We start from the raw sequence: 72089 nt of genomic DNA on the forward strand, positions 1-72089 counted from the left end.
AGGGTCCAGGCTCAGTTTCTGCTCATTGGAGCCCTGGCACACCATTCATCTGCTCTTCCTCTCCCACCGTGGAAGCAGATACTGAACCCACCTCAGAAGCGGCCTTTTCCGAGGGCTGTGCCCAGCCCCAACGGGGGAGGGGTTCTGGGATGGATTCCTCGCTTCCTTCTTGGCTGAATTGTGTCCCCCCCAATCTCCGTTGCAATCCTAACCCTGACACCTCAGAAGTGATCGTATTCAGAGACAGGGTCTTTGCGGAGGTCACCAAGTTCAAATTAGGTCTTCAGAGTGTACTGTAGCCCAACGTGGCCAGGAGCATCCTTAGGAAAAGAGGTCATTGGGCTACAGAGGCAGACACACATGTGTACACATGTGCCAAGGAAGGCCAAAGACTCCCGGGAAGTTCCCAGAAGCTCCGAGATGGGCACACAGCAGGTTTTTCCTTTACAGCTTCAGGGGGAGCCAACCTTGCCAACACCTTGATCTTGGACTTCTGGCCTCCAGAACTGGGACATACACAATTCTGTTGTTTGGGTTTTGTTGTTACAGCGGCCGTGAGAAATTCATACATCCTATTTCAAGGTCACCACTTTCTCATCACCTGTACTGTAGCAGGTATGAGCTTCCCAGTGGAGGCATCTGGGGGGAAAGGGAGAGAGAGCTTCACAGCAGTAGTGGGGCCCACCTGCCCCTCTGATTTTTACCCTAGATGGGCCGAAAAGTCTTGCGGCTGAAGAGAACATGTGGAGAAATGAACATCTCTGGTCAAAGACTTCGGGAATCATATTCTAGTTCTTCCTGTCTTTAAATGAATGAATGAACGCAGTCAGAATAAACTCAAATCTCTAGTGCCCTTGGCCTTCCTCTAAATAGAAACTTCTCTGTTTATGAAATTTTGGTCTACAAATTTTGAGAGGAAGCTGAGAAAAAAATGGATACTAACCCTGGTGGCACCAACAGATGGACAAACGGACAGTGGTCCCTTTAGACAAATGAACAAATTGATTCCAAGACAGTGAGGCCATTCTGGAGTTCCCTCTTCTTCTTCCTGTTTCCTCTCCTTATTGCAAGCCTTTTTAATGTACAACATATAGATCGTACAGGGAGCAAATCAAGAGTGTGCAGCTCAATGCATATTTACAAAGTCAACTCACCTGCTAACCATCACTGGGATCAAGATTTGATCATCAACGATATCCTAGATGATACCTTCACATTTCTCAGTCAATAGGCCACCATTTTTATGATTTTTGTCACCATAGATTACCTGAGTCTGGCTTTGGAATTTGTAAAAGTGAAATGACACAGAATATATTGTTTTGTGTCTGTCTTCTCTCCATTTTGGGAAGGTGAAAGGTGTATGTTATTGTATGAAGTGCTTGTCCTTTTCACTACTATATAATATTCCACAGTATAACTATTCTATGACTTCTTGATTTTATTTTGGATGGACATTGGGGCAGGTAATCTCAAGTTTGGGGTACTGTAAATAGTGCTGTGATAGATGCCATTTTTCAGGTTTTGGGGAGAACATTATGTGCTTATCTGTGGGTATTTACCCATTAGCCAAACTCCTGGGGTTGGTGGCAGAGTAAGCCTCTGTTCAGCTTCAGTGGTTACTGGATACCTTGTCGCATGGCTGTACCAAATCGTACAACCTTCAGCAGCCTATGAAGTTCAAATTGCTCCACATTATGACTGCCATTTAGTCTTATCAGCTTGATTTGCTCTGTTTCATCATATTGGCCATGGTGGGGGATTGAATGCCCGTTTTCTGGGTGACCAGCATTGCTGAGCCCTTTTCCTGTGCTCACTGGCTTCTCCTTGGGTTTGTCACTCCATTCCTTTCTCCCTCACCTCTCTTTCTTAAAAGTCCCTCCTTTTCTTATTTATAAGCCAGAGGCCCAGCACTGGGAAGGGATCTCCTCAGAGCTCAGCAAAGGCAGATGCATCCCCCTTTGGCTGTGTCTGTGCTCTCTTGTAGCCCGATAGTGCCACAAATGTCACTGCCCCAACATAGGTGGGCCCCAGTAGGGCTGCTGTGCATGCACATAAGGAATGAGGTTTCTGTATTCTGGCCTTGCTTGGTTTGCCACCTTGCAGAATTATTTTCCATTACATAAGACTCTGCAAAAGGCCTTGAGTTGCGGAGAGGAAAGGCCCTGCATAAAATGCAAACTAACAGAAGCGCCAATATTGAGGGACGGGGGAATCCATCAAGCCCTCGCCATAGGAAGAGCCTGTTATCTGATGGTTGCCGCAGACCAGGCAGGTAGAAAAGGTGAGATCTGCACTGCAGGCTGTAAGCAGCCTCCTGGCCCTCAGCCTGGCTGCGCTCCGCCCAAAGAGAGGGGCTGTGAGTAGGGGCAGGCTGTGAGTGTCACTGAGTTTGCTCACCAGCCCCCCTCCATTGCCCTCACCCTCGGCTCCCCTGAATGATCCATGCCCAAGGCTTCAGCTTGTCCGTGCACACAATGGGCCTCACTGGCCTGCCGAGTTTCACACTTTGCAGAGATTATAAAGATGGATTTCATAAGAAGCAGGAAGCAATTATCACTGCAGAAAGAAGCGGGGGGGGTGTGTGTGTGTGCAAAAGTGAGCTGCCCAGGTCAGACCCAGCATGAACCTTGGCCTGGCACTTGGGAACCTGTGATTTTGGAGGAGCAGCTGGCCCGGGGAACCTGTGAAGCAGGTCCGATCGATGGCTTCCCTCCAACCTGCTAACGGAACCTGAATCGAATTCAGCTGGCCCTCAGGGACAAGGGGGTGCCACTCCCAGGTCAGAAGCAGATGCTCACCATCCTAATCCAAGTAAAGGTAACCCCAGCCCTGGCAGGAGGAGGGGTAGGGTTAGGGGCCCAGTGTCACCCCAGGAACTCATTGTGTCCAAGGGGGATCCACTGCTCTTTCTGGGAAAGGTGACCCTGGAGGCCCCCATAATATCAGCAGTTGTGTTAGCCAGCTTTCTGTCACTGTGACAAATGCCAGAGAGAAACAGTGTGAAAGGCAGAAAAGGTTTATTTTGGCTCGTGGTTTCAGTCCATGGCTGATTGGCTGTTGTCTTCTGGCCTGTGGTGAGGCAGCACCTTGTGGCAGGGAGCATGTGATAAAGGCGGTTGCTGCCCTCATGGCATCCAGGAAGGAAAAAGAGAGAGAGGAAGGAGCCAGGGTCCCATATCCCCTCCAATGGTCGCCCTCAAAGGTCCGACTTTCTTACACTGGGCCCCACCTTTGAAACATCCCCCCACATATGGGCCGTAGGGGGACATTTAAAACCCACACTACAACAAGTCCCCCACTGACCAACGAGTCCTGTTCTGGAAGAACGTTTGTAAGTCGGACTTGTTGGTAAGTCCAGCAAAGTGCATCTTATACTGTATTTTCACTTTTGTTTTCATGGTTATTGCTTTGTGCTTTCTAGCATTCCCGGCCGCATCACCACTGCTTTTCTTCTTGCTTCCGGAAAGTCTGGACTCCGATTGAGCACTGTACTACTTTACACTATCACACTGTACAGTAAGCACCCAGCAGCACAACTGTGACAGTGTCCGGCAGACACGTGAGCCATTTCTGCCATTTGTTTGCTTCTACCTATGTTCGTAATGTGACGTCAGTGTGTATCTGTGAATGTTTGCAGTTCGAAAGTTTGTAAGTCAGGGACTTACTGTATAACGGCAGCCTGACCCAGGAAAGCTGGAGTCTTTTCTTACTCATCGGCTCCCTGCTGTGCCTGTTGTTGAATGTTATGAACATCATCCATGGCTGAGAGGGCCAGTTCTTTGCTACCAGAGGTTGTATGTCTGCATGTGATTCCTGAAACTGCGGCAGTCTTTTTTGGAACCAGTGGGAAGTTGAAGTGGACTCGCACACCAAGGAGGGCAGAGTCAAGAGGATCATTGGAGAGGAGCCTTAAAGCACCCATCTCAGGGCTCTCCCTGCCTTGGGGTTTCTAGTTTTAGGATAATAAATTCCCTTATTATTTTGATTTGGGGGTTTCTGTTACATGTAGCCAAAAGTATCCTAGGGGGATAGCCTACAGATGATTCTAGAGCAGTTGAAAAGGGCTGCTAAGGGGGAACAGCTTGAGCAGTAAGCCCAGCTGTGTGACAGTGGGGGACATGAACTGGTGCTTGGGGGCCTGGCTATGCCGCTCCTGGCCAGGACATCTCAGGGCATCTGGGTGAGGCTAAGGATCTGAGAAGGGAAAAGTGATCTCAGCATGGGTTTCATAGAGTAAGCAAAGGCACTGGGATGCATCTCAGGAGAGTGTGGCAGGACGAGGGTACATGGAGGTGGGGAGAGCACCTGTGGAAAGAGAACACACTGAGGCCAGCTCTGCTTCCCTCGGAGCGCTCTGCATGGCCATAGCGGCCATTACCATGTAGCAGCTTTTGCCTCTCTGTGCCCACCGCCAGGCATCAGCTGGCCACCTTCTCCTGGAATCACAACTCACAGCCTCCTAGAGTCTTCCAGGCCTGGGCAGTGATCCCTCATTGGGGAACACCCTCCTGGGAGTCAGGGGAGCACCTCTAGGTCATACTGCTGGGGAATGGCAGAGAAAGGGCTTGGAACCAGGGACTGGGCCTTGACACCCAGTGCCCTTTCTGCCACCTGAGTGGCTAAGGAGTTGGGGAGATGGAGACGTCTGCTCAGGGGCTGCCTGGCAAAATGGCACTCACAAAGGGTGAGCAAAGTGGCTGACTGGATCTGGTCTGTGGCCAAGGGACTCCTGAAGACAAAAGGTGGGAGGGGGTCCCCAAGGCTAGTTTTGGGTTTTCTGTCTCTTATTCTCAGACTCTGTGAGCAAAGAGACAGATGGGGGTGGCTGTGTCTGCCACTAGTCCCCACCTGAGCCTTTGTTTTGGCTCAGAGCAGACCTTGGCTTAGGAGTTGGCCTTTGGCATGGGCCCCAGCAAGAATCCGCTTGTTCTCAACCCTTCATGAGCCCCTCAGGTGGTGTTGAGGGATTCCTGGGGAGCTGATGAAGAGGATGCCCTTGGACATCCAGCTTGCTGGTTTCCTGTGGACTCCAGTATGAGGCGCCCCCTGGAGGCATGTGCAAGGCAGAGGCCCCCTGAACATCCCACTGTCAAGGGAATTAAGGTCTCACAGCGGAACTGGGCAGGCATTGGCAGGCTCTTGGCCACATGCCCTGGGGGGCCCTGGAAGCCACTGAAAGACAAGTCCTGGACATAGTGACTATTTCCGTGCATAGCCGGTCACGGGACAGCTCTTGATCACAGATGCATCCATGGCTCAGGTCAGGTCTTCAGTCACCCCAGGGTGTGGGTGTGCTCCATGCAGCCTCCCAGGGGCACCAGCAGGCCTGCACCCCCCAAGTCCAGCCCTTTGGTGCACGCTTTCTCCATTTCTCTCCCTTCCTTGTCCCACTCTCCCAGTCCCTCTCCACCTGGGATTGCCTCCTGAGCAAACTCTCTGCACCCAAGTAAGTCTTCGCTTCAGGGTTTACTTCTGGGGGAACTCAGGCCAAGACAACCTCAAGGTCCTTCCCTTCCCTGACGCCGCCAACAGCGCTTTCCCCTCTGCCTCCCTCACCTGGCCTGGTCCAGGCCTCTGCGCTCTGGTCTCTTCCCTCCCAGACCACACCCCAACCATCAGTTCCACTCTTTTTTCTTCTTTTGTTCACCTTTTTAAATTGGTAATGGGTTATATGAATGAATGGTTTTCATTTTGGCAGATTCGGACATGCACATAACATATTTTGATCACGTCACCCCCCCCCCATCACTCTACTTACCCCGCCCTACCTGCAGCATCATATTTTGGAGCAGTTTCAATGCATATATTTTGCTCATATCCATGCCCCTACCACCTACCTTTACACCCCCCATTTCCTTCCCCTTGTCTAATAATGTCTAATTATGCCTGAAGTGAGATGGAATCTCAATATAGGTTTTTTGTTTTTTTTTTGGTACTGGGGCTCGAACTCAGCTCCTTGTGCTTGCGAGGCAGGTGGTGGAACCACTGAGCTAAATCCCTGGTCCTAAATATAGTTTTTCTTTTTATTTCATTAAGGGCCAAAGATCCAACATTACCTCCTAAGAGGAACTCTTCCCTGCCCTATTTCTATGTCCCCACCCCTGCTAGCTCACCCCATTAGAATATCAAGCAAAGTTTACCTTATAACTTAAAGAAACAGGGAGTCACCCACAGATATGGGCGAGACCCAGCAGAAATCAAAATCAAAGGAATGATAGTGCTCGTGTTATTGTATCTGTAATTCAATGACATCTCTCAAAGTCCCCAGCAGATGGGAGATGTGACAGATTAAACACTGCCACCAACGCTTACACCTTCCTGGAGGTCTAGTCCTTGCCCTCCAATCTGGGACATCTTTGACCAATAGCATAAGGCAGAAGCCACAGTGGGGCAGTGTCTGCTTCTGGTCTCTAGGGACTCTCATCATGAGTGATGCCTGGGTAGGAAGAGGACTCGCCCCCTAGAGGGAGCGCTGGAGAGTCCCTGAGGTGGCCTGAAGCAGGACCCAGCAGAGCAGCCAGGCTGCTAGCTACTGATGTGGAATGTCTCCAACAGGTGCTGCGTGAGGAATGAGAGACTCCCAGCTGAGCCCTGCCTGAATTTTGACTCCACAAGTTGTGGGATACACAGGTTGAATTCCCTAAACGAAAATCCAAAAACCAAAAGGCTCCAGAATCTGAAACTTTTTTTTGTTTTGCTGTACTGGGGATGAACCCAGGGTTCTCTACCACCGAGCTATAAACCCCCTCCATTTTAAAATTTTTTCTTTTGAGACAGGGTCTCATTAAATCACTAAGTTGCCCGGGCTAGCCTTGAACTTTCGATCTTCCTACCTCAACCTCCTGAGTACCTGAAATTACAGGTGTGTACCATTGCGCCTGGTCAAAATTGGAAACATTTTGAGCATCAACGTGACACAGTCTGATGGGACAATGTATACAAACTTTATTTCATGCACAAAATTACTTAAATACCGTATAAAACTACCTTCAGTCTGAGTAGAAAGTGTACAAGAAACACACCAATTCCCAGTTTAGACTTGATTCTTATCTCCGAGACAGCTTATTATGTACATGCAGACATTCCCAAATCTGAAAACATGTACAACCCTGAATACTTCCAGTCCCAAGCGTCTTGGTGAGGGAGACTCTACCTGTAACCCGGTGGTTTTCCTTGGAAGCCAGTAGAATTGGGGTCCTTTATTATGCATAGTAGAAAACTGGAAGGGGAGACCCTGAAGATTGAGTGTGCGAGCAAAGGAGGGCAGGAGAAGAGAGGAAGAGGGTGGAGGGGGCAGCAGCTCTCAGGAGGCTACAAGGGGCTGAGTAGACAGCAGGCACTTGCAATGCTCAACCCCACTTTGAGGAGAGTGGGTCCCATCCCCATAAGTTGTCATAAGTGTCATTTAACTCTTTTTATTTGTTTTGGTAGTGGTGGTGGTGGTGGAGGTACTGGAGAATGAATCCAGGGCCTTCACTCTGAGCTACATCCCCAGCCCTTTTTTCTTTTGAGCCAGGGTCCAGCTAAGTCACTAAGTCGCCCAGGGTGGGCTTGAAACTTTGATCCTCCTGCCTCAGCCTCCCCAAGTGCTGGGATCACATGTGTGGGCCATCATGCCCTGCTCCCCTATTACCTTTGATTGGATCAGGAATCTGGACTCTGGGCAAGAAAGACACGCTGTGTCCTGGCTTGGAATTCTGCCTTGCCCCAGCAAAGCTGGTCGATGCACATGAGTGGCGAGGAGCCTGCCTGGACCCCTGGAGAGGAGTGGAGAAGCCAAGAGGTTGGGTCTTGGGAATGGAGTTGGTTCTGGAGTTTGGGATGGCCAAGAATGAGAGCAGATGGGACTCTGGCAGAGGCTGCTTCCATTGGTTCGCAGAGAGGCAGAGCCTCGCTCACCGCAGCCCTGGGGGCTCCCATAAGCCCCAGCCCGGCCTAACTTCATTGTGTCTCTGAGCCTCAGAACTTCCAGGGCCAGAGGGGATGAAGGCGAGGTGCGGTGCCTCTGCTTCTGGAGCGCATCTGCGTGTGTCTGTGGGTTGTCTGCGTGCGCGCCTGAGAAGCAGTTTGCTCTGATCTCTGGGCTTAACCTAGAAAGAAAACACTACTATTCTCTCACTCTCTCTTTCCTCTTAGAAAAGCCATTTCCTTCACCATTTCCACATGGTGAAGCAAAGAGCTGGCCATCGTTGTTAATTGAAGGGTTAAGTAGTCAGGCAGCAGGTTTTAAAATATTTTTAAGCCTCATTGCCTTTGCCATCAAATAGAATGATAGTGAGAAGCCAATAAGGTGAATCATAAAGCCACCCCCACACAAGCATGGTAGTGCACACCTATAAGCCCTGTACCCTGGGAGGCTGAGGCAGGAGGATTGCAAGTTCCAGCCCAGCTTGGGTAATTTAGTGACTTAGCGAGATGCTGTCTCAAAATAAAAAGGGCTGGGAATGTAGCTCCAGTGTGAAGGCCCTGGGTTCAATCCCTAATAACACACACACACACACACACACACACAGAGACACACACAGAGAGACACACACACACACAGCCATGCAGCTCTGACTTGGGAGGGGGACAGAATTCTGGCAGTGTCATCTCCTGCTAGCCCTGAGAAGTCCCCAGGGATTCCCTAGGACTCTATAGAATTAGAGGCAAAGGAGAGCACCCTGGATGAAATTGGAACCTCTCTGCCATTAATTCTCTGACCCAACCTCTTTAAGCCTGACTTTTCTCAACTACTAAATTCCGATTATACCTATTAGGATGTTCTCAGCAGGTTACTCAGTAACAGTTTAAACAGTGAGGTTATATTAGGATTTTATATAACAAGAAGTTCAGAGGCAAATGGCCTTAGGTTGAGTGGTTAAAGAGGTCACTAAAGACTCAGGCTCTTTCTACCTTTCTGCTCTGTCATTTCCTCATAGCCAAAACATGGCTGCTGCTGCTCCAACATCTCATATCCTTACAGAGCATTTAAAGGCAGGAAGAAGGTGGATGGATGGCGTCAGTTCTCTCCTTAAGCATTTCTCTTTTTGCAGGGAGGAAAATATTTCTAATACATTTTCCACCAGGATCCCTGTTAGGTTTTATTGGCTAGGACAAGGACATCCCTAAGCAAATCATCAGAGTGGTGTCTGTGTAATTAGGGACCCAGGGTAGTTGAGTTATCTCCTTGGGTTGAACCCACTTTCCATGAATGATTGCCACCCAATTGCAAAACAAAACCGGGCCTCTGGCAGCAAGCAGCAAGGTAGGTGGCTATTGGTAAGCCTAAGATATCAAGTGGTTCTAACGGTCCAATCAGATAGTGGGAGTGAAAGTTCTTTGTCAACTAAATGAGTCTCTGGACATTTGGAACAAATGTTGGCTAAGGTCTTGAGCTCTGGGTTTACCTTGTGCAACAGAGCCCATGAAAGCTGCCTGACAACCAACCATTACGTCAGTGACTTTGACTCTGCCCTTCAGGGCCAGGCTGGAGGGAGAGATTTAACCCAAGCTGAGAATATAACTTCTAGACCTGGTTCTCTTCTTTGGTAGCCAACTAGCTTTCCAAGCCACCAGATACATGTTATCTATCTAAGCTCACCTCCTTTTCCAAGTGTTTGGTGTGGATGATGTGATTGCGTGCAGGATCTGTGTGGCTGGCAAGGGCTCCTAAGCTACTTACGCCATGATGTCACCCAGGCTGAACTGTAAACACGGAGAAACGAGGGACCTCGTCAGTGCAGTGTACTCAGTATCATGTCTGTCCCAGTCCCCATACGAACCAGCCCTTAATAAATGCTTCCCCACTGTGACATTGACAAGTACAGGAAAAGCTGCAGACCTGTCTGGCTGCTGATTTTCTTATCTCCCACCTCTCCCTGGGCCATCAGGCTCTGGTTTGTGAACCCAGCCTGTTTCGGAAGGGTTTAAGAAAATAAAAGACAGATAATAGGAAACTGGGAAATAGATCTTTTGCAGATAGGAAAGGGAGCTCAAGAGGTGGAGGGAGGGGAAGGGAAGGAGGAAAAGGGAATGAAAAAGGAATTGAGATGTGTTCTGTGCAGCAGGTACCAACTCCCCACAATGAATGTATTCATTATGTACTGCAAGCATGTACTAATAAAAGAAGAAGAAGAAGAAAATAGCTTTTGCAACTTCTTGTGACAAAAGACCAAGTATTAGGGCCCCACTGTCCCCACGAGAAAACATGGGGCCAGGCGTGGGGATGGCATGGAGATGCAGGGACACACGTGGTTTAGGTTTTATAGAGGGTCTGGGTGGGGTTTTAGTTTGTTGCAAATTGACATAAGTCAATTTGGTTCTGCAAAGCTATTAGGTTCTTTTTGGTAAATCTCTGTAGCCTCTGGTAATTAGGGTGTTTGCAAGCAGAAGCCCTCTCTGCAGCCTGGGCCACCAGGGCTCTGTGACAGGAAGTGTTCAGGCCAAGCTCTGAGTAAGCTGCGGAGAGCAGTCTTAGGACTTGTTCTATCAATTCGGTGATGCTCAGCTCCCTGTCCCTTCAAGAGCTCCAGCAGCGCCTTCTGGCAGGGAAGTTTGCCCGAGGCAGACGTGGAGGGTTCCCGCGGCTGTTCTGTTCCATGCCAAATCTGCAGCAGTGTGTGCGGACCCACTCAGGCATCACGCAGGCACAAACCACTGGGCGCACTGCACTGGCTTGCACTGACTGGCCACTCCCAAATCCCTGTCCCCAAATAGGGCCCTACCTTCTACCAGCCTAGCAGAAATCTACCTGCTACACACCCCAAGTGACAGAACACAAAACACCTGTACATTTCCTGCTACCCCTTGAGACAAATAAACTAGAACAGGCTAGGCAAGGTGACACCACCTCGGGGAGTCCGGAGCCACCAATGGAGGTGTTATGGCTCAGCCAGCTCTTACAGGAGCCAAAATGGCTCAGAGGAGACCAAGAGGCCAGAGGAGGGGGTCCCTGCCGGAACTTGATACCCCCACTCCACCGGATGGAGGCCAGAACTTGGAAACCACTGTGACAGGCCCGGTGGGAAGGAGGGGCAGGAAGAGGTGTCCAGGAAAGGAGGCCAGGCTGGCCTCTGGGGAAGAGGATCAGCCCCAGGGTGACTAGGGAAGCCTGGGTTCATGGGTGCATCTGCCCCAGGAAGCAGATGTGGGCCTGTTCTGGGTGCTCCCCCTTCTTCAGCGAGCCCTCCCAAGGGCGAAGAAGCAGCCAGCCAGGGCCACAAAGCCCCCCCCCCGACTCCCACCTGGCTCAGCCCAGCTCGGAGCCCTGGGGGCCAGCGGAGCTCGATTGTCCTACAGCTCTGCAGTCCAGCCCCTTATTCCGACCCTCCATCCCTTTCCCCGGGGCTAGTCCTAAAGCGCCCCTGAAACACTTGCTTTCCTGGACACCAGCCTGCCTGACACTGTGTGCTCTGGAGCCCTGGATCCAGCCTGCCAGAGGACAGGCAGCGGGCCTTGCCCGACCATTCTGCAGCCTTGCTGGGACCCCAGCTCAGGCTGTGCCCCCTCCTGCCCCAAAGGTCTCCTCAGAGCACTCATTAGCCCTGACTTTCCGGTCATCCTCTCCCTCTCCTCACAGCCTCCCCTGTCCCCTGGGTGCTCCTGCTTACGGGAGCAGGAGAACAGGGACAGAAGGGGAGGGGAGGACAGGGAAGGAAGGTCCCTCCCTGCCTCTGAGACTTGAAGACTTGCCTGCTTGCTTGGGCAGAAACAACATGACAAATGACCCCGCCACAGCCCCCTCCTTCCTGGAAAGTATTAATCCCTTCTCCAGGGTGGGGGGGGGGGAGTGGCATCCCCACAGGCCATCTCCCTGGGCCCACCTGGCTGGGGATCAGGCCCATCGTTAATAAGTAATGACAGCCCAGCTCCCCCATGAATTCCCCTGGGGTTCTGTGTCAGAACCCTCTTCCCTGGCTGCTGCTCGAGCTGACAGGCTCCGGCTCCAGAAGGCAGCAGAAAACTCGGCTGGCCCCTCTGCCAGGATGCCCCGCATCACCACTGGCTGGAGCCTAGGGCAGCAGAGAGGGGCAGTCACCCCCGACTCACTCCTTCTCAGGTGACTGTGACATCAACTGTCTGTAGGGACCACAAGATGGGACCGAGACAAGAGCCAGAGAAAGCCTCTGGGCCTCCTTCAGCAAGGGGTGGGGTGGTGCCCTGGGGGTGGCGGACTCCTCAAGCCTTAAGCCACTGGCACACTGGCCACCTGGCCTCCATCCCTGTCTGCTCCCTGAAGGATCAGCTCACAGGGCTGTGGGTGCTGCTGACCACACTGTTGTCAAGATGCCCCAGAAGCAGGGTCATTCGTGTGGCTTTGCTTATTAGCAGGGAGTTCTTTGTTAGGTCTGACCTAAGTAACACCACATTTAGCACTTGACATTTGTCCAGAAAGGCTTCACAAACCAAAACATTCTAGAACCTTCGGGAGAAAAAGAAAATGTTTGTCCACCTTGCCAGTGCTGGGGCCTGTTTTAAAATAAAGCTTTATTATTATTCAAGGGCAACTGTCACTGAAAATATATTTCATACACTCACAGATCCCAAGGGGGAAGGGTGTGTCATGCCAAAAGCAGGGGCTTCATGGGGAAGCTGTAGGTCTGGTTGGGGGTAGAGGGAAAGGGGGACATGGTGACCCAGAGCCTTTACTTTGGTTTCCACTGGAAGTAGGGGCCTGGGCAGCAAGAGCAGGTTTGGAACTGACTGGTCTGAACCTTTTCAGTGGCCTCTGGGGCATGAGGGTGGTGTCCACGTATCTGGTACCTGGTCCTAGGTGGTCAGGGCAGGGAAGTGGTGGTCAGGAGTCTGACATCCCCCCTCCCCATAAAGAGGTAACTTGAGTTATGGCCAGCTCTGGATTGGTTCCTTTACATTTGAAAGGAGCGGTGTGGGCCTCTGTTTGGTAGCTCTAGGACTTGGCTAATCTTGAGAGGCTCCAGCCCCACCAGTCAGCAAGAGCCTGGATTTTACAGCATCAGAACACAGAAAATAAGGCACAGTTGACACTGGTCCTCCTTTAGCCTTCATTGTGTGTGGTTTATATTGACTGGAATAATATTCTATTTATTTATTTGAAATCTACCTCTAGCACATTCTTAGCAGCATTATTAATCATAGGAATCAGAAACAACCCAAATGTGCAGCAGTATAACAACAGTTTAATACACAATGGGCTAGCCATGTTGTGGCTTATTATATAGCAAAGAAAAAGACATACCTATGTGCACTGATATCTAATGTTCACAAAGATGTGCTAACATGTTAAAAGTTGCCGAACCACTCACCCAGTACAATCTTGTTTCTGTGAAAACACAAGGAGTAATCACACATCTTTTGATGGTATACATGCATACATGCACACAAATGCATAGGGGAAAAAATGCCTACAGGAATATATACCCAAGAATTAGCTGAGGTTTTTTGTTTTGTTTTTGTTTTTGTTTTTTGCTGTACTGAAGACTGGGGATGGGTGGACTTGGCCATTGGCCAGCAGTCACCAGGAAGGAAGACTCAAGTGATCCTAGTCGGAGTAGCTGGGCAGGATCCTTTCCTGAAGGGGGCTCAGCTCAGCTCAACCCCACATCTGTCACAGAGGGTGTGGGTGCAGTGAGGAGGTGACAGGGAAACTGTGCCTTCCTGGTGTTTGACTTTGGGCATGGAGACTGTACCCATAGAAGTAAGTTGTAAACAGGACAGACAAATATCTTAACAGGCTTGTATCTGTGACAACTCCCCTTCTTATCTCATGTCGTCCCTTGCTCCCAGCAGCTGCAAGGGCCCGGCATCCACCCAGCTGCAGCTGTTACCCAGATCCTTATGGTCTGGCTTGAGCTGAGAAAACCTGGGGCTCATGCATCATCGCCTTTCCTGTCTGCATCCGGTTAGAGCTGCAGTTCCTTTCTAGCCACTGGGTCAGGGGCACTTTGCAGAGCCAGTGTGCCAGGTGTGACACCAGTACCAGCGACAGAAGCAAGAGCTTAGGTCCTGGTAGAGGAGATTGAGGGTCACATTGTCAGCTGCATGCCTGGCAGGGCTGCATGCCTGGCAGGACTGCATGCTTTATGCTGAAGGAGAAGTTCAAGTAAGGGGTGTTAGCAGCCAGAAGAGGGGAGTGTGGTTCAGATCAAGGTGAGTTCTCAGATGGGTGACACTTGGCCTTGGCCCTGAAGGATGGGGAAAGAATGAAAGAACATTCCAGTAAAAGGGAACAGTATGTACAAAGGCAGCGTGGTGGGGACATGAAGTATATTTGTAGGCACCAACCTAAGTTGAAAGTCCAGCGGTCAGACTACCTCAGAGGTCCCATCCAGTGTCTCCAATATTGTCTCCCAGAGTTGGGTTTCTCTTTGTCTTGCTGTAGGGTCTCCCATGTTGATGGATTCAACCCCAAATAAACACCTGGCTCCCCTGCAGCTCTGGGCTACTTACGAAATGGCTGCCATGGCTCCAGACCTCACATCTGCATAGCACACCAGTCAGGAGAAAAGAGCACCCTTGACAGCTACCAAAGTGGACACGGTTGACATCATTTCCCATAAAGCTCCATCAAATGTCTTTTGACAGCTCATTGGCTCCAGTTGGGTTATGTGCCTAGCTCTCGACCAGTCACTGAGGCTGATTGGATCTCAAGGTCCTGGAAGGGAGATACTGGTTGGACATAATGCCAATTCCTGTGGGCCAAACAAGCTTCAGAACTTACCAGTTACTCCTAAATCCAGAACAGCAGTTGAGATACCAACATAGCAAAAGCCTTCCAAAGCATCGCTAGAGGAAAAGACAGGACAATGTAGCGATCCATAATTTTTCTTCCTGCTACACTTTAATTGCCCTTCTCTGGCATGCACTGCATAAATTAAGAGCTAGTTAATGCTGTAATGCGTAAAACAATTTCATGCATCTTAAATATTGCACTTGTACTTTAATTCCACATTAAGTGGTCCCCTGAAATTTTTAAATTTACAAAGTCACTGCTGTGCTACATGAAAAAGGTGCTAATTAAGTGATAATCAGTAGCCAGATAACCTTCCCTGAACCCTGCCCAAGGTCTCCGAAATGACCTATTGCCAGAGAGCTCGATGTGCTGGCCACGAAATAGAGCTCGGGGAGCAGCCTCAAAATGGTTTCACAGCCACCTCCCAGACAATTAAGCCAGATTTGCCTATTATGCAGTTCTAATTAAATGACATCCACTATAGTGGACATGAGGCTAATAACAATAATAATAATAATAATAATAGTATTTAATACCAGCGGAGTCTTCCATATTCAAAACACAGGGAAGACACTAGCTGGCTAACAAGTGGGCATCCCTTTCTGGGTGAGGAGAGAGCTGCCCTTGGGTGGACTTGCTAGGAATCTAGAGTCATGCCCAGGGGCAGATGGAAGAAAAAGATAGGTTTCCTTCCTTTAAGGGTATCACCACCCTATCGAGCAGTGCTACTCAGAGTATGCACTATGGACCACTGCTGGTCCACAATGAGATAAGTGCAGAGCCGGACAGTCACTATTGAGAAATCTCTTTTTTTGGTATTAAATTCTTTTATTGGTACATTGTAGGTATACGACACAATTACATTTCTCACTGGGAATTGTACCTTTACATGATGCATCTTGGTTCTCATTTTTTCCCCATTCCTAGCCCTCCCTTCACGCCCTCCACCCTTCCCTATTTACAAAGACTTTATTTCCATTTTTTCCATTTCTCAGCATTTTTTCCTTTCCCTTCTTTCCTTTCCCCTGCCCCTCCCACTACCCCTACCCCTTTGGACCTTTTCTTCCTATTTTGCATTATCGATTATTCATTCAAATCATTGGTACATTTTAGGTATACAATATAATGACATTCATCATTGGAAATTTGCACCTTTACATAGTCTCTCTTGGTTCTTATTTTTCACCCTGGCCCAGCCCTCCCTTCAACCCCTCCAGTCCTCCCTATTTACAAAGATTTTGTTCCTATTTTTCCATTTTCTACTATTGAGAAATCTTGAAAGCAACATGACCTTGCCGTGACATCCAAGCATGTGACTCTTGCTGAGCAGGAAACAGATCAAGGTTGGATTCTACAGTACGTCACATGTAGCATGAGCTTCATGACAGTGGCACATACACAGTAGGGTCATGTATCAGTCTATTTTGGACTGGAAATTGAAAAACACTTGTCTACCCACCATCTACAGAGAATCCGGGCCATCACTACAGGCAGTTTGAGAAGCTCGAGGGTAGACCTATCAGTGAGCAATAAGGGAATCTGGCTTGAGTGACATCCTCAGGAATAAAGGAAAGGACTTGGAGAGGAGGCTTGGCAGCAAGTGGTTTCACGCCTCTAGATTTTTCCTCCTGCTAACTCTCTACTTGGAATGCTCTGTCTCCCCAGCAACCCCACCCAACATGAAGTCATTGCAGTTCCAGAAACGGAAATACTACTTCCTTCTCTTCCCTCTCCACTGCCTCAGCACGCATGTGCTCTGAGTTTGCTCCACTTTTCATCAGTGCTGCCTACATATATTTGGCTTTGCTGGACGAGACTGAGCCATCTTTATGGCTTTGGATGCTTAGTGTAGAGTAGATGCTCATTAAATGCTTACTGAATTCAATTGTTTAAAAATATTCTGCCAACTGTACATAAAATGTGCCACTTTAATAATTTCTAAATGTACAATCTGTGGTATCAAGTACTCCTGAACTTTTGTCAACTTGCAAAACTAATACTCTGCCCCTATTAAACAATAACTCGCCTTTGACCTCCTTCAATCCCCCTAGCCCCTGGCAACCACCATTGTACATTCTGTCCCTAGGAACTTGCTTATTCTAAGGACTTCATATGAGTAGAATTATATACAGCATTTGTCCCTTTGTGACTGGTTAATTTCATTTAGCTTAATGTTTTCAATTACATGTTATCCCATGTGTCAGAATTTCCTTCCCTTTGAAGTGAATTCAGTTCAAAAACACACAAGATTATTGTATAGGTGTGCAAGGAGTCGGGAGGTCACCCCACCCCTCACCCCGTTATGCCTGTATTTGAAGCAGAGAACACAGAGAGGAAAAGGGTGTTGATGGCCCAGGAGATGGCAGCAGAAAACAAAGGGGCACTGTGCTCTCCACAGGGTCCCCTCCTCTTCCAGCCCCTGTTGGCTCTGGGTCCTGCTCAGCTGTTCAGCTACTTAGAAGTAGGAGCTCTGGAATGTGGACTGCCTGCCCAGCAAGGGACACTCCTGACAATCCCATGTGAGAGCAGGAGCGTACGAGTGACAGTAGAAATGGACTCGGAGTCCCAGCTGTGGTCCCACCAGCACTCACTGGGTGACCTTGGGAGACCCAACCTCTCAGAGCCTGGCTAACTAAGCGCTTTAAGCCTGGACTAGACAGTTGCGATGAACTAGGGGCAGTGGCTCACACTCTAATTGTCTAGGCCTACTCCGGAGGCTGAGGCAAGAGGGTTGCTTGAGCCCAGCAGTTCAAGGCCAGCTTGGGCAACACAGCAAGACCCTGTGTCACACACACATGCACACACACACACAAAATCAGATGATCATATAGTATACCTTACAGGGCTGTTGAGGGGATCCGATGAGATAAAGCCTATAAACCAGTTGGTAAACATTAAAGCACTGCATATTTCAGTTGTCGTTTTTATTACCAATGTGAAGGCCATTCTAAAGAAGAAAGTACAGTCCATTACTCACACTTCCTGATGAGAAAGGAAAATGTAGCCACGGCATCATTCAACCTTCAACTTTGGGACATTTCCAATTCTCTTCTCTCTTGTCTCCTACTCCTGCTAAACCTTTGCCTTAGGGAGATTTCCAGCTCCCTTCAGCCCAATGCCATGACCTGCCCACATAAGGGGCACCCAGGGAGTCAGCAAACACAGGTGGGGAGTGTGAGCTGTGCTCTAGGCTGGGTGCCAGGTGCAAAAGGACAAGGGGCAGAGCGGTTTGTTCTGGGGAGCCCACACTGTATAGCGCCACCCATACACAAGAAGATATTAGCAACATCTTCCATCTGGCCCTTCCCAGTTCCTCCCACCTGTCTCCTCCCTGCCCTGAGCACTGGGAAGCCCTGAGCACTCATCTCAAAGGGATCCCCACCCCCAGCTCCCATTGGCCAGTTCCAGCCAATGCGGAAGCCCCATGGACAGATAACCAGGAGGAGGAGAGTGAGGCCGGGATTTCTACCCCAACCTCCTCTCTGTATTTGGACCTACTGACCGATCCTTCCACTGAAGGCCCCTGCTCCCTTTAAGGTACCCTTCTCCACTGAACTCTGTCCCCTTCTAGGTATGGGTAGCCATGAGCTCTCTTGTTCCTTTGGGCCAGCAACTCTTCCCACTGACAGCTCTTGCTCCTTGTATTACCATAACAGCCCCCCTACCTTCCACTTCTTTGTTGATGGCCCCTGTACAAATAAATACTTCTGAAGCCATCCTAACTGCTTCCTCTTGGGCCTGCTATGGTCTGAATGTGTTCCTCCCAAATTCGTGTGTTGGAAACTTAGTCCCCAAAGTCATAGGTCGATACTATTGGGAAGTGGGGTCTTTGGAAGGTAATCAGGAGTAGATGATGTCATGAGGGTGGGCCCCATGAGGGCGTTAGTGGCCCTAAAGAAGAGGAAGAGAGACCTGAGCTAGCACACTTGCTCTGTCTCCCAAGGTGATGCATCCACCATATTTTGATGCAGCAAGAGGGCCTTCCTCAGATGCACAGCAGATCCTGGCCCCATGCTCCTAGACTTCCCAGCATCCAGAACTTCTAAACTTTTATGCTTTCTAAATTACTTGGTCACAGGTATTTTACCATGGCAACAAAATGGACTAAGACTGGGAGCCTACCTAATAGAAGTACCATGTGGTATGGAAGGACCATTCCAGGGCAGGTGTTGTTCCTTCTCCCCCACATCCCCTTCAGACCCAGCCTTTCTTGTCCTCCCCCTTGTTTGAGGCTTCCATTGAAGGAAACAAAGGAGTCAGGCCATATCCAAGAAGATGAAGTCTGGGCATCTGAGAGGCCCTGACACTCTCTTTGGGGTACAGGGGGAGGTTTCAGGAGTGGGGTGGAGGGAGAGAGGCACCCCATGCATTCATTTTCAGGAATGCTGCTTGTCTGTGAGTGCATGTACCTTACTTGTGGATTCCATGGGAGTTTGTTGACTGCCATTAGAGTAAAACTTAGCCTCATTTACTTCTTTTTGTTCTGGGCAGAGCCAGGGACCTTTGACTTTGTGGAACATCACAGTATGACAGCCACCCCCAAGCTCCCTTCTTCAGAAATCTTCTTGGGTCACTTTCCCAAAATGCTGTTCCTCAGATCCCCATCCTACCCCCATGGAGACAGGAGGATGTGAGATCCCTTCGTGGTCACGGCCGACTGGACAAGAGATGGGCACCTGGCTCAAGTCTAGGAGCATGGTGCCAGGATCTGATTGGTCCAATCAGATGCTCTCCTAGGGAGGTGGGCTAAGGATACCTTTTCACTCCTAGGCAGTGTTTTCTGGCTACTTGAACCAAGAGAATGTTTTGTGCCAGGCACAGTTCTGGGCACAGGGGAGATGGAAGTGAACTAAATGGGGAGGGACATCAAGGCAGCCTTTTGCACCGTTTGCACAGAACAGCAGAAAAGGCCGAGAGAGAGGAAGGAGGTGCACTTGGAGGAAAGTGGGGGGCACCAGCGAGAGGAGTGAAGGAGCATACAGAGCTGCCAAGTTTCCTGCTGGCTCCCCAGTTGCAGCTTCCAGTTCCCAAGGGCAGCTGCACTTCCTGCCCTTGAATCTCTGAGATTGCCTCACGTTCTTCCCATAAATTCTCCCTTTTTACTTAAGCTTGTGGAAGTGGGCTTCTGTTTGGTGCCTGAGGCACAATCACATGATACAATTAGCTCACAGTCCCCGAGGGGCAATTTATCCTTTTTGCAGACTCTCAGCCATAAATTTTGAATCTCCACCTGGCTTCCCCTTGCCAACCAGTGAGCGTCCTTCTGGGTTAACTTTTGTTCTAGCCGGCTGCCAATGAGCTTGTGTCACCAGATTTGCCAGCCGTTCTGGGCCCCTTACCCTGCTTGTCCTCTCACTGCCCCATGTGGCTTAGCACCCCTTACACCCTCACGCTCTCCCTTCCTGTGGCTCCTTGAGCACCATCTCTCCTCCTTCCCTTCCTTCCTCTCCTCCAGCTCTTCATTTGCCTCCTTGTCTGGCTCTCCTGGTGACACAAGCACTCCATTTGTTTGCTCCCTAATCCTCTCTCAGCATCCTTCCCCTCCCACACCCTGGTTGCACCCTGGTTTCCATCATTAGTCTCCAGACACAACTTTGCACCTAGGTTTGAACCTTCCAGGCTCCCATTCTCATCCAGCTGCTAAAGCATCTATGTGGGCACCCCTGTGACTCCTCTAACTTCGAGTGCCCTAAGGTGACCTCAGTATTTCCCCTCCTGAGTCTGACCCCTCTCTGTGTAGCCTAGTTTGGTTAATGAGGTGGAAAGTTTCTGTGCCCTTCATCAGCGACTCTCAGAGCCAGGAATTTTGGCAGGGAATTTTGGCTGTGCTTCCCATTGCTTTGCCAGGAAATACCCACCTTGGGCCTCACTCAAATCATGATTCCAATTTCCTTGACTTTCTCCTTGCTGCTCACATTAGAATGGATCACTCAAGCTCTCTGGTGCTAAGGTGCTCCCCTGCCCCTCGGGGGGCCCACAGGTGCAGGCCGTGGACCGTGAAGGAAGCCCAGGAGGCCTGCGGCTCCTCCTGGAAGTTGCTCTGTGGTCTTTGCTCCCCTAGAAGGATTCTATTCCCTCGTGGGCACCAACTGGAAAACTTCTATTCAGCAATCAGAGAGAGCCAAGGGGGTGTGAGTGAGTCTGTCCGGATGCTGTGATGGGGAGGGCAGCTATGAAGGAGCAGGACCCAGCTCAGTCACTTAGGAACTCAGCACAGGGAGCATCACTGCCTTCATCTGGGGGAGGGCATGTTTGGAGATCTTTTGACAGCAACAATGAGACCACACGCCCAGTCTACACTGTCAGAGTGACCTCAGTCCTCGCCTTCCACAGCACAAGGCCCATTCTAGAGGATGTGTATTCCCTGGGGGTGGAGTAGTCAGGGAAACACTGGCTAATGTAACAAATAAACTTCCAAGGCCCAGGGGCTTAGGCCATAGATTTTTTTTTTTTTTTGGTAACAGGGATCGAACTCTGAACCTTGCATTTTCGAGGCAGGCGCTGGAACCACTAAGCTAAATCCCCGGCCCCACAGATTATTTATTACTGACATAAAGTCCAAAATGGGTGTTCCCAAAGAACTAGAGGCCCTACTCTCTAGGGCTTCAGGGACCCAGGCTCTTTCCACCTTGGACCTCTGATGGACTCATCCATATCAGGGAGGTTCCTATGAGCCAGACATCCCTCTTTTCTACTCATGCCATTGGCCAAAACAAGGTCATGTGGCTGCACCTATTTGCAAGGGGATCTGGGAAGTGTAGTCCACACAATGGCTTTGGGCAGCAGCTAGATGCTTTCTTGCTCCGGGGCTAACACATTAAGCATAGTGACCCACTGGTCTCAAAACTCATCATCTGCTGTGGCACAGAGAAATTCTGAGGGAATAGGGCATGGAACAAGACCATCTTGATGGCCTTATTTGGTTTACAGAACAGCTAGGAGCCTCTGGGGGAAGAGGGTAGAGAGTAGAGTTTAGGGGCCCTGGGCCTCCAGGAAGCAACATGACAGGACCTCCAAGGAGTCACCTAAAGTCAGAGATGTGGCTCTAAATTTGGGGTTACAATGTTCTCCTGTTTCAGCTTCATCACCTGATTTGCCCTAAACCGCTGCTATACACCAAGCCTTTGAATGCAGGGCCTCAGAGTCTGCCTGGGCCTACTATCCAAAGGTGGCAATTTCACAGCTCTCAATAGGGACCTGTCACCCCAGTCCCTGTGCTGCTGTGTCCTACAGCTGGGTGGTGACTTGAGGATAAGAGCAGCTGAGCTAGAAAAAGATGATCTAAGGTGATGAAAAGACTATGTTGTCAACTGAACATGGTGGCTGCAACCCTATAATCCTAGCACTCTGGGAAGCTGAGGCAGGAGGATCAAAAGTCCAAGCCCAACCTGGATGACTTAGCAACTTAGCAAGATTCTGTCTCAAAATAAAAAAATAAATGGCTGGGGATATAGCTCAGTGCAAAAGTCCTGGCTTCAGTACCCAGTACTACCCCCCCCATATATATAATTACACTGTCCAACTCAGTAGCCCTCAGCTACATGTGGTTATTTAAATAAAATAAAAATATTATTTCCTCAGTCACACTGTCCCCATTTCAAGTACTGAATAACAATGTGTAGCTGGTGGGCACTGAGTTGGTTGGCCCAGATGTAGGACATTTCCATCACCACAGAAAGTTCTACGGACAGTGCAAACCTAAAAGGTGACTTATAGCATGGAAAAGACAGTGTTCAGTAAAAATGCAATGTCTGCATAGCCTGAGCACTGGAGAGGGAGGGAGAGAAAGAAAAAGGTGAGAAATAGAAACAGAGACATACAGAGGAAGCATCTAGAAAGGAACGAAGACACATACAGAGGAGCAAGGAGAAATGTCTTCCTAGATGCAAGGACTCAGGGCACTGTGGGAGAGGGAGTTTGCTTACAAGATCCAAGGAAGCTCAGGCAGGCTCAGGGGGCCGGGGTTAACTTGTGAGGCAGCCTGAGGCCTGGAAGTGGACAGCTGGCAGTGGACACTGAGGGCTCCCTAGGCCTCCCTTGGCCTCTCTGGAGACTAAGAGATGGTTTGGCCTCCCTCTGTTCTCCTTTACCAGTGGTTTCCTGGTTCTCACAACTTACCCAGCCATGGACAGACTGACACTATGTGCCGGCCATGGCTGCCTGGCTCACGTCCCCTGCAGCTCTGAGAAGCATTGCCCAGTGTGGAGGACATGGCTAGCCTAGTCCAAGAGGCCAGGGGTCCTGGAGGAGGCCCTGATTCGCTGCTGCCAGGGAAAGGGGCCCCCTTTAATCCAATCAGAGGCAACCAGCAGGTGAGAGGGACACCACGGAAAAGAATATGGCTGCCCAGAGGGCAGAGCTGAAGGGTAGACCAGCTTCCTAAGTGGACTGCAGGCAGAATGAGGCACAGCTAGCCCAGGATAGGGGAAACCATTAGACCTACCCACCATCAAAGATGTGTAGACAAGGAGCCCTCCCACCCCTAGCCCTCTCTGTACCTCTGATATCTAGATATTGTGCCTTTGTGGGTGTGATTCCATACTTCACAGGTAGGGAAGGCCAACAGGAACCAGAAATAGGAGAAATACTATTGCCTCTCCAATCTGGGCTCTTGCAGTTAGCTGTGGGACCTTGGACAAATTGCTTAACTTCTCTGTGCCTCAGTTCTCCTATCCAAAAAAGTGGCCAATAGTAGTGCCTCCTTTGTGGGTACTTAGCCACTTAGAACAGCGGTGGGCACAGAGTAAGCATTATGTAAATATTGGCTATGGTTATGATCAGCCTGCAGGGGTTTATGGTCCTGAGAAGACCACAGATGAGTAATCAAACCATAATGACATGTGATGAGTGTGCTAATTGGACTTGGTGAGAAATGTCCTTTTTTTTTTTTTTTTTTTTTACAGTACTGGAGATTGATTTCAGGTCCTTCTCACTGAGCTACACCCCTAGCCCTTTTTCTTTATTTTGAAACTAAATCTTGCTAAATTGCCTAGGCTGGGCTTGAACTTGCAATCCTCTTGCCTAAGAGAGGTACAGTATACACATTTGAAATGGGCAAGCAGTGCCCTCTTGGTTATAAGGGAAAAAGAATAGCCTTATTGGCTCTACCCTAGAGGAAACCACTTTTGACTTTTTGATCTGTTTCTTCTCATATTTGCCTCCATCTATTTCAATAACCTGCCAATGAAGTTATTTCTGTATTTATTACTCTTATGCATTATTCATCTGTTATGAATTCAATTGTGTCCCCCTAAAAGATACTAAAGTCACAATCCCCAGTATTTGTGAATGGGACCGAATTTGGAACGAGGGTTACTGTAGATGTTATTAAGATGAGGACATACTGTAGGGTGGACCCAACTGGACCACTGTCCTTTTGAAAAAGAGTGGATGCCATGCCCAGATTAGTGTTACTGCCACAAGCCAAGGACCTACCAGGAGCCAGGAGGGGGAGCTGGGACACATCTTTCCTAGGGCCTTCCGAGGGAGCCTGGCCTGCTGACACCTCAGTCGTGGACTCTAGTCTCTGCAACTTCAAGAGAATACATTTTTGTCATTTAAGCCACCCAGGAGCTCTTTGGTATGAAAATTCTAGAAAACAAATTTTTTTTGCTCAAAAATCAAATTGAGCAGGCCCCACCAGAACATACCTACACCATCTCTTGCCCCCATAATCCTAGTAAAATTATATCACAATTGTTTGGTAAATTAGTATTCAGTGTTTATAGTATGTTCATTTATTCATGTCATATGCTTTAAATACATGTGCTTTGCTGTGCAAATTTTTATTTTCCTTAGAGTTAATATTTATCTCTTGCCCTCTTTTTGTTTGTTTAGCTTTCTGTGTACCTTTTTTTTGAAACAGGGTCTTGCTATGTAGTTCAGGCTGGTCTTGAACTCACTATATAGTTTAGGTTGGCCTCGAACTCATGGTGATCCTCCTGCCTCAGCCTGCTGAGCGCTGGGATTCTAGGCTTGTGCCACCACACCCAGTTTTGTGTGCCTATTCTGAATTTACTACCAAAGAAATGTGCATCTCTTCTGGACACATTCAAACAAACCCTTCAGCTTCATGAACTTTCTTTTGGAAACACTCATTCCAGAGTCCTGCAGGTTTCTGCTCCTGTGGCCACCACCTGGGTTCCAGTCTGAGCTGCTGCCCACCCTGGCATCTCCCTGGCATCAAAGTGACAGTGCTGCTCACCTCTCTCCAATGTGTGGGATCTCCAGTTTTCTGAATACCACGTGCTTGAGTCTGAATCTTGAATGTCCCCCAAAAGCCCATGTGTTAAAGCCTTGGTCACCAGCTTGTGGAGCTATTGGCAGATGGTCAAATCCTAAGAGGTGGGGCTTAGTGGGAAGTCTTTAGGTCAGTGGGGTGCTTGCTTTCAAAGGGATTGGGAGGCCCCAGCCTCCTCCTCCATCTGCTTTGCTTCCTGACAACTAGCCGAGCAGTTTTGCTTCATATGTGCCAACTCCGTGACATATTGCCTCATTACAAGCCCAAAATAATGGGGAGAACTGATGGTGGACCAGAACCTCCCAAACTGTGAGCCAGAATAAACCTGTTCTCTTTTCAAGTTGATTATCTCAGGTGTTTTGTTGAGCACAATCTCCTGGGTATGGAGTCCTTCACGTTCAGTGTCTCTAGGAAGCGAATGGTAGGTTCAGCTGGGCTGAGAGAGGCAGAGTCTCTGCTCCTTCAACAGGTGTGCAGACAGTCTGTCTTCAGCCCATCTGTACTTCTGCGGTGCAGGGCCTGTGATTCCTCAGCCTTTCTGGGCTTCTGCTACCTGAATCAGCTTGCTTGTTGAAGTTTCTATCCCCACAGTCACTTAGCTTCTAGCAGTTGCCAGTCTGTCCAGTCAGTGAACTTTTCTACATTTGCTTTCTGCCTTCCAAAGTGTTAATGACATCTTTCAACAGCTGCATTTTCTCTCTCCCTTTTGTTACCCCAAATGTGTGTATGTATATGTGTATATGTAAATATTTTTTTCTCATTACTGTCATTTTAGTGGCCACCATGGGGAAGACAATGGAGGCACATAAGTATGTTCAATATCCTATAGCTAACTGGAAGCCATCTGTCCATTTTGGGGGTTCAATAAATACTGAGGCACTCTGGGAGCAGAAACTATGCCCCGTGTTTCTTCCCTATCTCACCACAACCAATGCTTACCAATTGGCCCCAAGTCCAACACTGGCAGGACCAGAGTGCTAAGGTGTCTACAGGACAGTCATTTTGGAGGGGACATTTGAGGAGGCCTGCCCATCTCCACCGTCCTTCTCCAAAATGCTTAAGTACTGGTAGCTGTTGCCCTCGAAAATGTTACTCTGGCTCAGAGAAAGGTCCGTGCTTCCTAGTTTTGCTTTAGCGTGCAGGGCCAGCATGAGGGGCACTTGCTAAGTGACTCATTCACCCATGCTTTCTTTCATTTTTAGTTTATCACGTCCTGTTGGCTTCAAGATTCAAACTCCAGGATCTCCCCAATCTGCCCCTTAACTATCCCGCTTGGAGTCCCTTCTAGGTGTGTGTGTGTGTGTATGTGTGTGTGTGTGTGCACTTGCATGTGTGTCCCTTTGTGGATGTGTGTAATGTGTGGATTGTATGTGGGGAGGTCATTCAAGTGGAGAAGCAAGAAGCAGGGAGACAGATGGACAGGCCAGAGAAAGTTGAGACATTCAATCAGAATAGCAAATGTATTCAGGACCCCAAATGAGCAAAGTGGAGGAGCTCCAGGGGGAAGGCTGTGGTCACAGAGTCATAGCCAGCTTCATGCTTCAAAGAGGAAGTGGTGGGCAAAGCTCCAGCAAAGGCAGTTTCAAAGAGCATGAAGAGACCAAAGGCCTGTGCCTCCTTCCCCGCCATGAGAGTTCAGGAGCCTGGAAAATGGTGAGCACAATGCAAGGATGTTTGTGTTTCCCCAGAATTCACTCACTGAAATCCTAATGCTCCACACAATGATGTTAGGAGATGAGGCCTTGGGAGGTCATGAGGTCACGCACTGGGGAACTCCTGAGTGGGTTTCATGCCTTTACAAATGAGACCACAGAGAGCTCCCGCCCTCCTTCTGTCATGTGAAGGCACTAGAAGTCAGCTGTCTGCAACCCAACAGTGAGCCTGTTACAGTGTCCTGGGGTTCTGGAGTCTCCTTGTAGAGATTCTTTCTAGGTTCTTCTTGTCCTAAACAAAAAACTGGACAAAATAAGTGCCAAAGGTAGTGAGGTTTTACATTTATTAAAGATAGGAAAAGAAACGTGCTCTGCAGAGCAAGTGTGGGCGAATTGAAAGCAGGAAAAAAAGTGCACTCTGCTGTAAAAGAGAGAGCACAGTGGCCATGAGCTCAATGGCCACCATTTTTGTATCACTCACTCCTCAGGCTGACTTCAGGTCTAGGCCATCCTATCTTGATTTCTTGCCAGAAGAACTGAAGATAGCATTCTCTGATTGGCCTGAGGTGCAGGGCTTCTGTGCATGTCCTGGATCTCGTAATCAATGGGTCCCACCCACTTGCCCAGCCAGTTTGCCACACCCTAGTCTCCTGCCTCAACCCCTTCCCAGAATCCAACCCTATGACCACCCTGATCTCCAACTCAGGTCTAGAACCATGAGAAGCACACTTCTGTGGTTTATAAGCCGCTCAGTCCATGGTTCGTTGTTGTAGCAGAGTGAGACAGTGACTGGTCTATGGGCTACCTGGCTTCTGTGCTCAAGAAGAGAACTGAGATGTGGGACAGGTGCAGCTTGAACCCCTCAGCCACTACAGGTGGAACCTGACTTCTTTAACTGGCTCTACATTCCTCGGCTAATTAACTCCTAGTGCTTCCCTCTGACTTGTGCTACTATGGGTTGAGTGAGTGTGTGCAGGCATGCACGTGTGTGTGTGTGTGTGTGTGTATAGGGGATGTAAGCAGAGTTTTCCCCAGGCAGCTTATTTTTTCTTTTCATCTTTTTGAAGCCCAAGATGCACATGGTAGAGTGTAAATGTACAGCTAGATGAGTTTGTATTTATGTAGACATGGATCCCTAGAACAGTTCCAGCACCTGCCCTAGAAGGTTCCCTCATTCCTATCCTAGTCTGTGCCCCCATAAACAACCACAATTGGAGTGTGACTGGTTGGTGTCACTTGCTCTTGAACTTCATAAAAATGGAATCCAACAGCAAGGTCATTCCCTCGAAACCCTGCCAGATTTGCCTTGCCCAAGACAGTGGGGATCTAAAATACAGACTTTTAAGCTCCATGGAGCCCAATATGCAGGAGTCAGCAAGGCCAGTCTATATCCAGAGCCTTCAGATTCATCCGGGATGCCTGCCCTACTTACCCCACCTCCCCCACCCCTCCACCCTTGCCCTGAGGTTCACCAGTCCATTGTCACCTTGGCCAAACCGGGCCTTGCCATCCCCCACCAGAGATTCTTCTGCCATTCACTGGAAAAAAGGCCCCAATCCAATATCAGGCCCATGACCGGCCACAACAAAAGCAGGAAAAGCCCAGGGATGAGATTCTGGGCAGCTGACGCTGGAGCTGTAACCTCTTCACCCTGCTATTGTGAGGACAACCCCACCGCCCTGTCCTTAGCCCCTGCCTGCAGCCCAGGCCCTTTATGGGATCTGCCCGGAGCAAGTGTCCAGACAAAGGCCACAGTTCTGCTGAGTTTACTGAAAGCAGAAAGAGCCATTGACATGCAGGGGAGCTGCCCATTCTCCTTCCCTATCCCTTCCCAGGAGTGGGGCTGCTCCATTTAGGGCAGGGATTGGCCAAACTGGACCAGCTCTGAGGCAGCTGTGCCAATGCCTCCCAAGACCCACTTGCCTGGAGTGCTGGCCTTGACCTGTGCCCCATCCCCCAACTCTCCTACAGGTTGGCTGGGAGGGAATGAAGACAAATGTCCTAGATCTCTACTATTAGCAGAAGTCTCCTATCCCTGTTGCGGGCACCGGGGCGGCCCCTTGGAGCCCTCTGCCATCTCCAGCTGCTACTGTTCAAGTGTGCCCTTGGCTAGAGCCTTGAACTTACTGCCCTTTTGCCTGGAGATCCCTTTCCTCTGTTCTGAACTCCTCAGCCTCTTCCCATCATTCACATTGTAAATGGTGGCCTCTGAGAGGCCTTCTTTGGCCACCTGGGGCCCATGCAGTACTCTGGGATAGATGTCCCTGTCTGACTTTCTCAATAGCACTGATAAGATTATTTAGTTTTTTTGTTTCTGTGATTATGAACTGTCTCCCCCATTTGGAATGTATGCTTGCCATGGACTGAAGGTTTGTGTTCCTCCAAATTCCTATGTTGGAACCCTAATCCCCAATATGATGGCTTTAGGAGGTGGGGCCAATGCGAGGGGATTAGGTTATGGCAGGGAAACCCTCATGATGGGAGGGTGGGATTTGTGCCTTTATAAGGATAGGATCTCTCTCTCTCTCTCTCTCTCTCTCTCTCTCTCTCTCTCTCTGGGACACAGCAAGGAGATAGCCATTCGCAAGCCAGCAAGAGAGTCTTCACTGTGAACTGAATTTGTGAGTGTCTTGATCTTGGGCCCCCAGCCGCCTGAACTGTGAGAAACACTTTTCTGTTGGTGAAGCAGCCCAGGCTGTGGTATTCTGTTCTGACCCCAGCTGACCAATGCAAACACAGTTAGACCACATCTATCTTGATCACCAGTGCATCCCTTGGGCCTCCTGCATGACACACAGCCCAGCATTCTCTTGTCAATCACCCCGAAGCTTAGTGACTTCAAGTAGTCACTGGCTCTCAGTTTCAATGTGCTATGGGTTTGGGCAAGGCTTGGCAGGGGCAGATTGCTTTCCCTCTAGAGTCCCCTGACCTCTGTTTGGAGGACTCCAAAGCTGCAGCTGGAATTATCTGAAGGCTGTGCACTTGCCTACTGGGGGCTTCATGCTAGCTGTCAGCTGAGACACCCATGGTAGCCTCTTTAGGTACCCTCTCCACATGGTTGCGACAAGAGATGAGGGCATGGCCAGCCAGCTGGGTAAGTGGGTGTTACCTGTCAATCACAGAGATCCAGGAGACCTGTTCTCAAGCCCTGCACCTGTAACCAATCAGAGAGTGCTATCTTCAGTTCTTCTCAGGAGAACTCAAGCAGGTTTTTCAGAAGCTGACTTTATTTGTTGTTGTTGTTGTTGTTTTGGCACCAGGGATCGAACTCGGGACCTTGCGCTTGCGAGGCAGGCGCCAGAACTACTGAGCTAAATCCCCGGCCCTTCAAGCAGGTTTTTGATAGGACGGTTTAGACTTGACATCAGCCTGAGGAGTGGGAGATACAAAAGATGGCTGCCATTAAACTCTTAGCCACTGTGCTCTCTCTTGCACAGTGGTTGGCTCTCACCCTGCAGAGTGCACTTCTTTTCCTACTTTTAACTGGCCCACACTTACCTGCAGAGCATGTTTTTTTTCCTACTTTTAATGAATGTGAAATCTCACTACTTTTTGCATTTGTTTTGTCCAATTCTTTGTTCAGGACAAGAAGCACCTAGAAAGAATTGCTAGGAGTCCCTAGAACCCCAGAACCTGGTAACATATTCTGGCAAAGCCAGACAGGAGAAGATAAGGCCCTTTGGGTATGGTTTTGTTTCTCTCTCTGAAGTCTATAGACTCAGCTAAGAAGGACTGGTTTAGTTTTTTCTTTCCCTCTCTCTCCCTTAGGAAACCTGCAGTCCTCTTCTTGTCCCCTCTCTCCTGGGACAGGGTTTTTGGTTGTTGAGAGAAGCAGGGAGCTAGAAGATGGTAAAAATTAATGGAAGCTGTGGAACTCAGGAAGTTTTCTCACGTACAGTTTCCTAGTGTAACTCACCATATGGGACAGGGTAGAGGAAGCACATGGCCTCTGTATTTTTCCCAGCTAGTAAAAGAGGCCAACAGTTTTGCTTCCCTTTTCTTTCTTCTTCTTCTCTTTCCCATTTTCAGTCACTCATTGCAGGTATGAGTCAGTTATGAGCTTCCAAAGAGCCTATTATTAACCCAGTCACAGAATAGATCATTCAGGCTCCATGTATATGACCTACAGTTTAGTATGCCTCTTTGCCCTCATATTTCTGTTCTCTGTGACACTTCACTCAGCTTTCTCACTCTTTTGAGAACATGATGTTGCTCAAAGTCTCATCTGTGTGTTTTCCCTAGATGACCTTTTATCTTAGTGAGTTGCTTTCTCAGGGCCTTATTTCATCCCAATCCACCTTTCTGCCATGTTTGGCCCCCATTTTGGTTTACGTGGTTCTGCCATGTTTGCTGGCCATTTTGGTTGGTTGTGTGGGTTGGTCACATGGTTTCACTATGTTTTTTTGCTGTTTTCTTTTTTTTTTCAACTGACCTCATGGACACCAGGAAATCTCACTCTTATAGATAAGAGCTAAACCTAAACATATGGACCTCATCCTCACTTCTCTTCTGAGTTGGGTTAGATTCCCTCTTTGTTTCCTCTAACAAAAATTCAGGTAATTTAGAAACATGTATCTGATGGCCTGAGTGGAACAACAGAACAGCCAGTAAAGATTAATTCAACTGACTGTGAGTCTGAAAAAGAGCTTTCTATCTCTATCTACTCCCTTAAACAAAGTAATGACTGAAGTTTTTATTATTGGAATAAATGCAAGGGACATTGGTTTCTCAGGTGGCTAAGGGAGCCCCAGGGGGCACCACTCTGATCCCTTGGGACTTAAAGCAAGTATGTGTGGGGTGGTCCATTCTTCTCTCTGAAGAGTCAGTGGACCACAGGGTATAATGAGTTCTAAGGAAAAAAATAAAGAAGAAGGCATTGGTGCCACTTTGGCTGGAGATATCTGGCTAATACAAATAGTCCTTCAGTCTCACAATGGACACCTTGAGGACTCAATGGGTTGGGATCCTTCTTCAAGGAATTGCTCTCTGAAGGAACCCAGACCTAGTCTCCTCTCCCCATATATCCCACAACATGCCATGGGAATCACCTTGCAGATTCCAGCCACCTTGCTAGTAGGCTATATCCTTAAAAATTGGGAACAACTTGATCCTGAAAGTAGCTAGTTGGAGCCCCATGGGCTCCATTCTAGTCTTTAACAACTTATCTACTATTGCAATACTGTTTGGGTCCAGTAAAAATTAGAAAATGGCAAGAGATGGGGACAGAATGGCAGTCTAAATTCTCTAAAAGGCAAGGAAGGTAGTGTGAAATCCCATATGTTCAGGCTTTTACAGCTCCTTATCTCTGTAAAAGGCCAAGAGTCATGGTATTTAGGCCTCCAAAGAAAAAAAAATGATACTGATGATCCTTCCTCAAATGCTTACCCTTCTCTTAGGGTGATATGGGTCTCTCCCACTTGTTTCCATCAGAGGCTAGTGCCTTAGAGAGACCTGGTATTTTCAAAGGATCCTGGTAGGTTTGCAGTTGGGTCCTATGACCCAATTACTGGACACAGCCTCTTCTGTGTTTAATAATCAGGATCTAGATGAGGATAAAATGAGAAGGGTTGAAAAAAAAGACAGACCAAAATTATGGCTGTTGCAATTGGCAGTGCTTTAAGCACATCCAATTTGCCCAAGTGAAAACCCAGGGTCAATCAAGGCCTGCAAGAAAACTGGACACTGGGCATGCGACTGTACCAAGCCACTGCCCAGGCCTTACTCTTTGTGTCAGGTGACCAATGTGCCTGACTCATGGCATTGGAGGATTGATTGTCCCTGCTCCTAGAGAATGGCTAGGCCAGCCAAAATCCTCATCTTCTGCTCTGATGACAATGACTAAAGGGGCCTGGGATAACTTGCAATGCCCCTGTCAACAGACATCTCTGTTTCCTGCCAGAAACCCTAGATGATCCTGGATGCCATGGATAAAGTGATTTCAATTTCTTTGGCTTCTGTTTTAACTTCATTCTCTGAAAAACCCTCCTCTAGATCTATAACCATAATTGGGGTCCTGGAGATTCCTAGCAGAGCTTCTTCACTCCTGTTTTGATGTCACTTTGAGGGTCAAATGTTCAACCATAAGTTTTTAATTGTCCCACAGAGTCTTACTCCCTAACTAGGAAGAGATTTACTAGTAAAATTGGGGGAAATTTTTCAATTCTGGCAAAGCTCAAAGTAGATTTTACACATTGGGACTAAGTCAGGCCATTCTTCTAGAAAACCTGAGATTATCATAAAGAAGTACACTACTCTTAATCCTGTCTCACTGATGCCTACAGGCTCAGAGGCTGGCCACTCTTGTATACAGGTGATTTCCCAGACCTATGCAAGCAGGTAGGACATCAGAGACCTGCCCCTCCAAGACCCTGAATAAATGTGTTCATTGATAGAAATAGTTTTGTTCAAGAAGGACATCAAAAGGTCAGTTATGCAGTTGTCAATTAAAAGGCAAAAAGCCAAATATATACACAGACTCCAAATATGCCTTCCTGGTGCTATATGCTCATGAAACAATCTAGAAAGAAAGGGGCTTGATAACTAATAAGCGGTCATCTATAAAGCACAAGCCAAAAATGTTCTATAACTCCTAGAGGTAATCTATCTTCCCAGGCAACTCGCTATCATTCATTGCAAAGGACACCAAAGAGACATGTCTAAAGTCTCTTGGGAAATCAAAAGACTGATAGACAGGCAAGAAGGGCAGCTTTACAACCCCTTAAGACCCTAGACTCATTCCTCCTTTCTGAGGAACATTCAAACTGGTCCTTCCTCAAGGGATGCAATCAAAAGCTATAAAAATCCTACATGGGAAATGGTCATTCAGTTTTTCACAGGACTAGAAAAAAAAGCTACTCCTGTGAGCCTCTGGAACACCTGAGGCTCCTCTTCAAAAATCAAGACCCAAGTCCTGCCCTGGTCCAGATCAGTAGAGTCAGCTTACATGGGAACTTTATTGAGAATCTTGTTTTTAATTAGATCCATAATGTGAATCTTGCTAGGACTATGGTTCTCAGGCTCTTGATAGCCTACCTAATATCCCTCTTTGTCATACTTTCTCCTACATAGGGAGTGTGGAAATCTGACCTGTCCCTTCTCATAGTTGGGTACTACGTCCCCAACCTAATAGTGAAGTTACTCTCCTGAAAAATTCACCAAGCCTCCTCCCATTGAACAGGCAGCTCAACAATTCTTCACAGATAGACATTAACTCCTTTCATATTATCTTCTGACAGGTTTTTTTTTTCAACCCAGCCAGTGAGGCACAACATCCCAAATTAGTTGAAGAGCACATAATCCCCAGTAGGTAGAAAGTAGCTATATGAAGACAGAGGCCTCCATACTCTCAGCATCCCATAAAGAATTATGGGGATTTATGTCTCTCAGGGAGAAATGAGGCAGAAGATGAGGGCATGGCCAACCATCTGGACAAGGGGGTGTGACCTGTCAATCATGAAGATCCATGGAGACATGTGCCCAAGCCCTACACCTGGAACAAATCAAAAAGTGCTATCTTGAATTCTCATGAGAACCCAAGCAAGTTTTTAATAGGAAGGCCTAGACCTGATGTCAGCCTGAGGAGTGAGGGATACAAAAGATGGCAGCCATTGAGTTCACGGCCACTGTACTTGCTCTTTCACAGCGATGGGCTCTCATCCTGCAGAATGCACTTCTTTTCTTATTTTTAATTGGCCCACACTTGCTCTGTAGAGCACTTTTGTTTTCCTACATTTAATAAATGTATAACCTCACTACTTTTGTGCTTGTTTTGTCCAATTCTTTGTTCAGGACAAGAAGAACCTAGAAAGAATCTATAGAAGGAGTCTCCAGAACCTGGTAACATGGCTAGTTTGGGCTGTTCACAGTATAGCTGCTAAGCTCCAAGGGAAAAACTCAAGACAGACAGGCAGGGTGGAGTCACTTTTTTTCAATGCTGAGGATGGAACTCAGAACCTTGTATGCACTAATCACATGCTTATTACTGAGCCACATCCCCCGCCCCTATGTTACCTTTTAAGAACTTGGCTTAAAAAAAAAAAAGAACTTGGTTTAGAAATCAAATAATGTCACTTCTGTTGTCACACACCTACCCACATTCAAGAGGGGGGAACACAGACCCCACCTTTTGATGGTCAAGGCCTCAATATCACATTATAAGAAGAGCGTGTGAACTGGGCATGATGGTGCATGCCTATAATCCCAGAACTCTGGGAGGCTGGAGCAGGAGGATCACAAGTTTGAGCCTATCCTGGGCAACTTAGCAAGACCCTGTCTCAAAATAAAAAGGTCTGGGGATATAGCTCTCCCTGAAGGCCCTGGGCTTAATGTCCAGTACCAGAAAAAAAGATGAAGGGTATATAGGTTGGGATGTGTTGGGGTCTGTGGTAGCCATCTTTGGAAAGCACAAACTGCCATGCTACTCAGTGCACATGTGAATGATTCCTCACAACTTCTTTCCCCAGCTCCCTGCTCTCCCACTCATGTGACTTGGGATAACTCACTAAGTTAGTCAGGACTCTCCAGAGACACAGAACCAGTGCTGTGTGTGTGTGTGTGTGTGTGTGTGTGTGTGTGTGTGTGTGTGTGTGTGTGGTACGCCCTATAGATTAGACTGACAAGAGACACCTTAATGAGAGAAAAAGTGGACACATACGTTTCACATGATACAGAAATGAAGACCCAAAGAAAATGTTAAACCTGAGTGTTGTTGTACTAGGTTTGCTGAAGGGTGGAAAGTGCTAGAAAATGTGACAGGACAAAAGGATAGGAGCTAAGGGCAGTGAACTGGGGGAACATAGCAAGCCCTGTTCCTTCGGAGTCATCTCTGCATCCTGCCAGTCGGGAGATAAGGATGCAGTTGGCCTGTGGGTTTGGTGAGGGCACCTCTTGGGTGAGGATTTTTTATGATCTCCTGCAGGGGGTAAGGGGACATCAGAGTCTTTGCTATAACTGCCATTTATCAATTTAAAATCTTCAAAATGCCACTGCACCATATGTTGGGGTAGTGTGCCCTGAATCCCTTCAGTGTATAGGTGTGTGTGTGTGGGTGTGTGTGTGTGTGTGTGTTTTAGGAACTAGTGTATGTGATTGTGGGGACTGACAGGCCTGAAATTGGTAAGGCAAGGCATAGGCCAAACTCAGGCAAGAGTTGATGCTTCAGTCTTAGGTCTGAAGCTCACAGGGCAAGATGGCAGGGTGGAGACTCAGACAGGGGTTGATGTTGTAATCTGGACTCTGAAATATGTAGGACAGCCTGACAGGCTGGAAACTCAGTCAGGGTTTCTATGTCGTAGTCTTGAGGCAGAATTCTTTCTTCTCTGGGAAACCTGTTTTGTTCTTAAAGACTTCAACTGATTAGATGAGGCCCACCCACAGTATGGAAGGTAGTATCTTTGACAATATCAACTGACTGTGTGTAAATTACATACACAAAATACCTTCACAACAACATCTAGAGTGCTGTATGACCAAACAACTGTCCTCCACAGCCTTGCCATGTTGACACATAAAATGTAATCATCATAATCATCCTTTTTGAATCAGCTTTCCCCCCTTTGAAATAAAAATAAGAGTCCCTTCGAGGCTGTTGAGAGAATAAAATGAGAACCCAGATACAACAGGCAGCCTCCACAGTGGCTCCCATGATCCCCACCTCCTGGCAGCCATTCCCTGTCATCCCCTCCTTGTGAGGGTGGGCTGGACATCTTGACTCATTTTTAAGGACTAGCAATAGAATGCAGCATAAGTGATGGGGTGGCACTTCTGGTCTTGGTTTTCATCTTGCCCACTATCTTGCTTTCTTGCTCAGTCACTCCGAAGGACAGGCCACATGGCAAGGAACTGATGTTTCCAGCCAACAGGGGCTTCCCAGGTCCTGCAGTCCCTCCCACAGCAGCCGGTGGAGCTGGCTAAGCAACTCCCAATTCCTGACCTGTGGAAACTGGGAGATAATGAGCTTGGTGTTCTAAGCCTGTCTGTGTGGAGATAATTTTTATAGTGCAATAGGAAACTAACGTGCCTTACTATTAGTATCTTAGTTACTTTTCTCATCACTGAGACAAAATACCCAATACCCAAAGTTAAAGGAGGAAATATTTATTTCTGCTCAGTTTGTAGAGGTTTCAGTCCATAGTTGGCTGACTCCAAGGCAGGGTGGCATGGCAGAGGGGCATCACAGAGGAGAAACAGTCTATGGCAAGCAGAAGGCAGAAAAGCAGCTAAGCAGGTTCTTTCTGTCCCTTATATTCCATCTAGGCTACCTGCCCTTTGCGTGAGCAGCACTCATACCCAGGGTAGGGTACCATTAATCCTAGCATCAAACACCCTAGACCCAGCCACCTCTGAAAAGCCCCACCTATGACCACATGAGGCTTTGAGGTGGCATCTAGATACAAGCCACACATTCTGTTCCTGGCCCCCAAAAGACTCATGCTCATTCATTTCTGCAAAAGGCATTTAGTGCATCTCTAAGAGTTGCCAAAGTCCTAGCAGTTTCAGCATTGCTGAAAAGTGCAAGTCCAAAGTCTCCTCTGAGATTTAAGGCAAATTCTTAGCTGCAAGTCCCTGTGTAAATGAAAAGAAAGTTAAACACTTCCAACATACAATGGCACAGGATAAACATTCCCATTCCAAAAGGTACAAATAGGGGGAGAGAAAGGAATGGGAACAAAGCAAGACCAAAATCCAGTAGCGCAAATATTAAATTCCCTAGTTCCATGTCCAGCATCCCCAGCAATCTGTGGCAAGATGTGAACCCTAAAGGACTTGGGTGACTCCACCCCTATGGCACTGCCAATAATTTTAGATCCCATGGCTTCTCTCTTGGACCAGCTCTACTTCCTCCTTGCAATCTTCCTCACACGATCCACGCTCCTGGCTTCTCTAAACTTATAGGATCTCCGCTGTTCCTTCGGCTTCACACTCCCAGCTTCACACACTGCCCTCAGGGCCACACTGCCTGGCCTCCCAGGCCTTCTTCTGAAATCTGGGTGGAAGCTTTCCTAGCCCTTGCATTTTCTTTTCTTTGCATTCTGCATGCACCTAAAACCAGCACCGTGTGGATGATGCCAAGGTCTGCTGCCAGCTGGAGCAGTAACCAAGCTTCCTTCTCTCTTGGCTATAGGGGTCGAGTGCCTGGTTTGCTGAGCACTATGAACCTCATCCTGAGGAACAAATCCCCTAGACTGCCGCCATTGTGGAACATGGTGTTCTGGGGCTATTTCCTCAAAGCAAAGTCTTTCACCTTTGCAACTCTGAGGCTGCAAAGGCTGGATTCCTGCTGGTTCTTGTGATGTTTTCAGGCCATCTTTTCTACTGTTTTGTTCCTTTTCTGCAACCAAGTTCTCTTCTGCTGTATCTTTGTAGGCCATAACTTTACTGGAGCTTCCTTTCTGGCCAAGCTCAAAATATTTTAAATCATTCTGCTGGGCTCTTTGCTCTTGATTCTCAACATAGATCTGGCTAAAAGCCCCCAACAGTAGCCATGCCACCGCCTCAACATTGGACTGCCTGAAACTTCTTCTGCAAGATTAATTAGTCTGCCACCCTTAATCTCAGGCTCAGGCAGTCTCCGGACATGAGCAAAATGTGGACAAACTTTCTGCCAAGCCACAACACACACCATCTGGAGTCCAACAGCCAGTGCAGTCCTTCCCAGTAGAAACCTCCTACCTCGTCTTTACTGGCAGAATTCCTATCAACATTCTTGTCATCTGAGCTCGAACCAGAATCACCCATCAAGTACAGCTTAAAGCATTCCAGGGATGTTTCTTTAGCCAGCATCTCAAAACCTTTCCAAACTTTTCCCACATGACAGTTCCAAAGGCTCCTGAACCACATGGTCAGGTACAGTCACACCAACGACCCCACTTCTCTGGCACCGAAATCTGTCTTAGTTACTTTTCTCATTGATGAGACAAAATACCCAACATCCAAAGTTAAGGGAGGAAAGGTTTATTTCAGCTTACACTTTGTAAAGGTTTCAGTCTAGAGTCAACTGGCTCCAAGGGAGGGTGACATGGCAGAGGGCTGTTGCAGAGGAGAAACTGTTCATGGCAGTCAGAAGGCAGCAAAGCACTGAAGCGGCTTCTTTCTGGCTCTTATATTCTATCCAGACCACCTGCCCTTTGGGCAGGTAGCATTCACACCTGGGTGGGGGGGCACCCTTAATCCCAGCATCATAGCCTTAGTCCCAGAATCACACACCCTAGATCCAGCCACCCCTAAAAAGCACCACCTATGACCACATGAGGCTTTGAGGGGACATCTAGACACAGTCATAACAAGTAGTAAGTGCCTAGCACAGTCCCTGGAACACTAGGTGCTCAGTAAATGTGACTGAAATCTGATTCTTACTGGGCTGTGGCTTTATGTGCAAGTCTTTCCAGAGAGGTCTGTATTTTCACAGAAGACTCTATCTCAAAGACGTGGTTTTGTCATGGTGGAATTTTCCAACAGAATAAGGGGGGGAAGGGGACTTCTGAGGCCACTTGAGGTCACATTACACAAGTGATCATCAGTTTTGGTTCCAGATAAGGGGAGACTTAGAGAGAGAGAGAGAGAGAGAGAGAGAGAGAGAGAGAGAGAGAGAGACTAGCTGAGGATGTGCCTGATATAGGCAACTTCTCCAAGGAAAGAATCTACATCGGCAACAACAAACACTTAGGGTGAGTTAAGGTGAGGGCAGGGAGGTATGGTGGAGAGCAAAGGCCCTGATCTCAGAGCATCTGCAGGTCACCAAAGAGGTTGGTAAGTATTTACACCAATGCAAATAGAATTACAAGTGGACACCAGTGTTCTGCAGGGAAAGAATTTGCATACTAGGAAACTGACTGTGACTAGAGGGATCAGGAAGGTAGAGGAAGGGACATAGAAGCTGAGCTATGAGGATGGATGGGCATTGGCCAGGCAAGGAAGGAAGGGAAAAGCATTGCAGACAGAGGGAACAGCGTATGCAAATATCCTCTGGTGGGAGGGAACATGACATATTTAAGAACTGATAGATCTGTGGATGGCCAGATGACAGCGAGGGGGACATGGTGAGAGAGGTTGAGGTGGCCAGCAGAGGCCAGGTTATGCTGTCCTGGCAAAAAGTCATAGGTCATAGTGAGGGTTTGGGTCTTTATTTAGGGAGTAAGGGACAACCATTGGAGCACTGGTCTATTTATTTTATTTATTTCAGTGCTGGGAATGGAACCCAGGGCCTCGTGTATGCTAGGCAAGCGCTGTACCACCGAGCCCCACCCCAACCCCCCTGGAGGTTTAAGTGTTGGTGTGATGTAGTCAGATCTGTGTGGTTCATAGTCTCCCTGGAAACCACACATAGGCTGGATCCGTGGGAAGAGGAGGCAGAGCTGGGTCCTGCAGGAGTCCAGGTGAATGGCACTGGCCATCTTGGACCAGAGACCAGAGTGTAGGCTGTGAAGTGAAAAGCTGGGAGGTATCGAACTGATGAAGAGTCACTCACCTCCTAGCAGAGACCACAACCCCAAAACGCGATATAATGGAGAAAACATAAAGCAGATCTGAGTTCAAATTCTGAAAGTTCTTCTTAGCAGCTGTGTGAACTCCGGCAAATTTCTAAACCTCTTCATGGCTCAATGTCCCCATGTGTAAAGTAAGGATAACAAGGCCTACTTTGCTGGGCTGTTGTGCAGATTAGGTGAGATACCTCTGGGGTAGCTGGCACCCAGCAGGGCAGGGTGCTGAGGGGCCCTGTGTTCTGTGAACACAAGTAGATGTATGATGAATCCTGGCCAACTACAGTTGGTTTTGTTTTTGTTCTAAGTGATGTGCATTTGCTGTACTGTTTCAGAATGCTCAATTCTGCTGCAGAAGGCATGAAGACAAGAGGAATGGATGGCTGCTATTCGTGGTGGTGTACACCTGTGAACCCAGCACTCAGGAGGCTGAGGCAGGAGGATCACGGTGACTGCGAGGCCTCAACCTGGGCTGCATAGTGAGTTCAAGGCCAGCTTGAACTACCTAGTGAGACCTTGTCTCAAAAAACAAAAACAAACAAACAAACAAAGAGAAGCCATTTAGTGACTTGGGAGAAATGTACCACAGATAAGGAAGAACCTATGTATGAACACCGAAAGAAAGGGAAGGAGCAGGAGCGTCCTGATATTCATGAGGCACTAACTACACAAGAGACATGAGCTATTCATAAAGCTCTAAATACATAATACGTAATCAACTAGCTACATGAGGCAGATGAGGCACTCAGTATTCAGCCACCCATTGGTGACACTCATTCTAGCCCCACGGGTCCTCTCCCCAAGAAATGTGGATAACCTCCATGGCTGCTCCTCGGGCTGACTGGAGAAGCGCAGCGGTGGCCTCCTTGTCTCCTCATCTCCCAGAAAGATGGAAAGCTCGAGTGGTCATCATCAGCCCTAGGCACCTGCTAGATGTCTGTGGACTTCAAACAACGGCGCCGATGTCATAAGCACACTATTAGCAGGGAAAGCAGATGAGTACAGCAGAGAGTGACAGGAGTGTGCCCTATGGATTCAGGCACGGTAGCTCCTCCCAAGACTGTCCCCTGGCCTATGTTTGGGAACCTCTCCAGCTCTTCTTTGGCCCCCTCTCTCTCTGACTCTCTCTCTCTCTGCAGTACTGAGGATTGAACCCAGGACCTTTGCACTGAGCTACATCTCAAGCCCTGTCTTTTGAAACAGGATCTCACTAAATTGCTGAATTGTTCAGGCTAGGCTTAAACCTTCAGTCTCAGTCCTCCTGCCTCAGCTTCCTAGAGTGCTGGGATTACAGGAATGCACTCCTACACCTGGCTCACTATGTTTTCAATCAATTTCATACACTGTGTGGTTGAAACTTTGCATCCTGGTGTGCAAGCCTTTCCTTCCTGGGACTGCTCTCAGAGGCTGCTGCTTCTTGGAGGTGAGTTCTCACGTGACAACTGAGAAACCATCGAGAATGAAACTGTGCTGACGCCGTGTCAGAGTCAGCATTGTTCCGAGCAAGTCAGGCGTTGAGGTAGAAGAATGAGGAGAGGTGTGGCTCCCAGCGCGGCCAGCACAGCAGCGTGGAGGAAGTCACAATTCTCTGGAATGCACAGCTTCCTCTGCCATACGGATGTTGGAAAGGAAGTCACGGCGGACAAGTGGTCAGAGGGCAGAGGGTTGAAGAGTGACAGCTTCGGATGACTGTAAAAACACCCAAAAACTACTGTAGCGAATGACTTGAGCCTACTGTCCACTTTTTTAGTATGTAGACAGGAATCCCCAAATTGGAAAATTGCTCCAAACTCCAAGAGGTTTAGAACCCTGTGGCAAGTGGGAGGCTATGCCACAGTAAGAATGGTCCCTTAAATTCTCAGTGACTTAACTCAACAAAGATTTATTTCCTCACACACACAATCCACCTGTTTGGGGTTGGCTGGGGGTTTGCCATAGCTGGTGCTCGGGGCAGGACACAGGGTGATGGGCCACTGTTGAGAGGATTGCCATCCATGGTGGCAGGGGGAACACAAGTTTAGGAGGACTTCACCCTAGCAATGGAATGTGCTGGCCTAGAATCCACACACATCACTTCCTCCCTGTGTCTCATTGGTCATGATAGGTCACGTGGCCAGGAAGGCTGAGAGCCAGAAACAAGTAGGGCGAGTGTCTCTGTTTGACTTCCACAGTGCCTTCACTGGTGGATGTGAAGATGCCAGCCATAGGAGGGTGTCCAGACTGGGTGACAAGATCCGGAGCCCTGAGACCTCCTTCACAAAACCTTCTGAGGTTTCTGACACCACAGACATCCCTGGTTGACTGTTCTGCAGAGGCCAGCTTTCTCCAAGTCTCTGCTCACTATAACCTCCTCTGCCCCCACTGGAGCATTATTTATTGCAGGATAGGGGAGAAAGTGACTGGTGCCTTGGGCAGCAGACACATCAGAGTGACATGTGCAGTGGCCAGAGGGGAAGGAAGGGTCTGGAAAGAAAAGCAATGAATAGGAGACAGCAGGGTGGCTGTGTGACCTTGGCGTGACCTCTTCAACTTAACTGGGGAATAGATAAGTACTTCTGGCTTCTTTAACACTTTAAGTAGCCCTGTTAATTAGTATTAATCAGCAGCTAGTAGTTTCTGTTGGCTCCTAATTGGCAGTTTGCAAGTCATGAAATTTGGGGGGAGAGTGGGCTTAGGCAAGAGGGCTCTGGATTCCTAGAATAGCAATTAGCAATCATTCACTGGAAGGCAGGGGGCACTTCCAGGTTGACACGTTTTCCCTGAGAGGGCACCTCTTGTCAGCCCTTGTGGACTGCACTCCCTGCTACACCGGACACACTGGACACCAGCCACACCCAGCTTTCTTCATGGGTGGCTGCTGTGCCTTCAGGCCAGTAGCATTTCATCTGCAGCCCTTTTGAGCCCTGGACCAGGAATCCAGCACAAACCCCTTTCAGGGATGTTGCCTTCTTGCCGGCGCCTGTCCCAGCATGTTCTCTTTCCTCTTCCTCTGCAGCCTTGCTGAACAAACTTGCCACGACAGAAGTTGCCAGATCTTTGACAGTGTCCCAGGTATCTGCTCCCTGAGGGAGAAGATGTGTCAGCTTGGAGACAGCGCTGATTTCTAGAAGGTCGTGGAGATGTTCGCCCCTGGGATTTGGAGTCATTGGAACTTGGGTGATAGTCCCAGCACCTCCACTTGCTTGCTATGTGACCATGTGACCATGGGCTCATCCCCCAGAACCCCTCTGAGCCTGTTTTCCTACTGTGAGAGTTTGCCTACCTTATAAGCATCTGTTATTATAAACAAATATTGGAGTAATTACACAAAAGTGTAGAACTGATGAGCTCTTCGGCACAAACCTAAGTCTGAAGTGAGACTCTCAGCACTTGCCACCAGGAGACCTCAGTCTGCCTGGGGCACTTGGGACCCAGCTGCCTTTGATAGACAATATCTAGCTCCCCATGGGAGCGTGGAACTGGCAGGCAGTGTATCGCCAATGTCTTCCACAGCTCTGTGGCCTGTGGAAGGAGCTCAGAAACAGCTAGCGGGCTTCTCCTGGTGCCTAGACCTGGGAGGGATTTCCAGTCTTAGATTGCTCTATGCCTTGGCCTGGAGGGACCCTGGCAGTCCTGCATCAGCCCTCAGCTTTGGACTCCACATAAACAGAGGACTTTCTCTCATGGAGCCTGCTGTTTGTACCAGTTAAGGTGAAGTTCAACTGCAAGTAAGAGGAGGTCACAGTGGCAAACAAAAGAAAAGAAAACAAACAGCAGTTTATTTTTGTTATACACAGAAGCTAGGACAAACGAAGGCAAGCGCTAGTATGGTAATTGTATTAGTCAGCTTTTTGTCACTGTGACCCAACACTCGACACCTACCACTTAAAGGAGGAGATACTTATTTCAGCTCATGGTTGTAGAGGTTTAACTCCAAATTTGGTTGGCTTAAAGGCAGAAATATCATGGCAGAATGGTGTGGTGGGGGATAAATGCTCACCTCAGGGCAGCCAGGAAGCAGAGTGACCAAGAAAGAACATGAGAGGAAGGGGTCAGGGACAAAATATAGTCCCCAAGGTGATGCCCTCATGACCCACTTCCTCCAGCTAGGCCTCACCTCCTCACCTCTTTTTTTTTTTTTTTGGTACTGGGGAACCAACTCGGGACCTTGCGCTTTCGAGGCAGGTGGCAGAACCACTGAGCTAAACTAAACCCCCAGCCCTAGGCCTCACCTCTTAATAGCCCATTCAGTCACAGTGATTCTGTTCCAGTAGATTTTCAGAGATCCAGGTATCTTTCTCTGACAAGATCCTGCTATCTTGTCACTCAACTGAACATGAGCTCCAGTCCTAATGTCACCCTTGATCGAATGCCCAATCTTGGATTTCCAGCCTCTGGGACCAAGAACTAAATACCCTTACCTTTAGAAAGCATTCAGTCTCAGGAATTCTTTTATATCAACAAAAGATGTACAAAAACAAGGGGCCACGCAGAGAGAGGGAGGAGGTAACATGGATGTCTGTGCCCATTCAGAGAGTCTCGTTTTGGGCTTAAGTGAACTAGAATCTGTGACTTTCAGCCACAAAAACAGCTAAGACAATCAAAGCTTCTTCAGCCCTAATCATCAATGTTGCCCATTTTGTTATGCCTCGGAATCATGTGGAAATGTTTGTTTAAAACATTGATTTTTCGGATACCATCCCCCCCAGAAATTCTGACTCCCTGTGTCTGGAGTGCATTTTCAACCTCTTCCCCCATTCTGCTGTAAGTTGTCCAAAGACCAAAGTTTGAGAAATGTAGCTTTATAGCTAGTTTAGTGGTGTGTTGGTTACTGCTGCTGTGTAACAAATAGCTTCAAATTTATGAGTTCAAAATGACCACCATTTTATTTTGCTCATAGATTCTGTGTGTCAGGAATTTGGAAAGGGTATAACAGGGATAGCTTGGCTCTGCTCCCTAATGTCTGGGCCATCGATTGGGAAGACTTGAAGGCTGGGGATCTCTCAAAGGCTGGGGGCTGGAATCCTCTGGAAACTCCTTTAGTCACATAGCCAGTAGTTGATGCTGGCTATTGGTGGGGACTTCAGCTAGGGCTATTGGTATGTACATGTGGGCCTTTCCATGTCTCTTGGGCTTCCTCACAGCATGCTCAGCAGGTTCTTGGTGGTAAAAACCTTAAAAGAGAACAGGGAGAAAACTTGGTGGGCTTTAATGGCCTAGCCTCAGAGGTTAGGTGGTGCCACTTCTGCCAGAACCACAGGCCATCAGATTCAAGAGGGAGAGCACACAGATCCCTCTTGACACGACACTGTACCAAGAATACGTGGGATGATGGCTGCAGCCATCCTTGGAGAACACCATCTTCCACATGGATGAAATCTAGATGTCTGCAGGGGACCCTGGGATGTGCCAGGTGGACTGCCTCTGGTCCCTACCCGGATGGAACTAAATCACCATCCCCCGTTTTATGTGTTGTTCCCTGCTGTGGTGCTGGGGATGGAACCCAGGGCCTTGCACATGCTAGGTAAGTGCTCTACCACTGAGCTCCACCCCCAGCCCTATACATTGCCTTTTTCATCAGCCAAGATCTTACTTTCTCCCCCGGTCTTTTACATTTAAAATTGTTTTTAAATTAGTCAATTGTCCATACTAATGGGGTTCAGTGTGACACAGCTACACATGTATACAGCATGCATTGATCATATCCATCCAGCCTTCTTCCCCCTCCTTCCCCAAGGGAATGGGGCAGCCTTTCTGCTAGTGCCCGGGTACCTGAACAAGATGCCAGTGTCTAGTGCTGGTTCTACCTGGGAGTGAGCTGACCTAGCGTGGAGGAAACCGCAGGCCAGTACTCCACGTGGGGGTGCACCCAGGACCTGCACCCCGGGTTTTAAAGGCCATCTGTCATTTTCTGCCTGTTCAGAATAATTACCACATCTTTTTCATCCCAGATCGCACTGTAGGTGCAGAAGAATTCTGGTTGTTAGTTGGTTTCTTTTTAATATCAATAGCAGTGCTCAGGGATGTGACTTTTCACAAAGGAAACACTCCTGGGACTGAAACCATGGTGCTGGATCGTTGGTGACACTGTCACCTGGCTGAGAAGGGGACCTCAGCCATGCTGCTGTTGGAGGGCACAGACCCAGCTTCTGCCCCTGTGCTGGGGGCTTAGCCAGACCTTGCCCAGCTGGACGCCTTTCCTTTGGTACAGCACTACTGAGTGTTGGTACCAGGACTAGCCTTGGGCTTGCAGCTCACCCTCCCACCTTCCAGAGGAGAGAGGAGAGGCCAGAAAGCCCAAGGACCCTGCTGAAGCTGTGTGGCTGGCCAGGCTTGAAAATCTGAGCAATCTCTGTCCCCTCCTAGGGCTGTGTCATTAGGGGCTCCAGGAAAGGGACAAGTACTTCTATCTTGCTAATTAGCAAAATGCCTTTCTTACCTACCCACCTCCTTCTTTGTGGAACTGGGGATTAAATCCAGGGTCTTTGCACCGAGCTACATCCCCAGCCCTTTTTGTACTTTTAAATTTTGAGACAGGGTCATTAAATGGCCCAGGGTGGGCATCCATAGTGTTTGTACGAGTAAGTTTGGTAGTTAGTGTGAGAGAAATAAGATATGAAACTAGAGAGCTAATTAAAAATACAATTATTAACGTATAGTCATGAAAATGTAAGAGTTCTTCCTCTTGCCTCAGTCTCCCAGAGTGCCGGGTGTGCACCATCATATCTGGCTCCTCCCCTTTTTCTAAACACTCTTCCCTTCCTTATCCCCAGAACCCTGTGAATTTGCTGTTCCCATCAACACCTGGGACAGACATGGAATTGAGCTGATGCCAGTCAAGCTCCCTGTGGAAAGACCTGGAAGCTTGTGGCTTTCCCACTTTGAGTTGTTCTTCAAATATTGTAGGAGTCTTAGGTTGGCGCTTTTCCCATAGTAAACATTTCAATGGCACCGCTGGGGATTCTGTGGGTTTCTTGTTTAAATGTAGACATGACAAAAGCCTCCAATGCATTATGGGGGGGTGGGGGTGGACTAGTTGAGACATTGTCCCAAGCAGTTTTAAACAAGTCTAGAAATTCTTTGACAGTCCTTCCACTGCAAGGTGGCATGAATCTCCTCTGCCCTGGAATCTGAGCTGTCCTAGGGACCCAACAGAACACAGTGTAAGTGACATTGACTGACCCACCCCCATCCCATCTCCTTTGGGGTTCAGCTCCCTTTCTGCCTGTCATAGATTCCACCTAATGCCTGCTTTCCCTTTATCAACTTTGCTTTTCTCTTGCAGGAGTGATGCTAGAGTCCTTTCTGGAATCTTGCCCAGGGACCCCAGGTGTAAGACCAGCGCAGCTGGATATGCACTCCAGGCCCCAGTAGCCTCTCACGCACTGTCCTGGTCTCCGGAGCAGGGAGGGTAGAGGGAGATGGGCAGGGTCACAGGAGGCCGCGAGGGGCCTGATCTGCCTAGAAAGGATGTCGCTGGCCTTTCCCACACGGAGCCTTGTCACAGAAATTGCTGCCGACAGGGGTCAGGTGGCCTAACACTGAATTTGGGGGGCGGGGATCAGCGTGAATGGCGCCTTGCATTGGGAAGGGGCCCAGAAGACTCGCGGGGCTAATGAAGGCGGCCAGGCATTGTGAGAAGCCCCAGGACACTCCAGGGACATGGCGGGGTGGCTGGGAGCGGGTCGCAGCCCCAGCGGAAGAATGCCAGTGTCAGGGGAGGCAGGCATTAACTCCCGAAGGCCGAGGGGCCCCCGCGTTAAGTCCTCAAAGGCCGCGGGCGGACCCTGTGATTGACAGGCAGACTCTGTCAATCAGGAGAGGATGGCAGAGAAAGAATGGGCCACCAGATACAAAAGGACAGGGGTCTGATGTGCTCCGAGGGCTGGGCTGGAACTGCGGGGAGGCTGAACCTGACTGAGTCACAGGAAGGCTCCACCAAGACAGACCAGGGTTTAAATTGGGATCTTTTAGGGCCATGCTTGGGTTTATGATAGAGCATCTAGTTCAGTAAAATTGCCAAACGGAAGCTGATTTTATCAATGTCTGTGCCCGACCCTTGAGCTTGCCCAAGGGATGCAGATGCAGAGCAGTCACAGATACAGCACACGCGTGTGCCGGGGGTGCGGGAGGCTGCAGAAGTTCCTGCGTGGGGGGAGTTGGCAGTGATGGTTTTATTATTACGCAAAGGATTTTGAGGACATGATAGGTGCTGAATAAACATGGGACTGTTCATGCATACGGCTCTGGTACTCCAAATTGTATTTTAAAAGTAAAGCTCCAACGTTCTATTTTATATGTTTAAAGATTAATTTAAATTACATTTACGGGGTCATTCTAGAAAATATTTGGGACTGTAGATTAGAGTTGAGAATGGTGGGGGTCGTCTCCTCCTCCCACTGTAAGGCAGGCACCCGCAGCATCTCAATGTATTTATCGCCCGTCTTTTTGACTATACATCTTTTAAAATATAATTGTGATCAACTATACATGCAGTTTGGTAATTTGCTCTTTTCTTGCTCAATGTGGTGATACAAGCATTTTTCATGCTATTGCAAATTCCTGGTAAACATCATTTTTAATGGCTACGTAATATGGATTGTATTCTCAATTTTCATTAAATTTCTGTTTTATCTTCAGCCTGATTGCTTTGAGGGACCTAATTTCTGCCAGCCTTAATCTGCTTATCTGTTTATCAGGAGTTGCATTTCCACGTGACTATCCCTTTTTCTGAGGGAGAAGGAAGAGAGGGTTCCAACTGGGACAGGGCAGCTACATGGAGTCCCTGCCATCAGTCTCAGGCACGCTTGTTCTTACTGAGATGACACAGCCCACTTAGGATCCCCAAACATGGTCCCTGTAGTTGTGGGCACATTGTAATAGAGGAAAAAGGTTCAGGTTAGGTAAAGTGGCAAAAAAGGGATTGTGGCATCCAGATGGGAATTGGTAGGGATGTTCTTTGCAAAATACTTAACCTCTCACTTTTCCAGGTGACATACATGTCTATTTAAAACCTGTATCAAATCTTCCTTCTTCAAGGAAGAATGAAATAATGACACTTCCCAACAGACAAATGGCCTCAGATGTTCAATTCATTAAGGGACAGCCCTCACCTGTGTGTGCACGTGCACATGATCGTGTATGTATGTGTGTGTGTGTGTGCAGGCATGCTTGTCCAATTATCATTGGTATAGATTCTTGCAACCACAATCAGGATGCAGGACACTTTCATCACCCCCCCCAAACCCCTTTGTAGTCGAGCCCTCCCCCACCCTAATGTCTGGCCACTCCTGTGCTGCCCTCCGTCATCTAGAGTCCCCTCTTCCAGAATGTCACACAACTGGAATCGTGCAGTGAGTGAGCTGTTGAGTACTGGCCTCTCTCTCAACTTAATGCCTTTGAGATTCATCCAAGTTGTGTGGATCAGTAGTTTGTTTCTTTTCATGGCTCAGTTGTTTTCTGCTCTATGGCTGAATCACCATCCATTTAGCTATTCACCCACTGAAGGGTATTTGGGTTGTTTCCAGGTTGGGGCAATTACAGAGAGAGCTGCCGGGCATGTTTGTGGACAGATTTTGGTGTGAACGTACATTCTTATTTCCCTTGGGTAAATAACTAGGATGGCTGGGTCACATGGACATGGTGTGTTTGAGTTTCTAAGGGACTGCCAAGCTGTTGGTCACAGTGCTGTCCCATTTTCCATCCCCACCTACAATGTATGAGCATTTCACTTGCTCTATATCCTCATCAGCATTTAATATAGTCGGAGATTTTTCTTTTAGCCATTCTGACAGATGTGTGGTGTGGTGTGTGCCTCCCCATTGTTTTAATTTGCATGTCTCTAATAGCTTGTGATACTGAACTTCTTTTTCTGGCTATTTGCATAAATAGGGCTGTTAGTTTTCTTATTGTTGCATGGGGGGGGTGAGACAGGGTCTTGCTATATAGCTCAGACTGGCCTTGGACTCACAGCAATCCTCCTGCCTCAGCCTCCCTGGTGCTGGGATTACAGGAGTGCAACACCAAGTCCAGCCTTATTGTTGAATTTTGAGCGTTCATTATAAATACAAAAAGAATACAGGTCTTTTGCTGAATGTATGATTCACAAATACTTTCTCCAGTCTGTAAGTTGCTTTTTAATTCTCTTAATGATGTCTTTTACAGAGCAATTGTTTTTTATTTTGATGGAATCTAATTTATTAATTTTTCTTTTTATGGATCATGTTTTTGGTCTCATGTCTAAGAACTCTTTGCCTAGCTCTAGATAATGGAGATTTTTCTCCTGTTTTTCTCTTACCTTCTAAAAGTTTTACATTTTTCACTTTACATTTGAATGTCTGATTTACTTTCTTTTATTTCTTTTATTTTTTTTTGGTACCGGGGATCGAACTCGGGTCTTTGCGCTTGCGCAGCAGGCGGTGAAACCACTGGGCTAAATCCCCAGCCCTGATTTACTTTCAATTAATTTTTATATTAGGTAGGAGGTTTAGGTTGAAGTTTTGTTTTTTTTACCTGGATATCCAATTGTCTCAACACCAGTCATTGAAAAAAATATCCTCTCTTCCATCCTATTGGTACACCTTCATCAAAAATCAGTTGGCAGGGGGTGGGGATTTAGCTCAGTGGTTCTGCCACCTGCCTCGCAAGCACAAGGTCCTGAGTTTGATCCCTGGTACCAAAAAAAAATTGTTTTGACTATTCTAGTTTCTTTGCCTTTCTATATACATGTTAGAATCAGCTTGTCTATACTTTTAAGAAATCCTGCTGGGATTTGATTGGGAGTTGTGTTAAGTATATACATTTGGAAGAGAATTGGAGTCCTTGCTGTGTTAAGCCTTCCAATCCATGAACTTTGTTTTGTTTGTTTTATTTTTTTTAAATGTTCCTCCTCTAGGAGGCGGCACATCTCAAGATGGCTAGCTTCAAAATGAGGAGTGCCCGATTTGGAATGGAGGCGTTCCTTTTACACAGCTGCATCTTATTTCCTTCCAGCCCATGAGAGATGATTTGCTTTTCACTGGCAACTTTACATTTTAGAGGTAGAGGGAAGGGAGGATTTTTGTTGTTGTTTTTAAATTTTTTTAAACTTTTTTGAGACAGGATCTCCCTATGTAGTTCAGGCTGGTCTGGAGCTCACCGAGACCCTCCTGCCTCAGGCTCCCGAGTGCTGGGATTACAGGCCTATGTCACCATGCCCGGTCAGGAAGAGGGTTTTATCAGACTCATTTGTGCATGTGCCAGAGAATCATGCTTTGGTATGAGTGCATGCATGGCAGTCAGCTTGGACACACATGCATACATGTGAGTATCCATGTGTTTACACAAACATGGGTCTCCTCTTGCACATAGTGCACACACATGCATGTGGGGTCCTGCTCACAGGCACACGTGGATGTCCACATGTACATGCACATGTGGCCCCACGAGGCAGTCTTTGTCCTCCTCCCTGCTTTAGGCAGCCTTGTGATGCCCGGCTGAGGGTTCACATGCAGAAAGCTGGTGAACCCTTAGGCAATCAGCACAAATGCACACACAGAGGGCTTCTCAGCAACTATTGGTTGAATACAAGAAAGGAACCAGGGAAAGGAGCGAAGAAACAAGGGAGAGAGGAGAAGACCGAGAGAGAACACAAGCCTGAGCCTTGTGAGAGTAGCTGGGCCCCATAGTGTCCTGAAGCTTTCTCGGGCTCAAGGAAAAAAAAGGGGAAAGAAGCCAGAAGCACTTTTCCTCCTGCAGCTGGGGAGATGAGCCTTGTGGCCACGGCCTGAGGTAGGAGAGGAAGTAAAAACCTCAGGCTGTGGCCACCTATATTAGCACAGTACAGGCTTTACCTTCCAGCACCTTGGAAGTCCCAGGAGTTGATGTCATCATCCTTTTGTGCAGAAACAGGCTAGCACAATGGTGGCAAACCTTTTAGAGCTTTCAATGATAACCAATAGCCCACACACGTGCCATGGGTTCACCACCACTGGGCCAGTAGGACTTGAGGAACTTGGCCAGAGTCTCACAGTCAAGGGAAGAGCCTGCATTAGCCCTCGAACTGTCACCCTCCCAGTTTCTTCCTCAGCAGCCAGGCACATTTCCCATGAGCACTCCACAGTGGCAGACCTGGTTACTCGGGGCTGCTTGGTGCCCACTCTGAGACACCACAGCCTTCGGAATCAAGGACTTAGGAGCAACGCAAATACTGGAGCCTTCACCTTTCCTTTCTTAGCCGACAAAACTGAGGTGCAGAGACAGCCAGGTAGAAATACAAACTGGTTCTTCCACCTTCTGCTTCCCCTCCATCACCTGTCTTCTTAGTGACAGTGAGGAGGTTTCTAACCCAGCATGCAGCAAGTGAATTCTCTGGAAGTCTCTCTACTCCTCCCACCATATTGCCTAGGTAGTTTGGATGGGCCCAGGCTTCTCAGCTCCTTCTCCCATGCTGAATTTTCTGAGGAATTATTTGAATATGTGGTCCCACTGCCGGGTGCCAAATCCTAACTTTCTCAGGAAAACCCCATGCCTCAGTTTCCCTGCCTGTTAAATGGGAATGTGTAGTGGTCAAGGTTCTCTAGAGAAATAAGCAATAGGATAGTATCAAATTTTAGCAGTGTACCCAGGTTCTTTCTCAAAGGACACGGCTGCCATTCATTCAAGGGATCCTTGGACAATAAACTGGCTCAAGTGTGGAAACTGAGGGGCTCTCACTCTGTTTTTATGATTCACAAGAAGGTAGGCTTCCCATCTCTTTGCTTCTAGGAAGACCACGATCATCTAGCCAACACTGTGGGTCTGTATAACTATTCTGATTGCTGAGGTAACTCTGTAGCCCATTATGGTAACCAGGCCATCTGACCTTTAGCAGCTAAGTGCTCAACACTTGGCCCTTGCCACTCCAGGATCCAGACACTCCACTGCACCTAGGCCCCCCGATTCAGTGCCTGTGGTTTTAACTATGAGGTACAGCCTCCAGAGAAAGCTAACACCGAGCTCTCTGAGGATGAGGTGGTTCCCTTCACACATTTATTTCTCATAGTATTGGTGAAAAGCATGTCTTCTGGACCCTCTCCCAGGGTCAGTTGGTCTAACATCCCAATCTCCCTAATCTTCTGAATCCCTTTCTCTACATGAACCAAGAGGTCGACTCACTAGGTCACCTTCTGGTCCATGGCTCAGCCAACCAAACAGACTATAGAAGACCTTTCCAGCTCCTCAAGCTGTAACATTTAATGCAAAATCTCTGCTTAGGAGTCCAACCTTATGCTCCTTCCACCATTATCCCACACCCTTAATATCCATCTTGCACATGTCCCTCAAATTCTGTCTGCGTGAATTAAGAAATTCAAGTTCTTTTGTAGTGTAGTGTGCCTCCTCATGGGTCATCCTTCATACCTCATTTTTAGGGGCATTCTAGGCCTTGAGCGTAGTTATAGGTCCTCATTTTAACAGTAGACATCCTGCAAAACTGGGATTTCATCCTGCACTGTAATTCAACCAGTTATAAAATGAGATTCTGGATTTCATTTTCAGATTCTCAGTTCTGTAGCTGCAGGAGAAAAGGGTCTCCTTCAGGGGACATATAGGTGTTTTCGGTTCATTTATGTGATGCTTGAGCTGGGTATTTGAAACTCTAAGTGCACCACCCCTTTTGTCCAGTGCCACTAAGAGCAGCTGGCCAGTTTCATTATATGCATGAGTTTGGAAAAACATTGTTTGAAAGTCTTAAATACACAGTAACCCAGCTCTTTGCTTCTTATAAGTGGTCGATTAGAAGTAACAAGTGGTGATATTTTGCATATTTCTATTGCCAGGTCACATCATGGACTACCAGTGGACTCTTTACTGCTGGAAATAAGATGATTGCCATCTTTAAATCTAATCAGATTAGAGAGCCAATTCCAGAATCCCAGAACCAATTCAGAAACCTCTCCTTACAATTCTGTTCCTCTAAGGTCACTCTTGGTACCAAAAAGTGTATTAGTCAGGGTTCTCTAGAGAAACAGAACCAACAGAAGGTAAGAGATAGATGGATAGATAGATAGATAGGAAATTCGCTCACACAGTTATGGAGGCTGAAAAGGCAGGCAAAATTCCTTCTTCCTCAGGCTCTTTCTTGTATTCTGATTTTCAGTTGATTCTATGAGGCCTCTCCACAGTAGAGACAGCAATCTGCTCTACGCAGTCCACCAATTCAAATGTTCATCTCATGGGCACATCTAGAATAACGTTTGAACAAATGTCTGCACACGCTGTGGGCCAGGCAATTTGCCCCCAAATTACCTATCACGGGAGATTAATAATGTTACCAAGAGGATTGTCTTGGGGAAGAAATGAGGTGCAGAAAGCTGTGGGGATAATGGCTGGCATACACTGGCACTTAATAAACATGGAGGAAGATGACAGCAGTGGCGTTGACAATGGAGGTGCGATGAGAGTGGGAAAGGTGTCAGGCCAGGACCCTCAAGCTGCAAAGGAACAACCTAGAAAGGGGCTGGGCAGGCTCACTGCACAACAGCTGAAGCCCAGCTTGGGGGAAACAGAAGTGGATGAAACAGTTCAGTCTTCCCCACCCATCGTAGTCCATCTTTGATTCCTTCTTGAAGATTAGCTGGGGCTTCCTTATGTCTAAAGATACGACACAGCTTCCCTCACCATCCTGGACCAGTGATGCAAAATACAACCAAACCCCGGGATTTGCTGAACCGCACACTGGAGCAATTCCACGGAGCAGCCTATCCAAGCATCGATGGGAAACACTCCAGCACCCATGCAGAGCCCTGTGCATGCGTCCCTGATGCATGCTCAGGTTCCTGCCTGCAGCATCAGGCCCCTTGGCCACCCACCACAGCCATCAGAGAAGCGAGCTCAGGAGAAAGCCAAGCAGCCCAGTCCCTCTTGCCGCCTCCCAGGCAAGCACTTTCTGTCTCCCCAGAAGTGCTTAACTCAGAACAGCTCAGTGAGCCTAATCCCAGCACTCTGGGAGGTTGAGGCAGGAGGATCACAAGTTCAAGCCCATCCTGGGCAACTTAGTGACTTAGTGAGACCCCAGGTCTCAGAATAAAAAATACAAAAGAGCTGGGGCTGTAGCTCTGTGTGAAGACCCTAAACTCCTGCCCTTCTTTTCATTCCTCCCTTTCCACCCCTCGGCTAAAAAAAAAAAGATTATGGAAAGCTACCGAAAGTAAATATTTTCCCCTGCGAGGAGAATTTCTCCAATAGAAGCCATCAGCAAAGGCAGCGGCTGTGAGAGGCCTGCAAATGTTTTCATCTCTCTCCAACACAGCCCCCATCTGGTGCTGTGTGTGTGTTGTGGAAAGCGTGCGCACGCACACACGCCCGCACAGGGAGGATGGGCCCCGCTCCCCATTGGCACTCACCCTCATCAGGCCTGCAGAGCTCACTATAAATCACCTTGGCGCCTGGCAGGGCCTGGGAATATGCTGACTCATCTGATTGGCCAGGAAAGACAGGGATGGAGCAGAGAGATGCCTCCCCCTCAGATGCAGATGCCAGCTGCCAGAGGACTGGGACCTAGCTTCTGTTTTCCTGTGAATCAGGATCTTGCAGCCTCCGCCAAGGGCCAGCTGAGGCCTGGAGGCCGCTCACAGTCCTGGTGGCAGGAGAGGGCTCCAGGCCCCCATGCACAAGGCTTTCTTGCTGCTAGACTCCTGGGCCCTGTGAGACAGTGACTTAGGGACTTCTCCATAAAAATGAGACCTTGCTTGCATAGGGCCCACAGAGACCCCTGATGAAGGCTACTTTCCTTATAAATCTGCCATTGAGTGAAATTACAGGATGCCCATGTTGTCATCTGTTTGTCTCACTTTTGCTCCACAGCACCCTTTGTCCTACCCAGAAGTCACATTTCTGAGGTTTAGACGAGCTGAAGAGCCACTTGGTGGCTCATGCTCTGGACTCAATGGCCTCTCTCCCAGGCCCTCTGCCGTGTGTTCCTTGGCAGGGTGTGCTCTGTTTCCTAAGAGTCAGCAGGAAAGTTGGCCATGAAGCCTAGGAGGAAGGCTGCCTCTTGGTGCCCCCTGCCCCCACTTGCCTCTCAGCCCCCTAATTGAGGCAGCATGCCTGGAAGGAAGCTGCCACAAGCCCCTCTGCTATTGTTTGGATCTTGAACACCCTCAAAGGCTATGTGTTGAAGGCTTGGTCCCCAGCCTATGGTGCCAGAGGGAGGTGATGGAACCTCTAGAGATGGGGTCTGGTGGGAGGAAAGTTAGTCACTGGGGGCTGCCCTGGAATCAGATGCTGGGATTCCTGTCTCTCTTTGCTTCCTGGGCACCATGAAGTAACAGCTTCCATAGGCGCATACTCCCTGTCATGTGAGGCTACTTCAATACAGGCCCAAAAGCAATGAAGCTCAGTGACCATGGACAGAAACCTCTGAAATTGTGAGCCAAAGAAACTTTTCTCCTTTTAAGTTGATTCTCTTGGGCATTTTGTCACAGTACTGGAAAACTGATTGAACCTTCCTACCTTCCTTTACTCCACTTGCACACAACCTCCAGGAGAGCCTATTACCTTAGGGGCGGAGTGGGGGGCCCTTCAAGTCATCCAGGGATAGGGCTGGGATTCAAGGGTGGAAGAGAAAGTCTTGGTAGGGTTTCTGGAAGCAGTATGAACTCAAGTCACAGCAGAAAATGAAGTGCCTGCACAGTGTCTGGCCTGTGGTCATACTGATGACGATGGAAGACAGGCTAGAAGGCAGGGCCAGAGGGAAAGAGATCCAATACATAAGAGAATCTCTGAGAAGCCTCTCTACCAGGTTCAGGGAAAGCCTGTGTTGAAAGCAGCCTCACAGTTTTTACCTGTCCCATGTCCTCCACCCCTCAGCAGGAGCTCTGTTGGAAAAGAATAGTACCCCATGGAGGAAAAAGCTGGCCCCTCTTCCCCCAAATTGAAAAGAACCCAGGAGAAGAGTCTGGCCTGATAGCCATGGAATTCAGCTGAGTAGAAGGTGACAGCTTTTTGCTTTGCCTCAGGCCATCAGCTCTCCCATTGTCATTAATCCTCCCAAAGTGCTTAAGTGGGGACCAGGAAGCCATTTCTCTGGCCTTGCTAAACCCACCACATAACTAGAAAGGTGGCCCTCGTGTTTTGGCGTTTTAGTTGATGTTTGCCGGGACTCTGGGCCCAGTGACCTCTGGACTCAGAGCTCTGTGACCTCTGTGGGCCTATGTCTGCCACAGGCCTGTGTCTACCTGGCCCCAGGTCACCTGAGCCTTCGCCATAGGTCCTGTGACTGCCTCAAACACATATCTGCCATGAGCCTCCATCTTTGGTAGGCCCTGGGGATGTTCTGATGGGGCACAGAAGCCTGCGGAGGGTGGGGAGGTGAGGTGACTAAGAGGGGATGTGGAATGAGATGAAAACACTTTGGGAAGGCTGAGAAAATTGTACCATTATAAAATGCTTCAGCAAGAAGACAAGACACCTCTTAGCGCTTGGAAAATTGGTCCTTTGAGGACTTTTAGAAGGAACTGGGCTTACTATATGTTACAGCTTAAACCACATCCTCCAAAATTCTGTATTTTGAAGCCCTCACCTGCCTGTACCTCAGAATGGGACTGCATTTGGACTGCATTTGGAGACTTGGCCCTGAAAGAGGCAATTGCATGATAATGAAGTCATGAGTGGATCCTATCCACTGCAACTGACTGGCGTCCTCTAAGAAGAGGAGGTTAGGACACAGACACTCACAGAGGGAAACCGTGGGAGGACACAGCTTGAAGGCAGCCACGTGCAGGCCAAGGAGAAGCCTTAGAAGGAGCCAGCCCTGCTGACACCTCCGTCTCAGATTTCTGGCCTCCAGACTGGTCAGACAATACATCTCTTCTGTTTAGGCTGCCTGGTCTGAGCTATTTTGTTATGTTACCTGCAGCACACCAGCATACTAGGCTGTAGTCAATGAAAGATTGTGCCTGGTTCGTTTATTACTTTGTTTCCCCAGCACCTGTCACATAGCCTTCAATGAGAAAAAAGTGAGCCATAGCTGTACGGCGAACTATTCTAAAGCCTAGTGAGAAGCCTCTTGTCAGCCTCAGGAAAAGCCTTTGTTGACAAGCAGACTCGCTATCTTTGTTTTACTCACAGTTCTGTAATTAGGGAGACTCAGTGTAGACATCTTGTCTCTTCTCTCTGCAGTATCAGCTGGGCTGATTTGACTGGGAAATGGAAGATATATAAGTTATCAGTTGCTGCCTAACAAATTACTCTAACATTCAGCAGTTTAAAATAACAAATCTTATACAGCTATCTCACATAGTTTCTGTCGGTCAGAAATCCAGGTACATTTTAGCTGGGGGCCTCTTTCAGTTGGAGGCCTCTGGTTTGAGGTGTCTTGTGAGATTGCAGTTGACCTGCCAGCTGAAGTCACAGTCCCATGTGAAGGTCCTACCAGTGGAAGAATCTCCTTCCAAGCTCGCTCATGTGGCTGATGGCAGGTCTGTTTCTCACCACATGGGCCTCTCTGTAAGGTTGCCTCACAATATGGCAGCTTGCTTCCCTCAGCCAAGCAATGTGAGAGAGAGAATGTGAGAGTGTCCAAAATGGAAGCCATAACCTCCTTTTCCCCACTTTATTGCGATGTAATTGATGCCACAGCCTTTTTATGACCTAACATTTGGAAGAATCATCCTATCACTTCTCCTGTACTCTTGTTAGAAGCCAGGAACTCAGTCTAGTCTCTATTCTGGAGATTTTGGTATGAATACCAAAATTGGGGGCCATGTTAGATGCTGCCTACTATAAAGATCGACCCTCAAGATGGCTCTGTCACATGACTAGCAAAACTTGGTAGTGGGTATTGGCTAGAAGATCAGCTAGGGCTGTGGGCTGGAAAACTTGATTCCTCTCCATGGGTTCCTTGGACTTCCTCACAGTATGGTAGCTAGATTCTAAGAGCCAATGTCCCAAGAGAGTAAGGTGAGTATACATTACATCCTTTATGACTTAGCCTCAGAAATCACAGAGCATCACTTCTGCCATAATCTATCAGTCAAGATAGTAACAAAGGCCACCTAGCATCAAAGATAAGGGCCATAGACTCCACTAATTGATGAAAGAGTGGCAAGGTTCTGGAAGAGCACATGGGACAGGAGACATTATTGTGGCTATCTTTGGGCAATACTTTCTACCACAGTGGAGCTTGGTGTTAATCAGAGAAGGGGCCGAGTCTACAGTGGGCAAAACTAGACACAAGATGGATATCTAGAAAGAGAAATAGGTTCTCATAATTCAGACATGAGGCTCCCGAGACTCCTACCCCTGACTCTATTTCCCTGATGTAGGTTATTCTTTACCACTGAACATTCCCTTCAGATCATATCAATGTCCTTACAGTTTGGAGTCTAGCAAGGTGCCCCTTCTTTCTCTGCTAGGATGTCTGGTTGCAAATCAAAGATCCAGTGGTGACAGGAGCCAGGTCTTGAAGGTAGGAAAGCATTTTGAACTTAAACTGAATGAGTGAATTCTTAATGGTAGAATTTCAGGCATAAAGCCTGGTGAGCAATTGCAGATGATGACTTGAAAGCCACACCATTAATTCACAGGCTCACCATACTCATTTCAGTACATGGCTTCTCCAGTGTTCTCCATTCTCCAGGTCTGCTTCACCAAGCTCTGGCTGCTCAGAGATCACAGAAGTTACAGAGCAGTAGGCAGAATTCTCTCCCCCACCCCATGGAAGGGGCAGGTATCTCAGTAAAGGATTTATAGAAGTTGAAGAGTTGGCCATTACCAGAATGGAGGTGCCATGGTTCCAGGGAACTGTACATCAGTGAGAGGACTAAGGGTTTCTCATTTATTCCTGAATCCAGCCAATGTTCCTGTGTGGCACTGTACCAATTTCATGAGTCTGGTAGCCTCTCTCCCCACAACCCAATTTTTGTGGTGCTGGAGATTGAACCCAGTGCCTCACACATGCTAGGCAAGTGCTCTACCACCGAGCCATGTCTCGGCCCCTCCCTTTCCCCTTCTTAATAGCATTGAGATATTCCTCTGCAGACCCTTTCCTCCTGTTATATAGCAGCCAAGAACTTTAGGTGCATTTGAACCTATCCCTACCTCGGGTGCCTAAGTTGATCAGAGCAATTCCATCTCCCTTGTCAGAGATCAGCCAGCCCAACAAAGAGATGCTCAGGACTTTTGAGAGAGGGAACATGCTCTCTTTCTTTCTTTGAATGTGACCAAAGAAGCATCCAGAGTTTCTGTTGGCAGCCATCAAGCAACCATGAGGGAAGTCAACTGAAGCACAGACTCAGTGTAGAAGTACAGTTAAATAGAGGCAGAGACTTGATAAAACCAGGTTGGAAGCCCACTGGGTATTTAAAATTCTGTGGGACAAGAAATCTCCCTTATTGTTCAGGTCATATTGAATTGGGCCTTACTACAACTTTCGTGTTTTCTAAGTGATATGAATTCAGCAAAGTTGCAGGATGTAAGATCAAGGCACAGAAATCAGTAAATATATAAACAAGTAATAAACAGTCTGAAAATAAAATTAAGGGAATGAGAAAAGAAGTCACAGGCAAGGAGAGAAAAATTTCCAATGACATATTTGATAAAAGACTATTGTCCTGGGGCCAGAGATTTAGCTCAGTGGTTCCGCCACCTGCCTTGCAAGCGCAAGGACCCAAGTTCAACCCCCAGTATCAAAAAAAAGGAAAAAAGAAAAAAAACCAATTATCCAAAATATATGTGAGAGTGTGTGTGTGTGTGTGTGGTACTGAGGATTGAACCCATGGCCTTGCGTGTGACAGGTAAGCACTCTACCACTGAGCTATATCCAGTACAAAGACCCTTAAGGCTCAGCAATTTAAAAATGGGCAAAAGATCTGACCAAAAGGAATACGCATAAAGAAAATAGCATGTGAAAAGATGCTTGACACCATATGTCATTGCGGAACTACAAATTAAAACAATAATGAGTATCACTACACGTACATTAGAACAGCCCAAATCTAAAACCCTGACAACACTGCTGGTGAGGATACAGAGCGATCACTGGTGGGAATCTGCAAAATGGGACAACAGCTTTGGAAGACAGTTTTGTGATTCCTTACAAAATTAAACATATCTTACCATGTGACCCAGCAATTACACTCCTTAGAATTTATCCAAATTAGTTGAAAACTTGTGTCCACCCAGAAACCTGCACATGGACATTTACATATTCATTATTCATAATTTCCCAGATTTGGAAACAACCAAAGTGCACTTTAGGAGATGAATGGACAAATTCTGATACATCCAGACAATGGAATATTGTTCAGTGCTAAAAAGAAATGAGTTAAGAAGCTATTTTTGAAAAAAGCATGGAGAAGCCTTAAATGCATATTACTAAGTGAAAGAAGCCAATCAGAAAAGGCTACATACTGTATGCATCCAACTATATGGCATTCTGGAAAAGGCAAAATTAGAGAGAAAGTAAAAACATCAGTGGTTGCCAGTGGGGGAAAGAGGGAGGGGTAAATTGGCAGAATACAGAGGATTTTTTAGGGCAGTGAAAGTATTCTGTATGATACTGCAATGGTAGATATGTGTCATTATACATTTGTTAAAACCCATAAAATACACAACACCGAGTGCGAACCCTAATGTAAACTATCGACTCCGAGTGCTAATGATGTGTCAGTGTGGGTTCATCAGTTGTGACAAATGTACACTGTGTTGCCTGATGTTGGAGGCTGTGCATGTGTGGGCACAGTGAGTCTATGGAAAATCTCTGTACTTTCCGCTCAATTTTGCTGTGAGCTTCAAAATTGCTCCAAAAACTAAAGTCAGTCTATTTTTTAAAATGACATTTTAAAACGCTTCCACTTATAATGGCATCAAAACATAAAATTCTTGGATTTAACCAAGGAGGTGCAAGACTTGGACAACAATAACAATAAAATATTGCTGAAAGAAACTAAAGATGATTTAAATAAATGTGAAGATGTCTTCTTAGTTCCTTTGTGCTGCTATAACAAAATACCATAGATGGGTAATTTATAAAGGACAGAAATTTATTTATTTCTTTTTCCCAGTACCAGGGATTGAACTCAGGACCTTGTGCTTGCAAGGCAGATGCAGTGCCACTGAACTAAATCCCTGGCTCAAGGACAGAAATTTATGTTCTCGTAATTCTGGAGGATAAGAAGTTCAAGGTCAAGGTGTCGCCAGGTTCAGTTGTTTGATGAGGGCTGCGTCCTAGAGAGGGGTGGAACACTGTGTCCTTGCATGGCAGAAGAGTTGAAGATAGCAAACCCCTAAGTTCTCACAAGCCCTCTCGGAAGGACCCTAATGCATTTATGAAGGAGGTGCCCTCATGACCTAATCACCTCCCTGAGATCTCACTATCTAATACCATCATCGTGATGATTAGGCTTCAACAAGAATTTTGGACAGCACACCAAGTTTAAACCATAGCAATATTGCATATTCATGGACTGGAATACTTATTATTGTTAAGATGCAATACTTCCTAAAGGAGGCTATGTATTCAATACAATCATTCCCAAGATCCCAATGGGCTTTTCTTGAGAAATGGAAAGTCTGATCCTAAAATTCATATGGAATTGGAAGGGACACTGAGTAGTCAAAAATAATCTTGGGAAGAAAAAGAAGTTGGAAAACTTGTATTTCCTAATTCCAAAATTTACTACAATGATACAGTAATCAAAACAATGTGGTACTCACATAAGGATAGACATATGGATCAATAGTATAGAATCAGGAGTCCAGAAATAAAACCACAGATCTATGGTCAATTGATTTTTTACAAGGGTGCCAAGACCATTCAATGGGGAAGGAATCGTCTTTTCATAGTGCTGGAACAACTGGATATCCACATGGAAACGAATGAAGATGAATTTTACCTCACACTATGTACATAAATGAACCCAAAATGAATCAAAACTAAAGTGTAAGAGCTAAAAGTACAAAATTCTTAGAATAAAACATAGGAGTAAATCTTCATGACCTTGGATTTGGTGCTGGATTCTTAGATGTGACACCAATAGCAGGGAACAAAAGGAAGAATAGATAAATTGGACATCATCAAAATCAAGAACTTCAGTGTATCAAAGAATGCTATTAATAACACGAAAAGTCAGAATGGGAGAAAATGTGAATCATATATGTTATAAGGGTTTTGTATCCACTGTACAAAAAGAACTCTCACAAACCAACAACAAATGAGTAAATTAAAAATTGGGCACAGCGCTTGGATAGATATTTCTCCAAAGAAGATATACAGGTGGCCAGGAAGCACATGAAAAGATGTTCGACCCAGTGGGTCATTAGGGAAAGGCAAATTAAAACCACAATGAGATCCACTTTATATCCACTATATGGCTATAATTTTTTTTTTTTTGGTACTGGGGATCGAACTCGGACCTTCCACTTGGGAAGCAGGCAGCAGAACCACTGAGCTAAATCCCCAGCCCTGGCTATAATTTTTTAAAAGAAAAATAACAAGTGTTGAGGATGTGGAAAAATTGGAACCCAAATGTATTGCTGATGCAGCTACTGTGGAAAAGAGTTTGACTCTTCCTCCAAAATTTAAACATAGAATTACTACATGACTCAGCAATTCCACTCCTAGGTACATATCTGAAAGAATTAAAACAGCTATTCAAACAAATATCTATACACAAATGTTCATTACAGCACTATTCACAACAGGTAAAAAGTGGAAACAAACTAAATGACTATCAATAGATGAGTGGATAAAGAAAGTATAGTATATCCATAATGGAACAGTATTCAGCCATAAAAAGGAATAAAAGAACCAGTACATGCCACTGTATGGCACAACCTTGAAAACATTCTGCTAATTGAGAGAAGATAGATACAAAAGGACGAATGGTATCTCATTCTCTTTATATAAAATATTCAAAATAGGTAGATCAGTAAGCAGATTAGTGGTTGCCAGGGGTTTAGGAAAGGGGAAAAGGGAAAAATTGATTAATTGATTAACTTTTGGGGTGATGAAAATGTTCTGGAACTAAACAGAGGTGATGGTTGCAGCACATTGTGAATGTCCTAAATTCCCTTCTAAGTGGTTCGCTTTATGTTGTATGAATTTCACCTAGTAAAAGGCTATGTGCATAATAAATGAATGGTCACCTCTGAAAAGAGCTGCTACAAACAGGAGCATGTCCTGGGTCATCTACACCAACATTTCAAGGCACAGTCTTTGCTTTGCTCTCCTGATGCCTTGTCCTGGCTGTTCACCCTTTACATTTCCCTGGAAGGCAGAAGTTTGGAGAGCCAGTGTTCAACAGGTCAGACACACCAGCTCCCCCAATGTCTTAAGGCATTGCTGTCATTGTTCAAAAATATTTTACAAGCTCAGTGTTTGAAAAAAGTTTTCTTAAGAGCCTCATGATTATGTCCCTTGCCCTAACCCCACATCAGATTATTAACAAAGGGTTTGTGGACTGAGGCCCTGGGCACTTGGCCATCTTCGCAGTGGGACTGTGCCAATTATTACTATGCTAAATCCACAAACCTGCTAAATCTCACTAAGGCAAAAGAAAAGATTCCTGGGGAGAGGCACTTAAGGAGCAGTCTGGGCTTCCAGGAGCTCTGCTGAGTTGCACAACTCTCAGCAGGGCGTTTCTCAAAATGTGCTGGGCAAGATCATCAATATTAAAAACCAAACCGCCCACATTTAAAAAAATGAGCGAACAACAGCGCCAAGAGCTCAGCCCGGCTTCTGCTTGCCCCTTATTCTGTGCACGTGGCAGATGTGGCGCGTGCTTGTTCCACAAGAAGAGGCCTCAACGTGTCATCCAGGCAACAGCAAAAGGGGCAAAAAGTGGGCAAGGAGAACTGCATATGTACATGCCAAGGAGTAGAGTCAGACCCCTTCCTCACACCATCCACAAAAATTCACCCTCGGAGCAGAGTGGGGACCAAAATCTCCACTGTGTGTCACTCGGCAAACATCCCAGGCCACACAGCTGCCTGCCGCCTGCCAAGGGGACCTGGACAACAAGCCTGTTCTTCTCTCCCAAGGAGGACTGTCACCTGGTCTCCTGCCCAGCCACATAGGTCCTTCTACAAATACCTTATGCATTTCCATGCCTCCAGCCTTTGCCCTTGTTCTCTTTCTCCTACAATTGGAATCCTCAACTTCAAGGCTAAATTAAAATGTTTACCCTTTCTTCCATGAATCTGATTAGGATTTCTTCACCAGAATTTCTTGCTCCTTGCTCACAGCACAAGTGGCATTTTTCTTTTAGCTCTAGCATTGGATCTAGCTATCATCTGTCCTCCATTTTCTGCATTAGCCCTAAGTTTAAAAACATTGTCACGCTGTCTCTGTAAACTATGTAAATGTACTAGAAACTTCAGTTTTTCCACACTGAAAGTACAGCTCTCAGATTACATCTCAGCATTGGAAGTGACCCCATAACCCTGTACAGATACAGGCCACGTGTCCTCAGTTTTGGCTTGTAAAGTATTGTCACGACGATTAAACTACTTATATCATTCTACTTTGACCAAAATTATGTAATTTTGTCTCTTCCAGTAGATTGTGAGCTTCTTAGGTGGAGACTTTATCAATTAAGATTAGGTTTGGCAGGGAGCAGTAGAAACTCAAAATTGCAGTGGCTTAAATGCAACAGAGAGTTCTTTCTCATGTGTAAAAGTCCAGAAGTAGGCAGCTCAGCACAGAAATGGCTGTTGTTCTAAGAAGACCTCAAAGACCCAGACTCCTTTCAGCCTATGATTCTACATTCCTGAATTGGATGAAAGTGAAGCCTGTGTTCTCATGTTCTATGATGGCAGCTAGAGCTCAGGTCATCTCATCTGTATTCCAGGCAGCAAGAGATGAAAAGTGGCCAAAGATCAGTGATAGCTTAGGGCAGGTCCTGGAAGCAGCCATATAAACTTCCACTTATATCTCAGTAGCCTGAATTTAATCACATGGCCACAACTACCTGCAAAGCAGCCTGGGAAATGTAGTCTCTCTTCTAGGTGGCCACTTGCCCAGCTTAAAATTAGTTTTGTTGCTGTGTTAGAAGCAGGGCAACAGTCTTTGCCACAGATAGTCTTACGCATCTCTGAACAACTCCAGAGGAGTGCCTGACACCAGCCTCAGGGGATAAGGGGTAGGGTAGCACAGTCTCCAGATCTGAACATCAGCTGTCACTTAACCAGCCATGTGACCTGGACAAGTCACTTAGCCTCTCCCTTTCCCTATCTCGAGGATGGGGAGAATAATAGCACTTGCCCCCAGGGTTATTGTGAAGAGTGAATGAGCTTCTCCACATAGAGCACTCAGAAGAGTGACTAGCACCTAGAGTGTGCCGTATGAGTGGCAGCCACTGCTACTGATGTGGCTGGAGGTGGACTTGCTCAGGAGTGGCTGGGTCTGAGGTCTCTGAGCACAGAGGCCCTTTAGTTAAGCTTAGGAAATGCAGTGGACATGAAGTCTGCAACTATGGCTGCCAGGAAGTCCCATCAAGAGGCACAGATTTATTTCTCTGCCCCTTGAACCTGAATCAGCCTCTCGTATCATTCTGGTGAAGAAAAAGCAACAGGAGGGACCCTGTGCCAATCCTAGGCCTCAGCATCAGAGGCCTGGTGGCTCGGGCTTCTGTCTCTTGGCTGCCAGCTGCCACAGAAAGAGGTCTCACTGCTTCGCTGGTGAGGCTGGGCCTATGGAGGGAGAGAGGCCCTGGAGGCAGGAGCCTACAGTGCTAGAGAGAGCCAAAGCCAGCTAGCCCTTGGCCCTTTCAGTCCCAGCCATTGAGGTCAGACGAGAGGGAGGTGGCAGGAGTGGTCCCAGCCAAAGCCATGCAGAACAGAGCTGCCCAGTCAGCCCACAGAATCAGAGACCACGACCCTCTTTCAATGCCTTCGAGTTTGGAGGTCCTAGGGCTCAAGGCCCGACCCAGTGGTGCCCTCGGGACCACATCTTCCTGCTTGCATCTGTTTTCCTAGCTGCTGAGTGGATGATAACATCAGAACAGAACGATCCAAATAAACAAAAGCTCTGGGTAGGCCTCCCTTCTAGAAACTGACCCTCACCTTAACTTATCAAAACAAGTCAAATCCACAGTACTGAATATTCGAATCTCTACTGTTTATACAATTCTATGATTTTCAGAACATTCAAAGTTTTACAACTACTTATTTTTCACTGGTATGAGAAATTTGGTACCTTGGGCCATTTTAAAATGTGGCCTTCAAATTCTTTGAAGCACCTCTCATCAAAAATTGGGGTCTAAATTGGGTAAGATGGCACACACCTGTAATGGGAGCATTTGGGAGGCTAAGGCAGGAGAATCACACGTTACATCACACCTGAGCAACTTAGCAAGACCCTGTCTCAAAATAAAAAATAAAAAGGGCTGGGAATGCAGCTCAGTGTGAAGGCCTTGGGCTCAATCCCCATACCACATCATCATCATTATAATGATAGGGGTCTAAGCCAGGCACGATGATATGCACCTATAGTTTCAGCTACTTGGAAGCTGAAGCAGGAGGATTGCTTGAGCCTAGGCGTTCAGAGCCAGCCTGAGCAGCACAGTGAGTCTTCCACCTCTTAAAAAAATAAAAAATAAAATAAAATAGAATTTAAAAATTGGAGTCTGTATCCCTTCCTCTTGAATTTAATGAGCTCATGACTGCTCCAACCCATACAGTGTGGCCTGTGTGAGACCATATGACTGATGAGGCTGGCTGAGAAAGGGCCATGTGACCTCTACCTGGGTGTTGCTATGGGGAAAAGTAGTCACTACACTCAGGCCAAGGGCCTGAGTCTGTCATGCTGGGGAGGCTACCTGCAGGTGCTCCAGGTGAAGCAGCAGACATGAATAAAGCCATCTTGGACCCTCCAGACCCAGCCTACCTGCCACTGAGTGGCCTCTGTAGATGCCACAAGGAGCAAAAGAACCACCCAACTGGATGTGAGGGTGATCTGGCTGTGACATCTGTCACCCCATTGATCGCCAGGGTTGATTCGGCTGATCTGGCTGGCTAGGCGGAGGTCCCCTTCCTCCCTCACCGCTCCATGTGCGTCCCTCCCAAAGCTGTGCGCTCGGTTGAAGAGGACGACCACCCCCGATAGAGGAAGACTGTTTCCTCAGTCAAGGGTATACAAGTAGCTGTGCTCCCCTGCTAGAACCTCCAAACAAGCTCTTAAGAATCACCCAACTGAGCCCTGTCCAAATTCCTGACCCACAAATCCTAGCTCACAATCAAATGGACCCATGTTTAGGCCACTAAGTTTGAGGTAGTTTGTTAGGTAGCAGTAATGACTAGAAAAGTGCCACAAATAAATTGTTTGGAATGAAACCTAAGACTCACTGAGTGGCCTTCACCTAACAAGCCACAAGCCAACTCCATGCAAAGCCCCAAGCCGGGCTCTCTGTGTCATTCACCCAGGACCTCCTACATGGGAAAGGGCAGGCTGCCCAGTCAAGGGGGACCATGTCATCCAGACGTAGATGGACTTGAGTTTCAGTCCTGGCCTGCCCTGCACTGGCTGATGTGACCTTGCAGAAATTGCTTGATCTCCCTGAGCCTTGATCTCCAAAGTGGGAAGGGTACCACATCCTTCCTAGTATGGTGCCAGAAGTCATCGAGCTAACCCTACAAAGCATCCAATTTGCCAGGTGCTCTGTCCTGCATTTTCAGTGAATTTAAAATACTCATAAGTCTCTATTTGGATCCAGAAAGCGTGTCACTTGGCTTTCTCACCAAGGCCCCCATTCAAGTGGCAGAATTTGAGTGAAAGGCCATGGCAGCTAGCAAAGGAGATTGGGTCATTGGATTCATGGCCATCTCCCTCCCAGTCTCCTACAGACCTCTGGTCTCGGCGCTAAAAGGCTGCTCCCAAGACGAGCCACAATGCACGACATTGGTGGCACACCCTGGGCCACATGCAGCACAGCCTGGGTCCAGTAAACACAAGTCTGCCAACGCTGAAACTCGAGTCTTGGGTGAGTGAAGAGCTGTGGGCTGAGCTTTGGTTTCCCTCACTCAAGAACTATAATCACATAGGTCGTTAAAGGTTTTTTGGGTTTTTTTTGAGGCAACTTCAGAACTGGCTGAACCAGCGGAATAATTTCCTGTAATATAGTTTCCTCCTTCTAATCCCCCATCCCCTTCCCAACCCCCACCCTCAGAAAAAACTCAATGCGGCAGAGGTTACAAAGGGCCTTGTTGCTTAGCAACAGGAGTGAAGCTAATCAACACTGCTCTGAATATTAATATTTTTCCCAAACACGACTTATCCTGAAATTGTGCAGCAAATGCAAGGCCTTCCTTTCGATACAAACAGTCATTTTAAAAAACATCCATAATTAATTTCACGATGTGTGCTCATTTCCTTCAGTGGTAGATTAGCTTTGTTAAATAATAATAGTAGCACTGACAACACTAAATGCTGCACAGCCTTTGTCCGGCACACATAGCCGGCTTTTTGTAATTCTGTCAGCCTTGGGAAGTCATGGTGAGGGTGGATGGAACTAGCATTTAGGTGCATTCTGGAGCTGGAGAAATGAACAAACCCAACCCAAGGAACTGCTCCCCAAACCACGCAGTTTTCCTCTTATTTTTTGAGCTGCCTGCAACGTACGACGGAATCACGCTGAACCTCAGGTTCCTCTTCCTCTGTCCAGAAGGATGTTGAGGGGGTTGGAGTGGATCAGCTCTGGTATTTCCTGCCCAGCCCAGGAGATGTCCTGGATAAACCCACAGACCCTGTGACTTAGAGTCTCTCAGCCCCATCCTTCAAGGTGAACACAGAGGGAAAGATCAGAGAGTTGAGGCTGATGAGGCTTGCTTAAGGCCAAGGCTAGGGTGGAGTTTGATGCAGGTCTGCTTGCCCAGTGAGTGCCAGGCCCCAAGCTTAATGAGTGGAGGAAGAGCAGAGAAGACACTGTGAGGGAGTGGGAAGCACAGGGCTCCTTCAGCCAGCTGTCAGAAGGTGATATGGGTATGATAAAGGTGATGATCATATGACAGACGTGACATCTCAGCCTCCCCAAGGAGCTGGCTGGTTTGTTTCACTGTCTTCTAAGCCAGGGAACCCCTAGTCACTCCGCAGTTAAATGGGGGTGTCTCATAGCCAGGTGTGGTGGTGACTCCTGTAATCCCAGCACTTGGGAGGCTGAGGCAGGATGCTTGCAAGTTAGAACTCAGCCTTGGCAACTAAGCAACTTAGACTCTATCTCGGGCCAGGGATTTAGCCCAGTGATTCCACCGCCTGCCTCGCAAATGCAAGATCCTAAGTTTGATCCCCGGTACCACCAAAAAAAAAAAAAAAAAAAAAGGAAGACTCTATCTCAAAATAGGGGCTGGCGATGTAGCTCAGTGCAAAGGCCCTGGGTGCAATCTCCAGTACTATAAAAAAGGATGTCTCAGGTGCAGACTTCCTCTTGAATTTAGTCAGGTTTGCTGACTGTGAGCCTGAGGGGTACTGCCCGGCAGATTTCACCAGAAGTCTGAGTCACCTGTAAGTAAAGTACTCCCAACTTACACTGTTTCAACTCAAAAGGCCCTCTGCTAGTTCCTATAACTGTAAAGCACAAGGAGCAATGCTTGTATTGGTCAGATTTTCATTGCTTTAACCAAATTCCAAGAAAGTCAACTTAGAGAAAAGGTTTGTTTTGGCTCATGGTTTTGGAGGTTTCAGTCCATGGTCACCCAGCTCTGAAGCAGAAAGATCATGGTGGAAGGGCAATGGCAGAGGAAAGAGACTCACCTCATAGCATCTGGGAGGCAGAGAGCAGGTGAAGAGTTAGAGAGGAAGGGCCAAGGACCAGATATAGTCCCAAGAGCACACCCATGACCCACCCAGACACACCCAGAAATGTGTTTAACTAATCTCCTAGGTCAAGCCAGCAAAGTTGACAATCAAGCTTAACCATGACGATGCTGAAGCAAGCAATGTCTTTAGGCACCTTTTTCTTTCTCCCAGCTCTCTGTCCTGCTGTGTGAACTCCATCATCAGACAGGTGCCTCCCATAACTGTATGACTCCTTCATTCTGACAGCTTGTTAGCTTTTAGACCTGGGACACCAACAAGTGTAGGGCCACTCAACTGTGAACCAACCACTATGACTTAGCATGGAATATTTTGATTGGCCACATATGGGTCACAAACCACCCATATACGGTGCCTCCCCGGCCCTAAAGAATTTCTCTTGTGATTTTTTCTTTTCTTTTGTTTTGTTTTTGGTACCGGGGATCAAACTCTGCACCTTGCACTTTCGAGGCAGGCACCTGAACCACTGAGCTAAATCCCCGGCCCCAACAATGCATATTTTTAGTGTAAGTATATTCCAAATATTGCATGGGACATGCTTATACTAACAAAATTATTTATTGTTCATCTAAAATTTGAATTTAACAAGGCATCCTGTATTTTTATTCCTGAAATCCGGAAGCCCTCCTTCCATATGGCCAGGGAGCATGTGGGGCAAGAGGCAGGTTGTCTCAGCCTGACCCTTCTGCATGTGCCTGATGGGAAGAGAACTGCAGTTGCTTAAGGCTCAGAGGTTGTACAGAGGGCAGTAGAGGCCAGGCTCTCTGGCAGAGCCACATGGCATGGCCCAGAGAGGCCCTATGATCCTTACTCGCTCCCCAGCTCCCGCTTGAACCTGTCTGCTTTTTCACGAGATATAAACATGCCATGGGCACCAGTCTTCCAATGTGTAGAAAATGATCAAGTTTCAACATTGAGGACTGCGTGGTTCTCTGAATGGGGGTGACTCAAAGTCAGCCTGGGAGACATCCGTGCAATCCATGTGCCCCACTGAAGCTAAGGAGTTCCCCTCATGGTCTCTGAACAGGCCTGGGCATCTCTTCCTTGGCACTTCTGCTTTGCCTGCAATGCCATCCAGTTTTCTCTTTCTGTGCAACTCTTACCTATCCTTCAATACCCAGTCCAAATCACCCTTCCTCCAAAGTCTTCCTGAATTTATCCCAAACCCAATCAATGTACACCACTCATTCAGCATTTTTTATGCTGCTTTGCATCATAAATTAAATTTCCCTGTCTAGAGATCTTACCCCCAATTACATTGAGTTCTTTGGAAGCAAAGACC

This window comes from Heterocephalus glaber, unplaced genomic scaffold (assembly GCF_053883595.1).
Source record: "Heterocephalus glaber isolate CG9 unplaced genomic scaffold, H.glaber_assembly_v1.0 deba00001547, whole genome shotgun sequence".
Lineage (NCBI taxonomy): Eukaryota > Metazoa > Chordata > Mammalia > Rodentia > Bathyergidae > Heterocephalus > Heterocephalus glaber.